Here is a 72089-nt window from a genome sequence, read left to right on the forward strand (position 1 = left end):
GGTCTAAGCTTAGGCTTAATTAAAGACCTGTTAGTATTCTAACTGGTTATTTATACCATCGTTCCAGACTAGAGCCTTCCGGTAAATTGTACCTACGCTTACTTAAGTGAATACGGCTGAGTTATTATAATTCTTGCTATTTAAGACAGGAGCTAGCTCAGGTAAATACTTTTAACTTATTTTCCCTTATACGGGCTTGGGATACGGTATTATAAAAATACCGCTTGGTCGGGTGTAGAAACTGTTTAATCGGAGATGATTAAATTGCATAATCCCGTTTTAATCTGTGTTGATTGATAACAAATAACATTGGGGGTTAATGACCGTGTCCTGGATATCCTTGGCTCATTTTAAAAAGTGAATGGCCACGACGTAAGCACAAGGTGTAGGCAAAACACCTCCTGTTGCATATGTATAACATATACTCACTCGTGAGAGTATCTTCTTGTGAGATTATATTTGTGGTGTGTCGATTAATCTTGTCCGGCTTGTATTGTATAATCACCGGCCCTAAATGTTGGACAACCATGTAAATCGGATACAAGATTTTTATTAATAAAATTGTCCCAAGTATAAAGATTAATTTTGCCTCTGTGCATTTTAATCAATGTGTCAAGATATTTTGTGCCGTTTGCACTCAAATCACTTTTCAAACTCTTTTTCCAAAATGAGTCAGTTAATTGTATTTACCAGTGTAAACTGACGTACTTTTCCAAAAGGTTAAGTGACAGGAACTATGCGTAATTGGCTGGGAGCTCAGGGCGTCACTAAGGAATCTTGCAAGTTCTAGATGCCTAAAGTCTATTGAATAGTTTTCTTTTATTGATCCGCCTGTGGATCCTTTACCTTCCGTTGTAATACTTTGACATTACTTATATTCGGAATGTAATATAATTATCTTCTGCTTCCGCTGTGCATTTATATATTGTGTTGTTTGTCTATGATGATGCCAACTACGTCACTATACTCCCCACCGGGCCCACCGGTGACACGTGGAAAATTGGGGTGTGACAGGTTGGTATCAGAGCCAACATTGAGTGAATTAAACACTATCCTAATGTGTTTAATCTCAGTGACACAATTGCACATACTTGAGTCTAGACTTAACATAGGAATACTCCCGATTCTAATCTGGAATTTACTGCTTCCGATTATTTCTATATTGGATACGTCGCCAAGCGAAGAAGCCGTAATAGGAGTTCTCCACACCGGAGCCCGAGATGCTGAGTCTCGTACCGCGGCTAAAATGGAACGAACATCCAAGGAGAAAGCATTCATAAATAAGATGAAGAAGAAACTCCTTTTACTGAAAATCGTTTTCCTTATTAGTCCTTATAAGGACATAATTATCTTTTAATGCCTACGGGCCAAACTTATTTAAAACATCCATTAGTGATGTAGTGCCTACGGGCCAAACTTATTAAACATCCAATAGTGATGTAGCGCCTACGGGCCATACTAATTGTCATATAAGACAAAAGGCAGTGGTGGTCTATGACTCCCTGTCAAGAAAAGGTAATGAACTTTGATTCACACCTAAATGCCTCGATCCCAGACGATCATGGTTTATAAATTAAACTTGTCCACGTGACTAAGCCTTTTGTGCTATTACTAAATGCCTCGATCCCAGACGATCATGGCTTATAAATTAAACTTGTCTACGCGACTAGGCCATTTGTGCTATTATTAACTTATAAATTAGGATTTATGATAAAATCCTGAATAAAATAAATATCCTTCCTTCCCTGCTAGTAGGCATTTTTAAAAAGAATCTTGAAGGTGAAATCTGGCTTACGCGGCCAAGATGGTGAAACCTACCCAAGGGATTCAGATCCTTGTTAACGCCTAAGAACGTGTTAGCACTCCTGACAAATGTGATTCGATAAATCACAACAATCAAACTTATATTGGATTCTTCCAATTTTCTTATCTAGCCTAGTGATTTAGAAATCATGGCTTGTGTCATCCTATAAGATGATCACATTATAAACATCCGATAGTGATGAAGTGCCTCCGGGCTAAACTTGTTGTCCGATAAGACAACGACAGTGGTGGTCTTTGACCTCCTGTCTAAAAGTGTTGGACCGGGTCCAAGCATAATAGTCGGTAGGATCCATACGATCTCGACTAATAGCATCTGAGAAGATGATCATATTATAACCATCCCTCACGAGGGGAACGCCCACGGGCTATGCCTATTGTCCTAAAGGACAAAAGACAGTTGAAGTCTACAATTCCATGTCAATAGAAGGTAATGAACGTGGTTCGAACCTTAAATGCCTCAATTCTCTGAAATCATGGCTTACAAAAAATTTAGAACTGTCCTTGTGACTAGGCCTTATGCGCCACTTTAATATCCTTAATGTTTTATAACTAGGATAAATTATAATACTAATTAAATATAACTAACAAGTTAACCAATATGGTTTATATTACCATGGTTGATAAATCGTCAAAGATGATGATTCCATAACAATCTCTGAATAAATCATTGTTAATAATTATGTAGCAATCAAGCTACATGGCTGGATTAGATGAAGTTAACAGTCGTTTGAAGGAGAGCAATGATACTACCGGAATTAATGTAACTGGAGCAGAACTGCAGGCAATAATAGATTATGCTGTTACTCGAGCTCTCGATCGACAGAATGATGAATCAAATGATACCCACTCCAAGACTCTATCTATGGCTCGTAGTAAGCCCCCTCCTGAAACATATGAGTCAAGGGAGGACGATGATCATGACTTGTCAAATCAAAGGAGTATTCCGTCTAGACAAGTTGTGTTTCATCAAGAGGCACCAGTTAAGACCTGTTCATATAAATATTTTGTCTCCTGCAAGCCCAGAGACTTTACAGGAGAAAATGGGGCCATCGATTGCATGACATGGCTCGATGAGATGGACGCCGTTGTTGACATCAGCGGTTGTGTGGAGCAAGATGTTGTGAAATTTGTTTCACAATCATTTAAAGGAGAAGCGTTGGCATGGTGGAGATCATTGCTCCAAGCCACGGGGAAAGTTCTACTCTACAACTTATCTTGGGGTCAATTTGTTGCTTTAGTCAAGGAAAACTATTGCCCTCAGCATGAAGTAGAAAAGATAGAATCAGACTTCTTGACTTTGGTCATGGAAAATTTGAATTGTCCGGCATATGTGACAAGTTTCAACACTATGTCCCGCCTAGTTCCTTATCTAGTCACCCCTGAACCTAAACGCATAGCGCGTTTCATTGGAGGCCTAGCACCAGAGATAAAAGGAAATGTTAAAGCATCTAGGCCAACCACATATAGGTCCGCGGTGGACTTATCCTTATCTCTCACCTTAGATGCAATCAGACTTAAGTCTGTTAAGGCTTCTGGCGAGAGAAGAAGAGAAAGAGAGGAGGAAAACTCTCATCAAACGAACAAGAAGAAGAAGGGAAGCTCGGAGCATGGGAAAGATTCCGAGTTTAGGAAGAACTCGAGTCTGTCGGATAACAGACCCAAATGCAATAACTGTAAAAAGCAGCATTTTGGAAAATGTACAATAGACCCACGCGCTAAATTGTGTGGAATTTGCAAGACCAAGGGCCACAAAACCTTAGATTGCAAGGGGTTAAAGAACGCCACATGCTACAACTGTAACGAGGGAGGGCACATCAAAACCAACTGCCCAAAGCTTATAAAGAAGCCTGAGAGGCCAGGAAAACAAATGCATGAGTCTTCCGGATGAATGCCAGGAAGGATAACTATATAGCAGGTACTTTTCCTTATCAAGCAGTTTATGCAGAAATTTAATTGATACTGACACATGTGATTCAATAATGAACGATCACTGTTGAGAACTGTTGTCTCCGTCTTAGTAGGACTTCGGTCATTTTATACGAAGTAGAAATTGGCCGATGATACTTTAGAAAATGCTCCAACAAACCTTAGATGGATATTTTATATCTAAATAGGAATCACTCTTTTCTGATATTCCTATGGCAAGCTTTCAAGCTACCTAAATTCTTTAATATAATAAAGACAGATATGACGTTTTGATTCTCTGTCAGAAAAGTAATGGACTAGGTCCAAATCTTTAATGCCATTGATGGTCTTTTGCGACCTAGGCTAAGTAGTATTAATATATTTTAAATAACGTTCATTAAAAATGTTAGTGCTATAATAGCCTGTATAGGTGATTGACACCATGGTTAGTATATATTAAGGCCATCAGAGTGAAAAATAGCAGTTGTTGGATTTCAACTAAGAAATTGTTTTATTGGTATTAGGAACCAATATCGAGTATGGCAAACTCGGGTAAGATAACAGTCAATCGCGCCATTGATGACGCGACACATGCTAATGATGCTGAAATTGTAAACCTTAGAATTTCCAAAGATGTTCTTCAAAATATGATAGACGCAGCCGTTGGAAAAGCTGTGAAGAAGGCTGTGAAAAAGTTAAAGGAGCCCCATGCTGCTCGGTCCAAGTTTTATCTAGGACCACAATTCCTTGCTCTTAAGGAGGATCTCGTTCATGCCTCGGATGCAAAGGATGAACTAAAAAGGAAAAGGGAGGTAGATAACTCCCAGAGTTCTAAGAAAAAGAACAAACAAAAGTCTGACAAGAAACCAGTATGTGAGATCTGCAAGAAGCGCCATTATGGGAAATGCAGGTTCGAACTAAGATCCAAATCACAGCCCAGGGCTTGTGGGATCTGCAAGTCTAAGGGACATAAAGCATTGGACTGTAAGGACATGAAGAATGCAGTTTGTTTTGGCTGTAATGAGAAAGGCCACATCAAGACTACGTGCCCTAAATATGTCAAAGGAAATGCGGCGGAGGAAGTAAAGCCAAAAATTGAAAGCGCCTAAAGTGCCTAAGCTGGCCCATAAATAATGGCATCAGGTACAATTCCTTGTCGTGTTATCAGTAATTTAAATGCTAAGGGTTTTATTTTGGTTCGGATACCAGTAAATCCTTCGTAAACTATAAGTATATCAAATTTTTAAAACTATTCATAAGGACTATATATATATATATATATATATATATATATATATATATATATATATATATATTAAGTGTAAGGTAAAACTTACAAGTAGAAAATTTACCAGGACTATTTTCCGTTTCTGTAAGAAATCGATAAGTCGCAAAAATGGTAGAACCGGCCGTCCCCGGAATCGAATCTGGGTCTAGGCCGCACCCTTTCGCGCGCATAGCCAACCGAGCTAGGCGCCTAGTTTGTGAAAACTTCCATTTCGATTAAATATAAGCACTTGTATAGTAATAAACCTTCATAAACCATAAGCTTAGTAAACCTTATATTAGCCACAAGGTATAAATTACCAAGGAAACCTTAGTAACCGATTCTTCTCGTATCGGCAAGGGATCCTTCCGAAAGATCTAAGAGTACTCTTTCTTCGCATAGAATACGACAACATATGTTATTTTAATTATTATTTTTCTCTTTTTCTTCTCATTGTTTTATATCGCCTGCGAATGCCAAACTATGTTTGATAAGAGTACCATATGAGGATTTTCGTATCCTAGTGTGTCCCATAGATTGCTTCCATGCCTGATCAGTATGGAGGTTTAATGCATGGGATCCCCGAAGATATCCCAATAGTCATATTGTACTAAAGTCGACTAGTAGTATTCAAGGAAGATATCCAATATAAAAATGTCCTTATAAGTATCTCTACTTAGGGCATCTTTGCAATGGTAGAGGGAATGTGTCATTTATCTGACACCGACAGCGATAGATGAGCCAAAGCCTGAGAGTACGGAAATCTCTGACATCTTTATGTGTCATAATTAGCTTCCTTATAAGAATTACCATGTTCACCTCTTGAGAGGCAAGTAGAGTTAATATCTATATCCCATTTCGGGTTATTCTATTATGAAACCTTCAAGGTAGCTAGTACCATCATTGGAAGAATCGAAACCCCGAATAAGTAAGTTTTAAAGTAAAGGATTCATATAGCCTAACTCGATATCCTGAAGAAATCGGTATTGTTAATTAAGAAAGAAGGTTCATTCTGCGGATGCATTGAATACCACAACCCAAATTAGGCAACAATTAAGAATTTCCATCAGCTGCCCAGGATCGTCGATTGTTCGACTAACTGAGAGAATTAACTATCCCTTAAGATTGGTTTTAAGTAATGGTTGGAAGAACCATTTCACATTAAGATAAGCATTCCTATAATAGTGATGTATAAGTATCAAGGCTACTCCTTTGGGGACCTTGCTTAGATGGAATGTTAATTATCTATTGCTAAATAGAAGATTGGTAAGTCCAATCATCCGGTCTGATAGTTGCCTTGGAAACAACGAATAAGATCAGGCAAATCCATGATCATCTGTAAGATTGCCGGTTTTGGCAGAAAAGTCAAAGAGTTGTGAAAATAGCAACCCTCCTAAGTCCTTGTTAAGAAATAAGGTTCATCAAAGACATCACTCTGGAAAGGTGTGCCAATCTGTTAATTGTCAGGCTAGTAAGCTCTGAATATATAAAACCATTCGAAGTAATCGAATATATAAAGATCAAATAACTTATGAGCTAAAACCTATTTAAGGAGCTTGGTGGAGCTCGCAATGTATTACACCCTAAGGATGAAGGGATATGTTTCGCCAATAAGTCAAGAAGCACTATCACATAACGGTTGGAAGACTTGTGATATAATGATAAACCCATATCGAATGCGGAGCCAAGGCGCAAAGATTTTCACGTCAAAGTAGGTGGAAAAGTGTTACTTAAGGTATCGCCCTGGAAGGAGGTGATGCGATTTGGTAAGAAAGGCAAGCTAAGCCCGAGATACGAAGGACCTTTCGAGATTTGTCGAACGTGTCGGGTCAGTCGCTTATAAGTTGAACTTGCCTGAAGAACTTAGCGCTATTCATAATGTGTTCCACATCTGTAATTTGAAGAACTGATTCGCTGACGAATCACTGGATATACCGCACACAGTTATGCACATAGATGAGAGTTAGAAGTTCGTGGAAAAACCTTTGTCGATTGAAGATCGACAGGTGAAGAAGCTTCGAAGGAAGCACGTGCCTATTGTTTAGGTCAAGTGGGATGCCCGTAGGGGTCCCGAATATACGTGGGAAGTGGAATCCACGATGAAAGAGAAATACCCTCATTTGTTTCAGTAAATCTCGGGGACGAGATTTCTTTTAAGGGGGTGAGGATGTAACACCTCGAAAAATTTCGTCCAATAATGTCTTGACACGTGTCATAAGGTTCCAGTATGTGAAAATATACTTTAGAGGGACTAAAATTGACAAACAGTGAAAACTATGGAACGTAAGGGTCCAAAGTGTCAACAATGGATAAATAGACTCTATGATAACCCTACATAATGTTTATAACCTTAAACGGATGGTTCATGGATCATACGACGCGGAAATTTGCACAAAAGTGAGGAATGACAAACTATAGGGGCCAAAAGTGTCAACATGTTGAATTTATACCTCTGAGTGAACTTTTGGCAGACTCGAAGCATTGTAATGCTAAAATATACTCACTAGAATATGTGGTAAAAATTTCATGAAGTTTCGTCAACGTATGAGAAAGTTATGGCCAAAACCGTACTTGAGGGACTAAAAGCGTCAACGTCGAATTTCATGGCTTTTCGGTTGAGCGCAAAGTTATCCGAGGACATTACCATGTTGGTAAATGTCCCAAGGTTCTTAAAAACCAAGTTTGGGGGTTTACGAGTCAAAATAAGCAGCCGAAACATCGCGTGCAAGGACAGGGACCAAAGCTGCCAAGTTAGAAACTTGTTTGGCTGATCAGCAGGTCAGGCGACCCGCCTGAACAGACCCAAGCGGGCCGCGTGGGAATACCAGTAACAGTATTTCGCGAATATTGCATTTTTAGTCCGAATTTGAAGTGTATAACAGCTCATTCCACCTCCACAAGCTCCAATAAAACCCCATGCATGCCTAGTGCAATAGTAACCTATCCTCAAACCTCTGAATCCATCTTTAAATCAGATCAAAATTTCATTCTCTTGGCACTTGCATTTTGATCAAGAGCTCTCAACTCTCAAGAACTCTCTCAAGACTTTCTGGAGCATTTCTGGACATCAAGGCCACCTCCTAGTGTTAACTAAGCTTCATTAGGACCTTGGTAATCCTTTATATCATCCTATAATTCGTTCTAGCATAGGTTAATTGCTAAAAGTCAAACTGTTGTTCTTATACTTTGACTTTTCGATTAAACGAGTTTTACTCAGTCATTTCTCAAATTGAAACCACATATATGTTGGTATTTATGTGGGAAACAAACCCTCAAAAGGGTATTCTCTGATTCCCACTATATGCATGCTAATTGTCGAGTCAAACTTGTTTCTAAAAAGTCAACAGAAGTTGTTTTTGCAAAAATAAGCTTAAATGATAATGTAAAGGACATGCAATCTGTTTGATCATCATAAACAACTTATAATACATGTAAGAATATGTTTTATCATAATAAACTCGACAAATCTTTAGTATAAATACGAATCGGAACCGAAAGTCTTGTAAAACGACTATTTCATAGACTATCGATTCGGATTCGTACATGCATGTTTGAGATCTGTATTGGAGAGTATTTTTGACCATTTTTATTTTTGTAAAACTCTCTGGAATTTTGTTGCTTGAGTCTATACTTAGCCGATTCATATGCATGTTTCTGATTATGCTTAAAAGTTGACTATTTTGCCCTTTTTGATATAAAACGTGATTTTTGGAAAAGTGAAAGAGTAGAAATCTTTATTATTAATTTATAAACTTGCACCGAAAATTTGAGATCAGTTGGTGGTCCAGATTTTGAGTTATGGCCGATAGCGTAAAACTATATCTTTATGTTAAATAAACGGCGCATTTAGCGTATAACCTATTTCAGGCCACTTTTCGATATAAAACTTTTTACCCACTGATGTTATATAATATTCTGGGATTTTTGAAGATTTTTATTTAATTTTTGGCTGATCGGATCATACGTCGCTAAGTCGATTCGGTTAATGCCGGTTTTGACTGTTTAAGCCATAAAATGAGTTTTATACATTCTTTTGACCCCGAACCTTTTTCTACTGATTTTATTTGTTAAATAAATTATTTTGGGCATTCTGGAAATATAAAAATCTCAGCTTTCTTTTAAAAACCCGGAAACGGCTCTAAATCGCATTTTTAGCGTTTTTAACGCATTGTAAGCGTTATACTCATATTAAACATATAAGACTCATACCTACTGATGTATTTAGCATATTTTCATATAATAACAGTAAGTATAAGATTTTGAACTCAAATTTCCAGTTTTGTCATTTTTAGCCCTTGTGAAATTACCAAAATACCCCTACGGTGCATAGCTTGATTTTAAATGATAAGTTTTGTATACGGGTCATACCCTAATGTTATAACATGTCAAATTAAGTATATTTACTGTATAAATCAGACCCGTAACTCAGATTTCCAAATTGACTCTTTTATAATCTTTTAAATGACCAAAATGCCCTTCTAAGGCATAAATTGAGTTTAAAATTATTCGGGGCATAATAGAACATAACTTACTGATATTATATCATATTTAGAGCATATTATCTCAGGGAACTTGCATATGACTCTTTTGCCTACCCGTAACGCTCTTTTAGCGTTCGGTTCGGTTTATGTAACTAGTTTGCATAAATTGACCGAAACGTGTCAAATGTTATCATTTTTTGTCTCAAAATCCAGAATGTAATTAGTATACCCATATTATACAAGTATTCAAACTTGTCGGGTCTAAATCACGTTCTATCCGGTCTTCGCTTAATCGTGCGCTTGAACCGTATATTTCCTTAAAACTAACTGGTCTAAGCTTAGGCTTAATTAAAGACCTGTTAGTATTCTAACTGGTTATTTATACCATCGTTCCAGACTAGAGCCTTCCGGTAAATTGTACCTACGCTTACTTAAGTGAATACGGCTGAGTTATTATAATTCTTGCTATTTAAGACAGGAGCTAGCTCAGGTAAATACTTTTAACTTATTTTCCCTTATACGGGCTTGGGATACGGTATTATAAAAATACCGCTTGGTCGGGTGTAGAAACTGTTTAATCGGAGATGATTAAATTGCATAATCCCGTTTTAATCTGTGTTGATTGATAACAAATAACATTGGGGGTTAATGACCGTGTCCTGGATATCCTTGGCTCATTTTAAAAAGTGAATGGCCACGACGTAAGCACAAGGTGTAGGCAAAACACCTCCTGTTGCATATGTATAACATATACTCACTCGTGAGAGTATCTTCTTGTGAGATTATATTTGTGGTGTGTCGATTAATCTTGTCCGGCTTGTATTGTATAATCACCGGCCCTAAATGTTGGACAACCATGTAAATCGGATACAAGATTTTTATTAATAAAATTGTCCCAAGTATAAAGATTAATTTTGCCTCTGTGCATTTTAATCAATGTGTCAAGATATTTTGTGCCGTTTGCACTCAAATCACTTTTCAAACTCTTTTTCCAAAATGAGTCAGTTAATTGTATTTACCAGTGTAAACTGACGTACTTTTCCAAAAGGTTAAGTGACAGGAACTATGCGTAATTGGCTGGGAGCTCAGGGCGTCACTAAGGAATCTTGCAAGTTCTAGATGCCTAAAGTCTATTGAATAGTTTTCTTTTATTGATCCGCCTGTGGATCCTTTACCTTCCGTTGTAATACTTTGACATTACTTATATTCGGAATGTAATATAATTATCTTCTGCTTCCGCTGTGCATTTATATATTGTGTTGTTTGTCTATGATGATGCCAACTACGTCACTATACTCCCCACCGGGCCCACCGGTGACACGTGGAAAATTGGGGTGTGACAGTAGGGGCAGAGATGGAGAGCTTTAAAGGCGGGTGCGAGAGATTTGTTACTGGGTGAAGAAGATGAACCCGAGAGTGATGCAGAAATCCCAAGTGGTGATGATGATTATGCGGATGCACCGCATGGTGGTGAACATGTGAACGTGAATTTGGGGCAAGAGGGCCCGGGTGGAGGATATGGTGGCGCTTTCTACGATCATACGGAGCGTTCTTATGTGCCCGGGTGGGCTTATGAAGGTACCATGCAAGAGGTGATAGCAAATCAACGTCCTCCGGCTTCTGTTTTTGAAACTTGGTCGGGTCCGGAGCGGACATTATATGATCAAAATACCATGATGAGTGCAAGCATAGAACGGTCCTTGAAACAAAGCTTTGATCGTAGTGAGGCGTGGAATCGCACCTTTGCGTATTCCCAAGAAGTGGAAATGAATAATCGGTACCACGATGATCAAGAGAGAAGGTTGCATGCAGATTGGCACGCCGGGAGGCCAGTGGTTGTGGATCCACAACATGTGGATTATGCCTCGCTACCACCTTATGATGGTAGTGTGTCGTATCCGACTCCACGGCTTCAACACTCACAATGGATTGATCCGAGGCAACAAGAGGGAGCCCAACAACAACAAGGAGGGAGTAGTAGCGGCTCATTTGCGTTTGGAGAATGGAACGACATGATGTCTTCCATTTTTGGGCCTCCGGGACCGCGCTATTGTTAGTCAGGTTGTGTTCCTCCTTTGTATATTTTGTTCATATTTGTTAGTTGTTTTGTTTATGGTCGGGTGGTTGGGTGGTGTTAGTTGTTATGTTGTGTTTGGGTTGGCGAAAGTTGGCGGTGTCATGTTTTAAAAAGAAGAAAAACATAAAAAACATTAAAAAAATTATTATAAAACGAAAAATCCAAAAAGAAATTTGTGGTTTGAGTGAAGAAGCTTTTTGTTGATGTTGAATGAATTTTAGTGATCAAAACCTCCTAAAACCATACATTGGGGACAATGTATCCTAAGTGTGGGGATGGGGGGAATTTTTGAGGTTTTTGAAAAATTTTAAATCAAGCGAAATAATGTGAGAATTTGAAACACCTTGGAGTAACCCCAAATGATGCACCGGCAACCCTTGATACCCTTTTTCATTTTTGATGAGAGTGGCAACGGGTGGGGGTGCATTAGAACTTGTGCTTGAATGCGGTGTGAGTCCTTAGTTAAACATGAATGTAGAAAGGATAAGGGCATTTAGGTAGCCTCGTCATAGTGTGTGTGAGTGTGGGATTTGGGGGGTTGGACCTCACAAGTTATATATATGAGCATGGTTGCGAGAGGGGTGGGGGTTTGGATATTTAGTTGGCCAATTTTGTGCCTAAAAGCCTATCATTTGTTACCCCCTAGCTACTTACCTAAAAATTTACCCAATTTGACCCGGTCTTATAGTGTTAGTAGTAATAGTTTTAGTAGTATGATGTAGATATATTGATGCTTTATTGTATGGTTGTTTGCTTTCAAAATAATAATAATAATAAGAATAAAAAAACAATGAAAAATGAAAACAAAAAAAAAAAGAAGAAGAAGAAGAAGAAAGGATGTTTAGTTGTCTTGTACATAGTAGTTTAGATTGGTAGTGTTAGTTTGCTTTATTGTGTAATAAAAAGACTGGGTTAAATTTTTGCTACTTCATATATATTCCATTTCCTACCCATACACTTAGCCACGTTACAACCTTGAAAGTCCCTTTGAGTTGCATTCATGTTTGGCACTTGTTAGGAGAAGGATCGATTTAGGTACAAGCTTATAGTTGTGCAACTGCTCGTTAGCCTTTGTGTGTCTAGCTTATATTGCTAGTGCTTACTTGTAGCCGAGAGAAGAGATTTAGAGAGGGGTGTATTGTTTTGGGTGTTAAAAGGGGTTAGTAAAAGGATTGCATGTTTTTGCTTGGTTTACATTGATCACTTGTTGAGAAATTGATTTGATGAGTTGCTTGTGACAAGCAACGGTTAAGTGTGGGGATGTGACGGGTGGTCCATTGGACAGCCCTTTATGATGTTAAAAAGACAAGTTATCCCTCATTTAATTGTGTAATTATCTTGAATTAGATAACTACGGTTGCTTATGTTTCAGGCGCGGTTCGGGAGCTTAAAGTGGATTAAACGCAGCTTTGGACGGTTTGGAGTTGAACGGGTCAAGTGTGGAACAAAAGATGAAACAAAGAACAAAATTCAGACTTCCACCGTAATTTACGGTACCACCGTAAATTACGGTGAACCTGAATCATGCCTGATCTCCACCGTAACTCAGACTAAAGCCACCGTAACAAGACATGGTCCACCGTAACTTACGGTGGCACCGTAAGTTACGGTGGAGGCTGCGAGAAAATGTGTAACTGCCTCATTTATTCATTTTCTCGCAGCCTCCACCGTAACTTACGGTGCCACCGTAAGTTACGTTGGACCATGTCTTGTTACGGTGGCTTTAGTCTAAGTTACGGTGGAGATCAGGCATGATTCAGGTTCACCGTAATTTACGGTGGTACCGTAAATTACGGTGGAAGCCTGAATTTTGTTCTTTGTTTCATCTTTTGTTCCACACTCGACCCGTTCAACTCCAAACCGTCCAAAGCTGCGTTTAATCCACTTTAAGCTCCCGAACCGCGCCTAAAACATAAGCAACCGTAGTTATCTAATTCAAGATAATTACACAATTAAATGAGGGATAACTTGTCTTTTTAACATCATAAAGGGCTGTCCAATGGACCACCCGTCAGACCCCACCCACACACCCCCTCTCTCTCCTTCCTTCTCTCTCCCCGCTTCGGCAAACGATCACCGAATCACCAAACTTACCGATCGGCAAAATGGGTCGGCGGTGGTGTTCCCGCTCGGCAAACCCATTTGCCGATGTGGTTTGCCGCCCACTCCCCATACCCTAAATTAAGTGGTTATTAAATAAAATTATTATTATTATTATTATTATTATTATTATTATTATTATTATTATTTCGTAACATATATTCAAAATGCCCATCAACGACCTAATTAATTAGCATGGAAAGCAACGTTATAGAAAGCCATATAGTTTTCTAAATTTCTTGCTTATTGGATCATGCCCAAGAATCACTCTCCCAAATCTTGAAGATTTTACGTTATAAACCTACTATATGTAGATACACCACCTACTTTGGTTGACGGAAATCGTGCATATGAAATTTAATGGATGTAACATCATATAAAAATATAATTTGTTTAATGCCAATTGTCACTTTACATCTTACACTTCCATAACTTATTTTTAACACATAGGATCAAATACAAACTTTAATATATGTAAGAACCAATGTTTTAAAAACCGGTACATACCGGCCGGTTATACCGGTATTACCGTTTTTAGTTGTAAATCCGGTACGAAACATCCCGGTAAATAAGTGAAACGGCATAAGGTTTGTACCGGCGGTAAAATCCGGTATACCGGTTTGAAACATAATACCGGTACCGGCCCAGTGTTATTTTAGTTTGGGTTGTTACATATTTTTATTATATATGTTACTTATCTTACGTAATTTTATATTATGATTATTCGTAACTAAAAGTTCTTATTTAATATTGTATGAAACGAAAATAATTGATGTATTCAACACTCAAATGGCTTAAACATATCGTACACTTTCATTTAAAAGAGCTTGTTGGAAAATTGAATGGTTTTCGATTATCTTTTGGATTATTTTTTATTAAGGATTTACTTTTGGATTATCTTTTAATATGTAATCATGTATTTTTGGATTAACTTTTGCGTTGATGTTGTAATTTATGAAATTATAGAATTAGCTAGTCAACCCGGTTGAACCGCTCGGTACAACCTGGTTCAACCGGTTGAACCATTTTTTAGCCTAACCCGGTTTGACTTAAAAACCGGTTTTTAAAACATTGGTAAGAACTATAAGAACCAATTAGTGGGTATTTTAGACTTTATCACTCTATTTTTTGAATTTAATTAATTACAAATTTTAATTATCCCCTATATTCATGCACTATTTCAAATTAAAATTTGAAAATTTCCAACAACAGCCACTTTGTAAATCAGCACAATCTTCACAAATCACAACAATAGGCACTTTGTTAATCAGCACAATCTCCGCCAACAGGCAATTTGTTAATCAGCACTTTGTAACAAATTATTACAACTATATGATTGTTTTAAACTAAGATAAAAGTCAATAAAGATAAGTACCAAGAATTCAAATAAAGAAATAAACAGATAAACTAAAATAAAAACTTGAAATTAATTTTCCATTACGCAGTTAGCATGTGTATTTACAAAAATTTAGTTTTCCGTTGTGCTTGTTTTTCAAGTGCAGCAAAAAACAAATTTAATTCCCTGTTGTGCTTGTTTTCAAGTGCTGCTAAAATATGTGCTACTTATTTTTTTCAGTATGTTTTTAATGTGTTGTTTACACATGTGCTTGTATGTTTCTAAAGTTCTGTTAGCACATGTGCTGATATGTTTATAAAGTGTTGTTAGCAGATGTGCTTGTATGTTTTTAAAGTGTTGTTAATACACGTGTTGGTTAGTTTTCAAAGTGCTGATTCAAATCACCTTCAAGCAGGATAAAATCTTATGGGAAGAATATTTAACAAATTTTATGAAATATCGCGATGGGCAATTATATTGTAATTAACACATAATCAGCACATTACCAGCACAATTATAAAACAACTTTTGGTAACTTTTTTAAAAGTTACTTTTATAAATAAAAAAAATTATAGCAATATGGTACTCATATTAAAGATAAAAAAATACTTGATTTTATGGTATACTTTTAAAAAAAATGAAGTATATAAAAGTTATTTTAGTTTAAAAAACCTTGGTGAAATTTGTATTTAATTGAAAATGGTCAAATGACTAGCAATTTTACATAATTACCCCTAACTTATTAGTACTAATTTTTAATTATAAGGGTTTTATTTATAATCAACCCTAACCCTTGATTTAAACTATCAATGGTTCAGATCTGTTCTTACAGTTCTTACAGTTAGCACTGTTTGTACAGGATCTCAACCCACCTATCATATTCAGTTCTGAGTAATCAAGTATTCGATAACAATAAGTCCGTGACATAATCAATAATTTTTACAGACATGTCAACCATATGTTCAGTGACGAATCTTTATATTTTCGACCGGCGGTGAAAGTAACCGGACCAAAAAATTTCTATAAAACGGAGGGTCGAAAACGTATATACCCAAAAAAATTCTATACGAAAACTACATACTCTCCACTACTGAGTAAAATGTTCGAGAGAGTCGACCCCCCCCACACACACACACCCTTAAAAGCTTCGCCCTTGCATATATTCCAGTATGTCAGAAACAGACTTATGAAGACTATACTGAGTCATCACAAACAGACTTATGAACAACCATTTTACAAGTTACAAAAGACCAGATATATTACGATATTTCAATAACTTAAAACAAGTTAAATATACTTTTTATATGTTTTCCTTATATTAGAACATACATCATCATCATCATACTCAGACGTAAATTTCACCAAAGGCAAAGCTAAGATAGGGTATGAGGAGGGTAAAATGTAACGATTTTACCCATACCTCGTAGAAATAAAGAGATTGCTTCCAGTGAGACCCCTGGCTGATCGATAATAGTGCATGTACCCCTTGTCTTTCGGCTATCACCACCACCACATGATGCATGATTAACCGTTTTAACGTTATTTTCACGAAATTAGTAAAATAACGTTAAAATTAGTGCAATTCCACTTTTGTCTTCCGAAAGCCTGAATATATATACATTATATGCGCACACCACGGTGTTATACTAGAACATACATGGAGAGTTAATGCATGTTTTTTTTTTATAAAAATGTCAAAAACAAACGACTTGAAAATAAAAGTTAGAAAAGCCACTTCACCAACCTATCTACTTTCTCTCTCCCCTATGTAACATGTACATGTATAGACTATACAACAACAAACCAAAAGTCTACAGGGTCCTCCTAGCGATAATCTCGGCGTGACCAACATATCTCCCCCACCCTATATTATTCACTAAACCCCTCTTCTATATATAAAACCGATTTACATATATTCAAAACCAACCCCATGGATATAGACGACTCATACTTCAAGCAACCCGGTTCTGTTCCATTCAAGTGGGAGATCCGACCCGGTGTCCCCAAGCCCCTAAACCACCACCAACAACAACAACCACCACCGTCGAACCATCGCACTTCATCCCTCAAGCCACCACCAGCCAGCCCAACATCCTTCCATTTCCCCTCACCGCGAACTCAATCAAGTCGGTTCCAGTTTGAAAAGCCCGTGGCGGGCCAACCCGATGTGGTGTCAATGGGTTGCTTTCAAACCCGGAAAGGGTATAGCCAAAGGAAAACCAACAAGATCCATGTGAACCAAATGTACAAGTCGGACATTGAGGCGTTGTCTGAGTGGTCCATGTCGACTAGGAAGTTTGGATCGCCGTTTTATAATGACTCGCCTTTGTCGTCATCTTCGTTCTCGTCCTATCGTTCGTCTCCACGGATGGCGGGTGTGAGTGATGCGGAATGGGCTGGGTACGGGTTGTTTTAAAGCAGGATATATATTGCGGTGTGGTATATAATATATGTGGGCTCGAAGAATGTTAGTTTTTTGATGTAACGATGAATCAAACTGAAGTGAAGTGACCACTCTTGTGTTGGCCATGAAATCATTTAATGTCAGATTTGATCAAGTGTAATCAAGATTTTGTTCGAGAGCCTAAATAATTATATTAAGTTATGAGTAACTTTAAATCTTTATAAAATTACTTATTGTTTTTCTAAGTATTTAAATACAGCTAAAGTGAATTGGTCACGTTCATGAGTAACGTTAAACTCTTTTAAATTTATCCTACCGATATGAAATTGTCTATTTTTTCAATATAATAATTAGTTGGCGTCTCAAATATAAATTAATATTTGAAAATTACAAGCCTTTGAATACGTTTGTGATTTGACGGACTTTTTGGACGTGTTTAATTATTTTTTTATTAGTTCATTTGTAAAACAAAGAGAGCTTAAATTACAGTTAACAGAAACATGTCATTTGAAAAGATTATTTTATTAAGAAAAAACAAAAATTATAAGAGGTGATTAACTTTCTCATAGAATTTTAACTCAAGGGGTGATAAGATTAATCATTAATGTTGAAAAAGCGAGTCCCTAAACGACACCATAGTTTTTTTTTTTCTTTTTCCTTTTTTTTTTTCAATTTTGAAATGTTATAACCATTTAAAAGAAATTTATGATTCTAAAACTACAAAATATGACGCTCAAACAATTAAATTTGATTTGTTTTGGCTTTCAATCTCTAATGTAATTTATTCTTGTGAAAATAGTGTGTGTTTTTGCATTATCGTTAGAAGCTCAAACAATTAAATTTGATTTGTTTTGATTTTCAATCTCTAATGTAATTTAATCTTCTCAAATTAGTTTGTATGCTTTCGCACTATCATTACGGGTATTCAACGAATCAAATAACGAATTTCCAAATTAAGCTAATCGAATTTTCGAAAAAAAAATTACTAGAATCCGTATTCGATTAGAATTCAATTAAGATATGATTTTTTCAATTCAAATTCATATTGGAAACTCGAATTCGAATAAGTGTATACTTGTTTGATTTACAAGCAACCATCGGTGCTGCTAACACCCTCGTCACTAACACGATTGTGGTCTCCACCAGTGGCGAAGCTTGACATGTTCGACCGGGGGTCGAAAACGTATATACCAAAAAAATTCTATAGAACCGGGGGGTCAAAAACGTATATACCCAAACATTTCTATACGAAAACTACATATATAACACTACTAAGCGAAAAGTTCGGGGGGTCGGGCGCCCCACCCGGCCCCTTCAAAGCTTCGCCAATGGTCTCCACTGTCGTATCCACCGACACCACCTATTGGTCATCGTCATTGCTAACCCAGTATTGTCGCCGGTTTCGCCTTTGGCAATACAACAATCGCCACACTACCACCTAGCAACCACCAATCGGTCATCATCGACACCACATCCTCGCCACCACAATTGTTTCACTGTCACTAAGCCATCATAAAAACAAATACAAAAGGTGGACCCACGTTAATCCACCCGATTTGACTATAACTCACTAGTGAATTGTGATGTTTTTAAAGTTGCCCAATTTGACCCGAATAATTTGAACTCGCATTATACCATCACACACCTCGCCTATTATACAACTCTTACAGCTCTATTTCAAGTTTTACGTAATTATAAATAAAAAAAGTTGTCACCAATTTGTAAATATATTTTTACATGAGAAAATACTATAAAACATGTTTTTTAAAATGTGGGTGTAAAAAAAAAGCCCAACTAACAAATGCACATATGTTCTTACCAGATCATTGCTCAAATAGACATGGAGAGTTTGTTACTTTTTTTTTATGAGCCATTTGTAAAAAAAAAAAAAAAAAAACCAATAAAACCAGAAGTGAGGGTAAGAGACCGAAAACCAAATCGCTAGTAGTCATCCTTGTTTCGACCAGTCATACAACCGCTTTGGACCGAATCATTGTCGCAAACCACAACCGACACCAGCCAACACTGCCAATTGCAAAATCAACCTACCTTTACCAATCAGTGAACCTCGTCCAACGGTCTTACCAATCACGTTAGAGGTGTACAAACAAACCGATTTGGGCCCGCGAAACCGGTTTATAACCGGACCCACTTCACCGAAAAACCAGTTTAGACCTGGTAACCCACCAATTTGTATACTGGTTCATACTCTAGTTCCCTGAAACCGGTTTGCAACCCAGCCAGATTTTAAAAACATGCCAAACAACTGTTTTTGTCTCAAGCAGCTTTGAACCCGATCCAAATCAGTTCGAGTGGGTTGGGATTTTCAACCCTAAAAATCAGATTTTAAAAAAAAAATGCCAAAAAACCACTTTTTTGCCCCAACCAGTTTTGAACCCGATCCAAATCAGTTTGAGCCCAAGGTATAAAAACGGACCGCTTTGGGCTAAAACTGGGTTTTGAGCTACACTTCTAAATCACATTATGCCTTTCTATTTCGATATTTCCCAACATGAATGTCCACTTTTAAGATAACTTATCATGTTTTCACTACTTGCAATTGCAGTCTTATCACTAAATTACTGTTTCCTTAAACTATGTGTACTTCATAGGGTCAAACTGGCATCTACGTATGTAAATAAAAACATCAGTTATACACGTCTTTTGTCTTGTTCACACTTATTTAAGGTAAGTACTACTCTTTAAAACAAAATTTATTAGTCTGCCATGAGAGATGAAAAGTAAACAAATGGCATCTACAACCATACCATAATTAAGCCAGATATGATCGCAGAAAAAAACAAAATACGAGCCGGGGAATACAACATTGAGCTTGTGGTCATCTCATTTGCAACTTGGTGTAACGATCAGCCGCTATGGACAACGATTGGATTGAAACAGGGAAAGACGGGCCCATCTGCATCACATCAATCGTTTAGATTACTTTCAAACTTGTCCATCATATTAATAATTTACTTTCTTGAATTAGATGATTTAGGAGGGTCTAACCATTTGACCCATAATAAATAACCAAAATAGGCCTATCCGTTAAATAAATTGACTAAAATTACCACCTTAAATCAATATATTTCATTAAAATTGTGTCCCATACAGTCAGGTACCCATTACTCATAACCCATTGGGTTCACAGGACAGATATCAAGTATACCCATTCCAAACCGCGCAATTTTTTTTAAAGCTAATCATATACCCAAAACCCGTCCCATATGTTTCGGGCTTCAGGTTTCCCATTGGGTTCAGATTTTTTTTTGCCATCCCTAATTTCATAAATGTACTATGTTATTGTTATAAAGATGGCAAAAAGGTTACCGTGCTGCAGATATGGAAGGTGGTCACGTATCCAGCATACTTGGAACCTACACAAAAAAAGGTCACTTGTCATTTGGTGCTGAATGGTAAAGATTTAGTCAAGTTTTTATCTAATAACTAAAGCAGGTAAAAAAGACTATTTACTTTTCTTTAATCCTGCAGGCTTCGCAAGCAAAAGAGCATTAACAAAGGCGCCCACATTTTCACATAAAGCCTCTTCTGTGAAACTGACCTGTTTCAGATAGTTATGCAAAAACATTATATAATGAATGATATGTAACATGAACATAAATCTAAAGAGTATTTATTACCTTTCCGAGACCAACGTGAACAATAGCGGATTTGTCTTTCTTAAATGTGATGTTTTTCTTTGCTTCTTTCACCGCCCTTAAAATATCAGTGGTTACAGAACCATCCTGTACAAGGAAATAAAATAATGACTCACAGGCATTGTATGTACGTAGATTTAAAGAAGAAGAAACAATGAAGGTATGACTCACTCTTGCATTTGGTGTCAAACGGTTGAGCTTTTTGGATATCTGCCAAAAGAAAATAATGTGTTCCGTTAATTAAACATATGGTTTCATGACATTTGATATTTTGGGATGAAAAATGCAGACCTCTTTCCCTATTCGTGGCATCAATTGAGGCATTGCGATGCACTTGTCAATGTCTTTTGTGTTAATACTGCCTGCAAAAAGTTGAATCAAGATAAAAGCATTGCGTAGAATATTAACTAGATATTAAAAAAAAAAAAAAAAAAAACATCATAGTATGAGACTGGGGAATTACCATTTTTAATTCCTTCAATTAGGTCCTCACCACCGACCAAATCAGCTCCTGCAGCTCTAGCCTCATCGGCAGCTGCTCCTTCGGCAAACACAGCCACCCGAAGAGCCTGCAAATAACAAACTACCATGAGATAATCTAAATTACATAAGCTACACCAAATATCTATAAATATTGAAGTCATAATCATGCATGGATAGTACCTTTCCACTGCCATGTGGAAGAGATAACGAGCCAGTAAGTTTCTGCACATTCAAAACAAAGTAACAACATAAGATAAATCAAGTCAAACTGGGTCAAAATAACCAACCATGTAGCTAACGAAAAACTGCTAGCAAAGAAAATGCTCCATGACATCGAATTTTCAAAAGCAAACATGAAGCATTTAGCTTTTACAGAACTATAATTCTTCTTTAAACAGTCTAAACATGGCAAAAAAAACGAATGTAACAACAAATTGCCATTTACATGATTTTAATTAACACAGAAACTGATGGGAATCAACTATGAGAGGGAAGTGAGTTATGGTATTCTTCAGGGGCTAAAGTGTAATATAGGGGGTAGTATAAGTAATAGAGAATAAGGTGTGTTAGAGGTAGGATTGAGTTTGTTAGAGTGTTAGGGCACCTGAGTTTGCTGAAATCAAAACCACTTTGAAAGTCTTAGAAGAGGATCTCATTGAATACAGTGAGTTTCGAAAGGTGGTAATTGCTTGGATAGCACGACAGAATTCCGGTTCCGTGGTTGAAACTTCGTGTTTGCCGTCACCTCTTCCAGATCGCTCTTCAGGTTCTCTTTCTCCACCTCCATCTCTATTAGCTCAACTGGAGGCGCTTGTTTCCAGATCTGAAGAACGCTGGAGTGGTTGTGGTCATTTGATGTCGACTAGTCATACCGATTCACGTTGTTCAGGCAGTTCTGCAGATCCTTTGATCAGATCTCCGTCTTCTCTCCCTAATTCTCCGTCAATACTAGCTCCAGGGAAGGCTATAATTTCTAGATCTGAAGAAAACTCAATTGGCCTTGGTTGTTTGATGCCACATAGCCCTAATGGGGTCATGACAGGTGACTTACAAGGGATGTTGGGCTCCGGCACAGTGGTGGGCCATGGTGAGGAGCAGAAACTTATTGTGGGCCCGGACTCTCCAGATTTGGGACTGTTATATGAGAAAACTCTTCCAGCCAGATTTGGCTCCAATATGGATGGGTTGCAATGGAATTCAAATTCACTTGTGGGCATGCCCACCCAATCTGCTGGTCAACTCGGGGGTTCCGAGGATTTCCTACTCACTGTAATTCTGTGTCGGCGACCTCCACCATTGGAAAAACAGCTTCTGATGGCAACAGTGGTGTCTACGTTCAAAACTGGCGATAAACGCCTTGGATGGAAAGGCGGTACAGTACCTTTGTTTTTTGTCCATATGTCACACTTCACAATCCTGTTATGGAGTTACTTGTTGGATCCTGTCATTTATGGGTGGTGCATGGGCAGGGGTCGGCTACCAGACATCGCAGCCGATCCCAGTCTTGAGGACAAGACTGTTTCGAAGGGGGGAGTAATGATGGGAATCAACTATGAGAGGGAAGTGAGTTATAGGTAATCTTCAGGGGCTAAAGTGTAATATAGGGGGTAGCATAAGTAATAGAGAATAAGGCGTGTTAGAGGTAGGATTGAGTTTGTTAGAGTGTTAGAGCTCCTGCGTTTGTGCAGTGAGAGAGGGCTAGGCCATGGATTATCTCTGTTTCCATTTTTCTTTTATCTTTTCGTATATCAACATCTTGTAACCTGCCTTTGAATCATTCAATAAATCATTCTACTTTCATGATTGTATTACCCTAATTTCACAAACCCTATCAGAAACAAATAAACAATGTACCATTATGAAAGCAGTTAAAGATGACAACCAACCTTAGTAAATGGTTAAGACAGTAATAGATCTAATAAAAAAAACATACTCAAATTCAAGAGGTGCCAAGAGCCAAGCATTAATCCATGATACTGATCAAAGAGTAAGAAAACAGCATACCAAATCAGTACGACGCAGATCAACAGCTAATTTTACATGTGCTTCCAAGGTCTCATCAAAATTACGCTTTGCATTTGCCTGAAAGATCAATGTAGATGGGACATGAGCCATGCATACAGAAGATGAGAAAAAAGTCTTCCGTTGAAATTAATCCAAAAAGACCAACAAACGGAAAAAATCTCTATTGCATAGAATATATGCACAAAAAATCAATATTAAGTCAACAGTGTTGTGGGAACATATTTATCCTAATTCCTACATAAGATCTTCTTCCACCGTCCCAACAAAATACAACACTTTACTTACCATAACTTGATATAAATGTGACTGTTGGTCAAATAAATAATACCTCGCACCATATACAAAATATAGAAAACTTGTGAAACCAACACATCATCACCATCCGTGGCTTTAACGTTATTTTCACGAAAATAGTAAAATAAAGTTAAAGGTTAGTGCAATTTCACTTTTGCCCCCGAGCACCCACACATATATGTATTATATGTGCACACTGCAAGCCAGGCATGTTGTGGAACCAACACAAAGTCGGTAAATTCATATAATGATTACTAATGAACAGAAAAGCTAACTAGGATTGAAAACTTGCTACAAAGAACAATCTTTTTTTACAAATAACCAAAAAGATGAAGCGATGCATTTTTTAAAGTCTAATCCAGAAACCAAAACAATGTTCAATTGTATGATCTTGACAGATGCATACATGTTAAAAAAAGCCCGAAAAATACTTTATAACACCAAGTAATTTTATCATATGTGAGTGTTTCAGGGTCTTAATTAGCAAGTGAAACAACAACAGCAGCAGCTATATGTTAAAGAAAGTGATCAAGAAACAACCTTTACAAGCTGCACAGCCTCCTTAAGATCATGAACAACCTTTTGGTTTGTACTCTGCCTCTGCTCCGCCTTCAACAAAGTGGGAAACGGCACCGTTTGTTGTTCCTCAACCCTAAAAACCCGCCTCATTACCCGATTATCCGCTTCAATCCTCCTCCTTTCCGCTTCCATTTCCTCATTCGCCCTCTCAACATCCTCCTGACTTTTATCTTCCGGCAATGGCGCCACCCTGTTAACCGCTGATGAAGGGTTGAAATCCTTCACGAACCGAACGTCTTCGCGGCTCCAAGCTCGCTGTTGCTGTGGGTTCTGCATATTCGGGTCGGATCGTTCATGGTTCACCGGGTCTTGGAGTGAAGATTGAGATGGAGATGGATCTTTGGGTTTAATTGGGTAAGAAACGGGTTGAACAGATACAGATTGGCGTCTGGTTTCGTTTGGCGATGGATTGGGATTAGGATTAGGGTTAGGATCAGGTTGTGACGAAGAAGAAGAAGAAGAAGAGCAGAGTGATCTGCGAAGCCATGGGAGTGGAGAAAGTTGAGAGTGGCGGCGAGTTTGAGAGAGTAGGCGTTGGAGGGCCGCCATGGAATGGTAGTGTTAGGAAAATGGAGTGAGGGTTTTAGGAGGTTGAAGATGGAGATTTTACAGATTTACAAATTAAAATTTAGAAAATAAGATTTATTAAATCGTTTTACTTAAAAAAATGGAAGAGTAAACTTCCGTTTTACTCCCTGTAGTTTGGTCACTTTAACGGTTTTACTTTAAATCTTTCAAAATTGTCATTTTTCTCCAATAGTTTACTATGGTTTTGCTCCAAATAAATTGTCTTGGTTAGGGCTGGCAATTTTACACGAATACATGACACGAACCAACATGAAGTTAACAGGTATCGTGTATGGTCTTAACAGGTATCGTGTACCAAACAGGTAGACACGAGATTACCTATTAATTTTCGTGTATAAACAGGTTAAATACCTGTTTACCTGTTAATACCCGTTAGTACACGATAAGAAATTAAATTAAATAAAACTCATCAGCCATGTGTGTGTGGGTTCCTTAATTCCTTATTCAATTCAAAAATAAAAATAAAACCCTAAACTCCCTCTGTAACTCTCAGATAGCATGTCGTATTCGTGTTTTTATTCGTGTTAACATGTAATTTTCGTGTATAACAGTCGAACAATCGTATTAACAGGTAATTTTCATGTATATCGTGTCGTGTTCATGTTTGAAAAAAAGGACACGATATGTTATCGTGTCGTGTTCGTGTATGGGATTTCGTGTATCGTGTCTTAGCGTGTACGATTATACACGATATGCCAGCCCTACGTTTGGTGATTTTGCGACTTTCATTAAAAAGTTTGTTTTTCTGTATCTAGATGCAAAGGTTTGAACTCTTGTAATTTTCATATGGCACGTTAAGACCATGTGTAGTGGTTTAGTGAATAATGTCCCCACCTTTGGGCGTTTTTCGCTATGTGGCAGTCCAGTCAGCAAGGGGACATTATTGGGCGTTTTTACAAAAGGGGCGTAGTAGAATAATGCCCAAATGAGACATTTAATAAAACAAAAACTACAATACTAAAAAATTACATTGCAAAATTTTAGGTTTTATAAAAGATCCAAATGAGACATTTAATAAACAAAACTTTAGGGACTAATATAGCATTTTTTTAAACTTGAAATATTAAAGGTTTTGAAGTTTAAAACCTTTTTTTAAATAGAATCAAAGTGCAGGGACTGAATGTGCAAAATCATCTTCCTCACAACAACCTGTAACATCATCTTCTTCAATCTTATTCTTCCTTTAAATACACACACAAATATTATTTCTTTTGTTTTTTAATTAAAATTAATTATACAGACACATGGCAATGTCCTATTGGGCAAACAAAATCTTCTTCTTCCACTTTCAGCGTGTTTCAAATCATGCGGGGGAGGTTTTTTTTTTTTGCGAAAACACGCTAAATCACGCCGTGGGGGGTGGGGGCGTTTTGGGCGTGTTTGGGGGGGGGAGAAAACGCCGGATAACGGCTGACGGCAGGTGGTCTAATTTTATCCATTTTTTCTCCGTTAAACTAGATGTATTTTCGTCTTTTTGTTAATTTAAAGGACAATCTAGTCTTTCACTTTATATACAAGTATGTTGCATAGTGTATAAGTATTTAAAATACCCTTAACGAAAAAAAAAGACAAAAATACTAGTGATTTAGCGGAGAAAATGCATGGTGTTAACGAGCCGGATAAAAATAACAAGATTTCAAACCTTTTGGATCTAGATGTGGATAACCAAACCTTTGGACGAATGTCGCAAAACTAGGCAAACCACATGAACAAAAATGACATTTTACTCAATTAAATTAAATAAACTCCGTAGCACCATTGTATCTATGTGTCCCCGCACATGTCATAGACATAAACACTTAACTTTGAACATCTTAAGTTTAAGACCCACAAAAATTCGTTGTTTAAAAGAAAAACATGTTGCACTCTTAACTAAAACGTTCACCTCCTCTGGTCCCCCTCATGACCAAGACCTTATAGTTGTATTGGAGTCCTCAATACCAGCGACTAGCACACAGTTGTGGTCTGACACCACCATGTCACATCACCATGTTAAAGCCCCAAACATCGCGTCCGACCGTTAAAGAGGGGTTGCCATGCCATTCATGGCCGTTACAATTATTATATGTGTGGACAACCTAAATCAATCAATCACTTTTTTTTATTTTCCTTTTAATTTGTAATTAAAGCACAACATAATAGTTAAAGGATGTGTAAGTTAAAGCTCATTATTTACATGGTAGGCTTTGTATTAAGCCACTAACACATTCTGGCATTATTACTATCCTTTTCCTACCAATTTTGTAACCCTCACGACCACCCAAATACATCACCGTTCACTTTGAGTTTAATCTTATATTAGATATCCATTCATTAAGATCACAACCAAGTACTAACGGTGTGATTGTCCATTGGCAAAGATAAAAAATTTTAAAACCTAAGTTTGAGATGGGGGATCTTTGGTTCAAGTCTCACAGACGACAGAGTTTAAAAGAAATTTGCCGTTAAAAAAAAATCACACCAAGTCACAAGTTGGAAAACTCGTTCATACATTGAACAAATCAATAACCAATCTAAAAACCATAGCAAGCCCACAAAAATCGAGACTTGAAGCATACTTAAAAATTGGAGTGTTTTTCCTACGAGTTGGATCAAACATTATAACAACATATTTGCTTGTTAAATTTTATATTGAGGATGTATTTGTGAATGCTGACACAGTCATGCTATTTTATCCTTAATGATAAATCCTAAATCAATTACATGGTATCACAACAATTTGAATTGGGTTTCAATTTGAGTATTATATCATACAACTATGGTGCATAATACGTTATAAATAAACAAGCTCAAATTCACAGCGAGATAGAACCCAAAATCTAAATTCACCTAGTCACACATTCATCCTTTTTTCATATATTGGAGTTAGGTGACATGAATTGAGTAATCGATTCGCCAAAAGCATAGAAACAGTCGTACCTATTAGATATTAGAAAAATGCGCTAATAATAAACCACAAAATTTGAATGCATAAACCAAGATATTTTAAAACTACAAACCTCATATGTTTCCCACAACAAATGGGATCAAAACAAGCTACACAACAGTGGCACCAATCAACTTGATTTTTTATAAGAACCGAGAACATAGCTACCTCAACAAGATATTACTTTAAAGAGACATCATTTTTAACACGTTTCCTCTGTTAACTGAAAGTATCAAGAATGATACTTGGCCCCAATTCGAACAAACCATAACTTTCTTTCACTGCTAACTAATGCCTTTGAACCCTTAGGTATCGCTAACCAGACTACTAGACCACCAAATTGTTAGACGACCCATTGAGTTTGTTCGTCACTGGTTACTAGCTTGTCATTGGACTAAGAAAAAATCTTAACTAGAACATCAATCCCTAGCTCCATCACTTTGATTTTGGTATTGTTGCTATTTGCTAACCCTTATCCATGTTTAGAAAAAGTAAAAATATGAGGGCCCTTAAAATTATAGGGGCTAAAGGACGTCTTTTTACTATAGAGGAAGATAAAGAATATTCATCGTCTTGTTTTGATGGAGTGATGCATTTGGTAGTTGAAGGGATATGATCCTAGACCCCCTTGGAGCCGTGTCTAAGCCCTCACGGGCTCAGGACCATACTCACATCCAACCCAAAAAACAGTCAACTGGTCATAACGATCCAACCATGGGCTATTCCCTTGAGCATGATAATACACCAACACGGAGGAGACATATAGTAAGTACAAGGTGAAAGTGACTTGAAGCCAATCACCGCTCGCTAGGCACGGTACCAGCAGATCTCCTCGATGTGCCATCGTGCGGACAAAGGGTACAACTGATAGCAATGTGTAGCCAATCACAGGACGCCAGTCCGCCTATTCTAAACCTCATAACGACTGATGGCAGACGAGATAGAAGTACGTCTAGATTGCGATGTGTGGCCAATCAGGGTGTGCAGGTGTACTCCCACCTCTAAGGGCACTAATTGCCACGACATAGGAGCCCAAATGAATATTCCTTGACAACGACACCTCGTTCAATCATTCTATTTTATTTTATTTTTTGTTTTAAATTAATAGAAGGTTATTTTATTTTTTGTTTTAAATCACAATAAGTTGGCAACTATTTTAAACTTGTAAATGACCAAAATCTATAAAATGCCACACAATTAAGATCATTTGTGTGATTTTTAATAATTAAAGACCAAATCTGAAATATTACTATAAACATATAATATATTGGTATATTTAGGGGCTGTTTGGCAACTTCTGAGTGGTTAAGTGTTGAACCAGTAAGAGGTCTGAACCATTAAGTGCTGAACCAGTAAGAGGGATGAACCATTAAGACTTAAGAGCCAGTATAATGCTTAACCGTTCAGAGGCAAATCTCTAACCAATTCAAATTAGATGTCTTAACCATTCAGACTCAGTATAATGTTTAACCATTCAGACGTTTAACCATTCAGAGGAAAATGTCTAAACCATTCAGACATTTGCTCGTGAAACAAACAATCTGAACCATTAAATGTTGAACCAGAGGTCTGTTGTCACACCCCGAATTCCACACGTTTCACCGGTGGGGGATTACCGTGACGTAGTTGGCAACAATACAGTCAAACAACACAATATATAATTGCACAGCGGAAGCAAAAGATATATATATTTCAACTGAATGTTATTGTAATATTATGTATCACAAATAGTTGAAAAAAAATCCACAAGGGATCAAAAATAAATAGGAACATTGTTCAACAGCTTGACGTCCAAGCTTGCGAGACTTATTGTGGACGCTAGGAGAAAGCCAGCCTAGTTCGTTTAGTACCTGCAGTTAACCTTTTTGGGAAAATACGCCAGTTTACACTGGTAAATACATTCAACCGACACTTTTGTAAAAGGTTTAATAAAATTGATTTGAATGCACGTGGCACAAACTTTTATAACTTGGGATAATTATTTTAATATAATACTTGTAAACGAATTACATGTTTCTTTGCGTTCAGTAGCCCGTTCCGTAGACCGGGTTAAAGACTAATAGACACACCACAGGTATAATACCCACAAGGTTAATCCTTAAGTGAGATACCATTGTTCATTTGCAGCTGTCAGGTGTACGCCTACTGTAACATTCCCAAAATTTTTATTTATATAAAATATATAAAAACTTATGTTATTAAAAGGATGCATCATGGGTCAGTTGACCGATGGAAATATGAGGGATTTTGAGCAAGCGTAGGAACCCTTTCATAATTATCATAATAAAAATATATTATAACCTACTCCGTTTTTAATGAAACTTGGTTCAAAATGTAGATACAAATATTCTCGTTCCAATGACATATTCATTGTTTTGTAAAACGTCATATTTTAAAAGTTATAAACGCTAAATGAATGAAGCAGTTGAATTAAATATAATAAATAAAATAATATTAAAATTTCATTTAAACTTAAATAGGTATTGTGTGCATACATGGAAAGGAATCAAAATAAAAAGTAAACTAACTTATAAAAATAATGCACAATGTATACATATGCATATGCATGCATTACGTAGCTTTCAAAATAAAGAAATTAAACTAAAACTTAAATGTGCAGTGTATGCACGTGTCACACAAATAGAGATTTCTTCAACGTTAAGAATTTGGTCTCCAAGATTTCTGTGTAGTATAAATAGAGATGTAGACTTCATTCTAAGCTCACATTTCTTTCACTCTCTCGATATATATATATATATATATATATATATATATATATATATATATATATATATATATATATATATTCTTATTTCTTTTTATTATTTACACTATAATAATAAAGCCCTACCCCGCTTTAAGTGTTTTAACCCTTGATCACTGATACCCTGTCCGACTGACGTAGGGCCCCGTAACGTATGTCAAGGCTCTGCCTAAACTCGGTGGGGTTCTGTCTCGTGACGTAGGGATAAAGTAGAATTGGGTCACTATACTTAATGTGAGTGCACTATATATTTTATTAAATAATTCAGGAGTTGTACCCAAAATATAACAACCCTCCCGAATATCTTTCTGACACCCCACACTTCCTAAAATACATTCCATACGTAAAAACCAAGCCCGAAATACAATATAGCAAGAAAAAGTAAGCTGAGGCGGGCCGCGTAGACCCACCCCAACCTTCACGCGGGCGGTATAGGGGTTAAATCAGAATTCGTTAACTTTAAAGTTGAGGCGGGCCGCGTGAACCCCCCCCCCCCTCAAACTTACGCGGATCGCGTAAAATCAAAAATGTGGCGCAGCCCTAGGCCGCCACCTGGCCCAACACCTGGCGGGCCTACCTGATGACCCAACTAAGCTACGACGACGACCAGAGTCAACGCGGGCCGCGTAGGCCCTTTGCTTGTTTTACGCGGGCCGCGAGAGAAGCAAGATCAACACCTATAAATAGAACGCATCGGGCCTTCAGTCAATTCGTTCATTTCTCTCGATTCTCTCTCAATTTCTACATAGTAGAGATAACACGCGGGTATTATACCCCCTAATTAGCGAAGCTCTGCCTCGTTGTAAGTATCATAACCCCTGGATACGTATTAGATACTCTGCCCGATTGATCTAGGGTTCCGTAACGGCTGTCGTGGTTCTGCCCGACGTAGTCGTTGGAATACCGTCTCGGGGAGGGTATTACTAATGTTAAAATGGGTTATTATACTAACACGTGTGCATTGTATATTTAATTAGATTATAACCAGGAAGTCACAAAGGAAAGCCCTATAATAGCAATGTGAGTAATCCTCTTTTTGTTAAATGTTTTTACAAAACCTTACACACTTTTCCATGCGAATAACAGTTATTGAGTATTTGTAAGAATACAATTATCGTGGGTATGTTGGGGTTTTGTATACAAAATTTGTTACAACCTGGTTAAGGAGTAACATTTCCACAAGTCAGGTCTGACAGTACCGACGGGTGATAATTGATATAACTTGGAAACAAATGTAATCGCGGGATCGCCCTCAATACTGTTCACTGTGACTTTTTATTTAAACCTGATTAAACTAGGATTCACTCACCAGTATTTCCTGCTGATAAAATATTTTAAACACGTGTTTCAGGTAACTTAGTATGAAGCCAATAAAAGCCAGCTGGAGAGCACTGAAGGCTTGGAAAAGTGGCAATAAAGTTACCTAAAATAAAATAGATGTTTTTAAATAAAATAGGATTTATTCCTATGAAAATTTGTGTACTGCAAACTTGGGTTTTATCCCATGTGTTTAATATTATGAAAATATGGTGGTTTTACTCTGATAAAATATTTCCTAACTACGGTCCTGATGAAAAATTCCGCTGCCAAATTGATAAACACCGATACCACCGAAACTGGCTCACGGCCGCCCGCTCCCGAGACAGGGGTCGAGGGTTGTGACAGAAGGTGGTATCAGAGCTATGCCACTGGTTCAAGCCAAAGAAGTGTTCTGCTGACACTTAAGTTTTAAATTCTGTGTTAGGAAATTAATATAACAATTTATGTGTTATTCTGTAACACCCCGTGTTTTTGAATGTCAAAGTCAAAGTCAAAGTCCAAGTCAACTTTGACTTTCTTTGACTGTAGATAGTCAATTTTATGTTTTAATTGTATTATGTGGAGTAAGTGTTGTAATCAGCAAGAATCGAAGTAATCGAATGTGTTTTAATGCGAACCGATCTACGACTGTGAATGATAGGAAGTAACAATGCGATAAAGTTAACTAATCAGTAATCAAACCGACCTAACAATCATCGAACTCGAGACTCGAATTATGCGAATTGTGGTATTGATTATACGTGTGTGTGCCTTATGTGTTACTTGTGCGTGTTTACTTTACGTTTGGTGTGGTATTCAAGCAAATCAATCGAAAATCAAATCGAAACTCGAAAGGCAGTCGAACTCAATCGAAACCGACATCGAAACGTGACTTATAGAAGATTGTATGTTAGATATAGTAGTTGGGACTGAAAGTAATTTAACTAGGAACTCTATCGAATTCGTATCGTCGTCCATCGAAATCGAAACGTCGAAAATCGTCGCAAAATACCCAAAGTGTGTCGCGGATCGAACAGGAAGGCGACCTGATTGAACAGGCCAGCCGATCGGCTAGCATCTTGCCAGCCGATCGGGCAGCCCACTCGATCGGAGCTCCTGGCCGATCGGCTGCCACTTTCCTCTTTTGGAGCCTATAAATAGGGTTGTCATTGTCATACTTTCTATTTTTGGAAAGCTCTGACCGAACCAGCCATCTTCTTCACCTTTTCTCAGATTTCTCCCAATCCCGGTAAGTTTTCGCTCTAATTCCTGTACGATCTTGATCATTACTTGATTCTACACCTTTCTATCTTTCAAAACTTGGATTCTAAACGTGAAATCACCAAGATCTAAGTGTTCCTGGGTGATGTCATCATGGTGTTCTTGAAGAACATCATGTTTTGGCCTCATTCCACTATGATTAGCTTAGATCTAACCGATTTCCACATAAACAAGTTAAGATCTATCAAAGATCTAAACATCCACAAGTTGTGAAGGATTGAAAGAAGGAATTCCAACTTTCTTTCAACTCTTTTACACTCAATGCCTTCAAATCAATAGAAACGAAGCTTGAACCGGCTAACTAATCATTCAAATAGTTAAAGGTTCAAGATTCGGGTTCTATGAACAAGGTTCACCGATTTCGGGTTAAACTCTAAACCGACATTCCGAACCATCCACCGGCCGGACTTGGGTGATTTCCTGCTCGAGCTAAGGAGACAAGTAGGAACGGAGGTTATCATAGTTCAACACGTTGTCAAGATACCTTGAAAGAATGACAGATAAACAAACAGTCAGGTGTTAGACGAAAGGCCGACCAGGTCAGAAATGCTGACCGAACGGCTAGGCTGTTCGAACAGCCCAGCCGATCGGGCATGCCAGCCGATCGACCGGGCCAGCCGATCGGCTAGCACATGGTCCCACACTTTCAAAATTTCATGAGGTATAGTATTGACGAAGTAGTGTTCGATCGGACATGACACTCGATTGGTAAACATTACTGTTCGGATCATGAGATACTATGCTTCAACACTTAATCGTTTTCACAACTCGTTCGTAGTAGGGAATGCCAGCCGATCGAACAGACTGTTCGATCGAGTGACATTCAGTTGGGGACTAACCTTGAAGCTCCTAGCCGATCGAGTGAGCTAGCTGATCGAGTGAGCTAGCCGATCGAACGAACCGTTCGATCGATCGACTTGAAAGGTAGGAATACTTCAGTGTTCTCAAATACTGCAACAAAAACTTCAAAAGTTCAAATCCTCTAACACAAACACACCAGAGGAAGAAACAATCCACTCGAATGGTCCAGCCGATCGAGCCTACCGGCCGATCGAACGGGACTGTCCAATCGGATACACCAGCCGATCGAACGGGCCGTTCGATCGAACCTGCCGTTCGATCGACCAGCCCATTCGATCCATCCATACTTGTTTACTTTTCCGCGTTACTTATAGTTATGCTATCGAACTATTCAGGCTAATCTTACTCTCAGCGCTCCCTTCAATCCACAATCAACCACTGTGAGTATACTCGATCCCTTTTTGCTTTTTGCACTTTTGGGTGTTACATACGTTACCTATCAAATCACAATCAAACACAAACTATTTGAACGCTGACCATTTGCATGTGCTACTTGACTAAATGAATGCTGTTTATTATGTTTACACGTGGAATGCTATCTACCTGCCTTAGCAACATAGTACTATAGCTTGGACTCAGCACCCGTTCACACGGGGGTTGTTAAGGACAATTACTTGCATGGATTACGGTGGTAATCATGTATTGTGAACCGTCTCGGACGGTCAACCCGCAGTCGTTGGTATCGATGGTCCCATGTCGATAATTAACATGCATCGTTTTCATCTGTGTACGTGCCTGGTTATGCGTAAACTATTCGAACTCTATATGCTATTATTAAACTTGTGTGCTCACCTTTACATTTTATGTATTGACTTTATTTTAACGTATGTGACAGGTGCTTAAGTTGCTAGGATGCTTAGGCGCATGGTGATGAAATCGAGGCTAGGGAGTCTAGAAATATAAACATTTGTCTGTAATAACTGAATCTGAGTTGTCGGAACGGAATTATTTGCCTAGTTGCTTTCTATGATTACTTGTTATTTATTTGGGACACGGTATGGGACGTGTCATGTAAACTGAATTTATATAATAGTTGTTGTGGAAACTTCTGGACAATCTGTTTCGCTCAGTGCCGCGCCCCGATGATTCGGCCATCGGTTGGGGTGTGACATATTCTGTGTAGATGAATCTTAATATTTATATTATGGTTTTTATGTTTTGAGTTCAGAGTATGAGTAACCAATATGACTAGACGTACCCATAGGCTACCTCGGCATATGTATTATACTACACATTCTTATACAATTAGTAACTTAAGGTATCACCTTGAGTGAGATCTCTTCTTAAATAAATGAATGTACCGTAATATATATACATATATATATATATATATATATGTGTGTGTGTATATACTACTATGTGTATATCAACCTTACTAGGAAATATTAATACACGTTCATTTTGTAAAAATATTCATAGATCATGGGTATAAATTTTAGATATTAAATCTAAAATCATAATTTATGGTAAATTTACATAAGAAATCGAATAACATTATGTATCCACCTTAAATAAATAAAAGTATGTTATTTTAAGTTGATTCATAGACTTCATGATCTATACCATGATCTATCCTTATGAATGGTGGTATAGATTATGGTAAATTCCTGAATTGACCTTAAATCCAGAAATCGTGTTAATATACAATATTAATTGTATGTAAAATAATATACACGTTGTAGTATAGTATACTTCTAATAAACATACGTTATAATACACTATTAAAAAAAATGGGTCTGATGGTTTGTACAATCGGTATAAAAGAGAGTTAATAGTTAATGTTTTTAAGAAGTAAAAATAAGGGAACCTCATTTCAACCAAATCCCTCAGGATACTCAGCAGATACTGAGAAAGAAATTTTTATTCGTAAGGCACAGTCTTAGAAACTATTTACCACTAAAAAGAGAAGTAGGATTACTAGAAAAAAAAGTCAAGAGAAAATAAAGAAAATAAAGAAGTCACAACCAAAGGAAGTAATAATTAATAAGGAAACAAATGCACAAACTCAGGAAACAGGCAATAACCTACCATGGGAAGATAAACAATGGGTAAATCTCCATATGTTAGCCACTACAGAAGTAAATATTAATTTATAGTTGAACCGCAAAACCAGTACCAGCACCCATGCCACCTATGAGCCAGAAATTTTAAAAGAAATTTTGCCCATTAAATAAACAACCTAGTAAAAGATAGAATAAAACCATACATAAAAGTATGTTGAGCATAATACTCCTATAACCTAGATAGACTAAAATAAGTTATGAATACATAATTCCTAGTATATTTTGAACCCCAGTTGTAGTTGCAATAAATATACATATATATATATATATATATATATATATATATAAGTCGCAATGTTCGCCGTTTTTAATCAATCTATTTTTATGATGGTACCCAAATATTTATACTAGAATGTTGTCTGTGATAATTAATACCACCTACTCAAATAACATTATAATATACATCAAACTAAGTTAGTTGTTAACAAAGCAATCATGTTCATGACTTTCTTTTGGAACCAATCATTTACTTTGGTTTAAAATACATATTGAAATATATGGTATAAAGTTTTAAAACTTTGTGGTTTTAATAATATTGTTTCAAAATAAATTATATTTAAATAAATAAAACCGAAGCTATTAAATTAACCGAAAAAAATTTTAAAAAATAAAAAATTTTAAAAGATTGCTTTAGTGGATTGAGCCAAAGCAAGTTTTGAAACCCAGGTGTACCAATTTTCCACTTTATTTTATTCCTTCTGATTTGTAACCAGTTGGCCATAAGACTTTATACTTTTATAATTTTATGTTAGGATTATTTGTAAAGGTTTCTATTAAAATACTTAGCGATAAAATGTTAAATGAATATGAGGGATATTCATGATTAAATAAAATCATTTAAATTTTTTTGAGATTTGGGTTGGTTAGACTACGTAGAAATGCCTAACTAAACGTTGAAAGCATTTCTACAAATCTTTAATATTAAGATATGTCCAGAATAGGTCTTATGCATGGAAATAATTAATATAAGATTAACCAGTCATATTAATTGTAGGATTGTGTATCCTAAATTATAAAGAAAAGTATTTAAGACAGCTTGGCTGATGTATAATAGCTAAATAATACAATATTAGTAAATGAGTTGAGTTGATAAATTGGATGTTAAACTTACTTTAAGTAGTTTCGAAGTTCTCATACTTTAAAAAGATTATAATCAAGATAAAAGAGATGAGATTGAATTGTGATTGTTTAAATAATGGAGATGGAGGTCCTCATAAAGTAACTGTGGTAATAAAATATTAGTGATGTATCCGTAACACAAATAAATTTTTAAAAGTCGGTTACGTGAATCGATAAAAGATCTATTTAATTAAATACTTGAAAAATATATATATATATATATATATATATATATAGATCTCGAATATATACACACTTTGATAGTATGGGATGAAGTACGTTACACAAGGTTGAAAAAAAAAATTTTGTGTTTTAAGTTTATACTATATATTAATATTTAATATATATCCGTTACATTGCTATAACTAAAATTTTCAATTACAGAAAGTAATTTACATATAGTATATATATCTCTGGGTAACCCATAAATACCATGTCATGAGTCATATATGCACATAGTCTTCTAAATAATGCTTTTCAATCTTAAAAGTATATTATGATTGATACAAAAGGAAAAAGGTAGGAATGTGATAATTGGAATAGATATATAGATAGTTACTTGAGGAGAAATTTTTGAGGTAAAATAAATAATGGGTCTGGTATAGTTTAACCCATTAGTTAAAAATGAAATTGTTCTTATGAGTCCAGAAAATTTATATTTTTAGTAATTTATTTCCCTAAACTTTTAATTCCAAAACATTATATTTGATAAGGATAAAATAAAGTCATGGAAATAAGCTTGATGATTGGTACCATCGGATGTATGGTTATTACTTTATATATGTGCGTATATCTATATATTACATAAGTTTAAATATTAAACTAGAAATTTGAAAGTTTCGTTTGTTTCTAAATAATAAATATACACATGTGTATACATGATAGAATTTCTTAATAGTATACCCAATATAATATCTTTTGTAAGATAAATATAAGAGAAAATATCATTGGTGATTTTTATGAAAACACGAAGCCATTATAAGAATAAATCCTGAAACATATTATGTTTTAAAATACTATCTGTCTCAATAAAATATTCCGTGCATCGGAATCTCATAATATATAAGCATGAATGAAGTTGGCTGTAAGTATATTTATTACATTGAACCTAGCTATAGTATCAATGGAGACAATGATATATTTGAAACTCCATTCTCCAACCAAAAGAAAACCACAACCATAATAATATCTATGCTTAAATGAAAGAGTTAGGATATTGATATTCACTGGTAACAACCAGGACAGTATTTATACTTGAATCTAAGAAAAATGCCTTAGTATAAAGCTTTGAGATAAGCCAATCACTTGCGTAGATAAAGTGTGATGGTTATTGGTATCCCGTGAGGATGATGACTAGAACAGTGCTTGTATGATAAATAAGCGATAACAACTGGCCACTGTTATTTCTTGTTTATTAATACTACTCGGTTCTAGAATATGATCCATCATGAGAATACTAATTTCCTTGTTCCTTGATACAAGCTATAATAAAAGATGTAGTTCTGAAATCATTAATTGAGAAAATTCTATTTATGGGAAATACAGTGATAACTACCTCTCCGGCAAGCCTGGGTATGATGTGGTATACACTCCATCTTGTCCGGGTGAGATGGGGGTACCTCTCCGACGAAACCGGGTGAGATGAGGTATACGTTATGATAATGAAAATTCCCTAAAATAGTACCATGACTTGATGTCTGACCTGTTTTTGGAAATATGAATCTGTTAAATACACTGACCTGATGAATGGTGTGTATATTACAGTATATGAAATATATGATTATATAGATATGTATATCTATGAGGAAATCCAAAGACCATATTGATTGACAATTAGGGATAAATCACGAACAAGTGTGTCAATGATAATTTTAGATTTATGTATCAGGAATCTCTCGTATACGTCTATAATTCCGATATCAAACACTATTTCGTTTGATCATCAGTCTCGAAACTCGTGCGACAAGATGAACGACGGGAACCCTATAAATTGGGCCACCCTGAAAAGTATAAGATTTCCTTTACGATTATTAATGCATTAGGAAGCCTGTAACCAAAAGTTGTGCTAAGACACAAAACATCTAAAAACTTATAAAGAATCGTTTTACCTTTATTAAGAGCCCTTGAGAAAATAAGAGTAACCACGACTAGATATACTTACAAGAACTCTTTTCCCCTATAATTCTACTAAGATTTACCATTCGGAACCCTTAAATTTATTTGAAATAACAGGAATACATACCTAACTGATAAATCTTTAGTTGCACCTCTTCAAAGTTATAAGAGGTAAATGAAGAATTTAAATCGATTAAAAGATCATACAAATTAAAGGTAAGAGTCTCAAAGAATAAAGAATAGTTCTGGTCAAAGTGAAATTTAAAATAAAGACTAGAATATACCTAGAAACTAAACTAACTAAATATACATCCATATTTCAGGGAATCTAGAGGACGAGATTTAAAACAAGGTGGGGAGGATGTAACATTCCCAAAATTTTTATTTATATAAAATATATAAAAACTTATGTTATTAAAAGGATGCATCATGGGTCAGTTGACCGATGGAAATATGAGGGATTTTGAGCAAGCGTAGGAACCGTTTCATAATTATCATAATAAAAATATATTATAACCTACTCCGTTTTTAATGAAACTTGGTTCAAAATGTAGATACAAATATTCTCGTTCCAATGACATATTCATTGTTTTGTAAAACGTCATATTTTAAAAGTTATAAACGCTAAATGAATGAAGCAGTTGAATTAAATATAATAAATAAAATAATATTAAAATTTCATTAAACTTAAATAGGTATTGTGTGCATACATGGAAAGGAATCAAAATAAAAAGTAAACTAACTTATAAAAATAATGCACAATGTATACATATGCATATGCATGCATTACGTAGCTTTCAAAATAAAGAAATTAAACTAAAACTTAAATGTGCAGTGTATGCACGTGTCACACAAATAGAGATTTCTTCAACGTTAAGAATTTGGTCTCCAAGATTTCTGTGTAGTATAAATAGAGATGTAGACTTCATTCTAAGCTCACATTTCTTTCACTCTCTCGATATATATATATATATATATATATTCTTATTTCCTTTTATTATTTACACTATAATAATAAAGCCCTGCCCCGCTTTAAGTGTTTTAACCCTTGATCATTGATACCCTGTCCGACTGACGTAGGGCCCCGTAACGTATCTCAAGGCTCTGCCTAAACTAGTTGGGGTTCTGTCTCGTGACGTAGGGATAAAGTAGAATTGGGTCACTATACTTAATGTGAGTGCACTATATATTTTGTTAAATAATCCAGGAGTTGTACCCAAAATATAACAACCCTCCCGAATATCTTTCTGACACCCCTACACTTCCTAAAATACATTCCATACGTAAAAACCGAGCTCGAAATACAATATAGCAAGAAAAAGTAAGTTGAGGCGGGCCGCGTAGACCCACCCCAACCTTCACGCGGGCGGTATAGAGGTTAAATCAGAATTCGTTAACTTTAAAGTTGAGGCGGGCCGCGTGAACCCCCCCCCCCTCAAACTTACGCGGACCGCGTAAAATCAAAAATGTGGCGCAGCCCTAGGCCGCCACCTGGCCCAACACCTGGCGGGCCTACCTGATGACCCAGCTAAGCTACGACGACGACCAGAGTCAACGCGGGCCGCGTAGGCCCTTTGCTTGTTTTACGCGGGCCGCGAGAGAAGCAAGATCAACACCTATAAATAGAACGCATCGGGCCTTCAGTCAATTCGTTCATTTCTCTCGATTCTCTCTCAATTTCTACATAGTAGAGATAACACGCGGGTATTATACCCCCTAATTAGCGAAGCTCTGCCTCGTTGTAAGTATCATAACCCCTCGATACGTATTAGATACTCTGCCCGATTGATCTAGGGTTCCGTAACAGCTGTCGTGGTTCTGCCCGACGTAGTCGTTGGAATACCGTCTCGGGGAGGGTATTACTAATGTTAAAATGGGTTATTATACTAACACGTGTGCATTGTATATTTAATTAGATTATAACCAGGAAGTCACAAAGGAAAGCCCTATAATAGCAATGTGAGTAATCCTCTTTTTGTTAAATGTTTTTACAAAACCTTACATACTTTTCCATGCGAATAACAGTTATTGAGTATTTGTAAGAATACAATTATCGTGGGTATGTTGGGGTTTTGTATACAAAATTTGATACAACCTGGTTAAGGAGTAACATTTCCACAAGTCAGGTCTGACAGTACCGACGGGTGATAATTGATATAACTTGGAAACAAATGTAATTGCGGGATCGCCCTCAATACTGTTCACTGTGACTTTTTATTTAAACCTGATTAAACTGGGATTCACTCACCAGTATTTCCTGCTGATAAAATGTTTTAAACACGTGTTTCAGGTAACTTAGTATGAAGCCAATAAAAGCCAGCTGAATCAAACAAAACAGTAACATATATATTGTCGAGAAGAAACTTACTTTCACAGACATATAACTTGTACGTTTTAGCAGTTGACTCACTTTCACAGACATATAACTTGTATCCGCACCCGAATCAAACAAAACAGTAACATATATATTGTCGAGAAGAAACTTACCCATAACCACATTGGGATCATTCATTGCGTCACCTTGGCCCAGCACAAAAGCACGACCCCTAGCTTCATTGCCGTTGTTGTTTCCCCCGTTGTTGTTGTTGTTGTTCCCGTTGCCCTGGTTGTTGTTGTTGCGATTCTGGTTCTGGTTTAACTGGGGGCAATCACGCTTGAAATGACCTTCAGCCCCGCACTGAAAACATCCTCTGTTGCCCCGCTGTTGCTGCTGCTGCGGGTTTTGTGGAGCTGGTAATTGCAGTTGCTGGTTCTGATTTGCAGGTCGTGGGCTCCTACAGTCTTTGGCCTCGTGACCCATCTTGAGACACCTTTGACAACGACCCTTGTTGCACTGGCCGCTATGGTGCCTGTTGCAGTTGTGACACTTGGGGTGGAATCCCTGATATCTTCTCTGTCTATGACCACCAGAAGATTGCTGACTAGGACTCTGGTAGTGGTCAGTCTTCTGCTGCTGAGCTTGAGACTGAACTGTTGCTGAACCTTTGCTAGAATCCCCATCCCACTTTCTTTTGCTGTCACTGGGGGTAGTGGGAGTAGCGGCTGAAGTGGTAGCACTAATGCGTTTGGGCAACTTGTTTTGTTCCACCGCCTGATCCGTGAGGCGATGAGCAAGACGCTGAATGTCTTGGATGTTGTCGAGGTTAGCCGATGTAACATGGCTCTGAATTTCTGAGGCTAGACCCTTGAGGTACAGTTCGATACGCTTGATCGGAGGGTCTACCATGGTTGGACACAAGATGGCCAGTTCATTTGACCGCTTCGTGTAAGCTTCGATTTTCGACCCCGTCATTTTCAAGTGATACAGTTCCACCTCCAACTTGTGGATGTCATCACGTGTGCAGTATTCCCTCTTGATAAGTTCCTTGAAATCATTCCAAGGGGTGGCGTTAGCAGCTGCCAACCCTAGGATCTGTACTTGCGCGTTCCACCAAGTTAGCGCGATTCCTTCCAAAGTACCAGTGGCGTACTTGACCCTGCGAGCCTCAGGGCATTCACACATTTCAAACACAGACTCTAGCTTTTCGAACCAATGGAGGAGTCCAACTGCTCCCTCCGTGCCACTGAACGTGCTTGGACGATAGTCCATGAAGTTCTTGAACGTACAGACAGGTTGTGGGGCGTGTTGACCTGCTTGTGCAGCTGCAAGTGCCGCAGCTACTTGTTCATTGATAAGAGCCGTCAACTGGGCTTGAGTCATGTTCACACGTCCAGACATGATCTTCATAGTAAAAGTAGCATAAGTGAGAATGGTTCGCGAGTAGTGCGATGACAGAAGAGTGTAAGCACATAGGTATTCTCAAGTAATAACAAATAGTAAGCAATGTAATCTAGCATACTACGAGCAAAGTTCTATGTAGCTCTAGCAAGCAGGTAATAAACATAAACCTTATTACCTAGGATGTCGAGTCTTGCACGTGGAGCGAAGCGTCGTTGTGGATCGTTGAGAGCACTGTTCTGGTTATAGTCTGGTTTTAATAAAAACGTTTTCCCCATATTAAAACCAAGTTCTCTATAACCAATGGCTCTGATACCAATGTGTCACACCCCCAAAATCCACCTGCGGGGTATCACCGCTTGGGAGCGTGACATGACCAGGATCAAGCCATCAATCATATTGAACATAGCGTAAATAATTAAAGTAATTCATAAAACCCAATTCAATACAATTGATGTTCCAACAAAACATAGTCTGAGTAGCGGAAGCATATAAGTAACCCAACATAGTTAATAGTTTTAAATGTCATAACAGTTCAACGAAGAAGTCACGATCCTTGTCCACAACGACCGCGCCACCAGTGCAAGCTCCAAAAGTACCTAAGGTCCTGCAAGGCATGCAGCAGAGAGTCAACAACTAGTTGAGCGAGTTCACAGAAAGTACGTTCGTTATAACAAATCATATATGCATTTAGTGGGGGCTTCCCATGTAAGTATGTACTAATAGTGGGGGTTTCCCATGGTCATATGTATTACTAGTGGGGGTTTCCCACGTTTATCTTTACTAATGGGGGCTTCCCATGTTTGTACTTACTAGACTATTTGCAACCATGTGTTCTTCTTAAACCGAGAACAGGAATACGTACAAGGTCACGTAGGATTTACGTGAGTGCCCTTCCCCAAGGACAGTGGTACGTGTGGGGTTTACGTAGGATTTACGTAAGTGTCCTTCCGACCCGGAAGACAGTAGTAGGTATTAGTCTACGTAGGTTTTACGTAAGTATCCTCCCGACCCGGGAGACATTGGTAGATACTAGGTTACGTAGGTTTTACGTAAGTGTCCTGCCTATCCTGAGGACGATGGTCTCTAGTCTAGCAATAGCGTAAGTACGAGTAATCATCCAATTCAAAACTTCCAACCCAATTCCCACCCGGGAATCCCATGCCTTGGCTGTGTGAACTCACCTTGGTTTGCTCGGCAGATACACAAAAAGGGTTTCTTGGGCTAAGAGTGATCAATCACGTCCTAACAGGGTTATCATACAAGTCAGGTTTTGACTCAAGTATTGCACATTGGTTTCACATAAGTTAACACATTACGAACATGTGAAGATCATGGTAAACACATAACAGTCAAAACAATGTGCGAATAAAAATAAGCCCATCATATTGTGCGATCCATTGTAAACCCGACCCAAACAGATAAGCAGTCCAACAGCCTGTTCGGCCCAAATGGAAACATCTAAGTGACTTGTGCGATCCAAGCAGACTTGTGCGATCTGCTTGGGTTGTGCGACTGGGTTTGGGCTTGTCCGGCCCAATAGCATAAGTAGTCCAAAAACATAACAGCCCAACTAAATAGTCCATAGTAGCTTGTGCGGTCCGGTTACCCTTGTGCGATCACTAACCTAACCCACTAAATACCCCGGCCCAACATGTGCATAAGCCCAAAGCTTGTGCGGCCCGAATCAGTTTGTTTTACCCTTGTGCGATCCAGTCAAGCTTGTACGACTGGACAGTCTTGTGCGATCAGAAATCTTATGTGATGATTCTGATCTTGTGCGTTATGTTTTAATTTCCGGATAACATGCAAGTCGGTTACACACATTAATCTAGCCAATCAGTTACAAGGTTTCCAAGTTTGCACACAATCAATCAACAACTAACAGTTTGCAATTCAATCAATACTCGATCAAAATAAGAAACCAAATCATGCCCTAATCGATCACCATATCATTCTACATTGAATTCATATGAACCCTAAAGATCCACATTGTCAAAACATGAACAATAACTTATCACGTCCTATTGTTTGGTCCGATTACATGAATATACAGCCGGTTACAGGCATCTGAATCAAGATTAACACAATCGATCATCCGAATGCAAACATATTACAGCCAATAAACATACACCCGATTCTTAACATCATACGATTTTTAAATCTACAATGATTTATACATGCAAACCGATTTTCATGAACATCAAACCTCATCATTCAATATACAAACAATCAATAAGAACACTAACCGGTTATAGAGATAAATAAGAGTTAATCCGAATCACAAGCTCCAAGGGGAAGAGCATTGTTACCATCGAGACCGAGAGAGAAGTAGAGATTAGGGTTTCTTGTGTGTTGTGAGGTAATTGCAACTAATGAGAGAATAAACCCCAAGGATGGGTGTTTACACGTTTAAGAGAAGTGGGCCGGACCCCTCAATGGGCCGCCCTTGGTCTGTGTACAAAGGTAAGGCCCGAAGTGGGCTTGTGCGTGCAATTGATGGTTGTTGTGCGATCGGTTTATGTTGTGTGTTTTTCATACATACATTCACAAGCACGTATTAACATAGCATTCACGTAAATATCATACATACTTTCATAAAAGTCACAGATCGTACACATACGTTACACAAAATATGTTCGAATTACGAGTTGTCACATTATCCCCAACTAAAAAGAAATTTCGTCCCGAAATTTGGTACGTACTCACTGAGGAAGCTATGTAAGTTGTATCGTTCACTGGTTTTCCTGGGGTGTCACATCCTCCCCCCGTTGATCTGGAATTTCGTCCCGAAATTCCGTGGTAGTAGCTTCAGCCTCAGTAGTGGTTGCATTGGTATCGAATAACTGGGGATACTTTTCTGTCATCTGGTTCTTCGCGCTCCCAGGTGTACTCTGGACCACGCTTGGAGTTCCATCGAACTCGAACAAGAGGGATTCTCTTGTGTTTGAGGACCTTAAAATCCCGGTCCGTGATTTCAACTGGTTCCTCGACGAAGTGCAACTGTTCGTTGATAGTGAGCTCTTTCAAGGGAATTATGAGGGTCTCATCTGACAGGCATTTCTTCAGATTCGACACGTGAAAAACGTTGTGAACTGCCCCGAGTTCAGCTGGTAAGTTCAGTCTGTAGGCTACTGTGCCTATTCTTTCTGCGATTTCGAACGGTCCGACACACCGCGGATTGAGTTTGCCCCGTTTCCCAAAACGGACCACACCCTTCCAGGGTGAGACTTTAAGTAAAACCCGGTCCCCGACCTGAAATTCCAATGGCTTCCTACGCTTATCCGCGTAGCCTTTCTGACGGCCGCGTGCTGCCGCCATGCGTTGTCGTATTTGTGCAATCTTTTCCGTGGTGTCCACTATAAGTTCTGGACCCGTGATCTGACTATCCCCCACCTCTGCCCAACAGAGAGGTGACCGGCAATTACGCCCGTACAATACCTCGAATGGAGCGGCTTGAATGCTGGTGTGATAACTGTTATTGTATGAGAACTCCACTAGAGGGAGATGCTTTTCCCAGCCGTTGCCGAAATCAATAACACATGCCCGAAGCATGTCTTCAAGAGTCTGGATCGTTCGCTCAGACTGCCCATCCGTCTGAGGATGATATGCTGTGCTCATGTCTAACCGTGAGCCAAAAGATTTGTGCATTGCTTGCCATAGCTCTGACGTGAATCGTGCATCCCGATCCGAAATGATAGAGGTGGGCACCCCGTGCCTCGAAACAACTTCCTTAAGATAAACGTCTGCGAGAGTGGAGAACTTATCCGTTTCCTTTATAGCCAGGAAGTGTGCAGACTTGGTGAGTCGATCCACGATCACCCATATAGTATCATTCCCACACTGGGATCTGGGTAGGCCTGTAACAAAATCCATGGAAATTTTTTCCCATTTCCGTTGCGGTATCTTGGGTTGCTGAAGTAGGCCCGCTGGTTTCTGATACTCCACTTTGACTTTTGCACATGTCAAACACTTGCCGACGTAAGTAGCGATGTGGGCTTTCATGCTAGGCCACCAGTATGTTGTTTTGAGATCGTGGTACATTTTATCCGACCCTGGATGTACCGAGTAGCGAGACTTGTGTGCCTCATCCATCACAAGTTCCCGTAATCCGCCATATAGTGGGACCCAAATACGCCCCGTTACATAGTAGGCGCCGTCTTCCTTTTGTTCCATTCGTTGCCTTGAGCCGCGTAAGGCTTCAGCCTTGACGTTTTCGGGTTTCAATGCTTCTATCTGAGCAGTTCGTATCTGTGCAGGAAGACTGGACTGAATAGTGAGCTGCAAAGCTCGCACGCGTCTAGGTGTAGTGTCTTTCCGACTGAGGGCGTCAACCACAACATTGGCTTTGCCTGGATGGTACTTAATAGCGCATTCGTAATCGTTCAAAAGTTCAACCCATCTTTGCTGACGCATATTCAATTCCTTCTGCTTGAAGATATGCTCGAGACTCCTGTGATCGGTGTAAATTGTGCACCTGGTACCGTACAGGTAGTGTCGCCATATCTTAAGTGCGAAAACAACAGCTCCCAGCTCTAAATCGTGCGTTGTGTAGTTCCGTTCATGAACCTTAAGTTGGCGCGAAGCGTAAGCAATGACCTTGTCGCGCTGCATTAACACACATCCAAGACCCTGGATGGATGCGTCACAATATACTACAAAATCGTCCGTGCCCTCTAGCAAAGAGAGGATAGGTGCACTGCAAAGTCTATCCTTTAAGTGCTGAAAAGCAGTGTCCTGATTGTTACCCCAACAGTAGGTGACACCCTTCTGTGTCAGTAGTGTAAGCGGCTGTGCAATTTTTGAGAAGTCTTTAATGAAGCGTCTGTAGTACCCCGCCAAACCCAAGAATTGGCGTATTTCCGTTGGTGTACGCGGTGCAGGCCAGTTCCTGATCGAATCTACCTTGGATGGATCGACATGGATCCCATCCTTGTTTACCACATGGCCTAAAAAGTGGACTTCACGAAGCCAGAAGTCGCATTTTGAAAACTTGGCGTACAGTTGTTCCTTTCGAAGAAGTTCCAAGATAAGACGTAAGTGCTGCTCGTGTTCCTCCTGACTCTTGGAGTAGATCAGAATGTCGTCGATGAAGACAATGACGAACTTGCAAAGATAGGGTTTGCACACCCTGTTCATAAGATCCATGAAAACTGTAGGCGCGTTCGTAAGCCCAAATGGCATGACTAGAAACTCGTAGTGACCGTAACGCATTCTGAATGCTGTCTTAGAGACGTCCTCATCCCGGACTCTCAGCTGATGATAACCCGACCTCAAGTCTATCTTGGAGTAGTAACTCAACCCTTGCAACTGGTCGAATAAGTCGTCGATACGCGGAAGAGGATAACGGTTCTTTACCGTTACCTTGTCGAGTTCCCGGTAGTCTATGCACATCCTGAAGGTACCGTCCTTCTTTTTCACGAATAACACTGGAGCTCCCCAAGGCGAAGAGCTTGGACGAATAAAGCCCTTTTCCAAGAGCTCTTGCAGTTGCTTTGACAGTTCTTCCAGTTTGGTTGGTGCTAAACGATACGGTGCTCGAGCTATGGGTGCTGCTCCCTGAGCGAGCTCGATCTGAAATTCGACTTGGCGATGAGGTGGTAAACCGGGTAAATCTTCAGGGAACACCTGAGGAAAGTCGCGTACTACTGGAATATCCTCCAACTTCTTTTCTTTCACTGATGCATCAGTAACAAGTGCCAAGATGGCAGTGTGCCCCTTTCGTAAACATTTCTGAGCCTTCAAGAAAGAGATGATGCCAACCACAGCACTACTCTTGTCGCCTTGAACTTCGAGAGGTTCCTTGCCAGAACGAGGAATGCGAACTATTTTTTCCTTGCACAAGATTTCTGCGTGATGTTGAGATAACCAGTCCATACCAATGACGATGTCAAAACTACCCAAAACTATGGGAATGAGATCGATGGAGAAAGTCTGACCCGCGAGGATAAGATTACAACCCTGAACTATGTGCGTGGCCTCTAGACTCTTACCATTAGCTAATTCTACGACATGACTGGTGGGTAAAAGTGTTGGTGTACGTTTTAGCAGTTGACTCACTTTCACAGACATATAACTTGTATCCGCACCCGAATCAAACAAAACAGTAACATATATATTGTCGAGAAGAAACTTACCCATGACCACATTGGGATCATTCATTGCGTCACCTCGGCCCAGCACAAAAGCACGACCCCTAGCTTCATTGCCGTTGTTGTTTCCCCCGTTGTTGTTGTTGTTCCCGTTGCCCTGGTTGTTGTTGTTGCGATTCTGGTTCTGGTTTAACTGGGGGCAATCACGCTTGAAATGACCTTCAGCCCCGCACTGAAAACATCCTCTGTTGCCCCGCTGTTGCTGCTGCTGCGGGTTTTGTGCAGCTGGTAATTGCAGTTGCTGGTTCTGATTTGCAGGCCGTGGGCTCCTACAGTCTTTGGCCTCGTGACCCATCTTGAGACACCTTTGACAACGACCCTTGTTGCATTGGCCGCTATGGTGCCTGTTGCAGTTGTGACACTTGGGGTGGAATCCCTGATATCTTCTCTGTCTATGACCACCAGAAGATTGCTGACTAGGACTCTGGTAGTGGTCAGTCTTCTGCTGCTGAGCTTGAGACTGAACTGTTGCTGAACCTTTGCTAGAATCCCCATCCCACTTTCTTTTGCTGTCACTGGGGGTAGTAGGAGTAGCGGCTGAAGTGGTAGCACTGATGCGTTTGGGTAACTTGTTCTGTTCCACCGCCTGATCCATGAGGCGATGAGCAAGACGCTGAATGTCTTGGATGTTGTCGAGGTTAGCCGATGTAACATGGCTCTGAATTTCTGAGGCTAGACCCTTGAGGTACAGTTCGATACGCTTGATCGGAGGGTCTACCATGGTTGGACACAAGATGGCCAGTTCATTTGACCGCTTCGTGTAAGCTTCGATTTTCGACCCCGTCATTTTCAAGTGATACAGTTCCACCTCCAACTTGTGGATGTCATCACGTGTGCAGTATTCCCTCTTGATAAGTTCCTTGAAATCATTCCAAGGGGTGGCGTTAGCAGCTGCCAACCCTAGGATCTGTACTTGCGCGTTCCACCAAGTTAGCGCGATTCCTTCCAAAGTACCAGTGGCGTACTTGACCCTGCGAGCCTCAGGGCATTCACACATTTCAAACACATACTCTAGCTTTTCAAACCAATGGAGGAGTCCAACTGCTCCCTCCGTGCCACTGAACGTGCTTGGACGACAGTCCATGAAGTTCTTGAACTTACAGACAGGTTGTGGGGCGTGTTGACCTGCTTGTGCAGCTGCAAGTGCCGCAGCTACTTGTTCATTGATAAGAGCCGTCAACTGGGCTTGAGTCATGTTCACACGTCTAGACATGATCTTCATAGTAAAAGTAGCATAAGTGAGAATGGTTCGCGAGTAGTGCGATGACAGAAGAGTGTAAGCACATAGGTATTCTCAAGTAATAACAAATAGTAAGCAATGTAATCTAGCATACTACGAGCAAAGTTCTATGTAGCTCTAGCAAGCAGGTAATAAACATAAACCTTATTACCTAGGATGTCGAGTCTTGCACGTGGAGCGAAGCGTCGTTGTGGATCGTTGAGAGCACTGTTCTGGTTATAGTCTGGTTTTAATAAAAATGTTTTCCCCATATTAAAACCAAGTTCTCTATAACCAATGGCTCTGATACCAATGTGTCACACCCCCAAAATCCACCTGCGGGGTATCACCGCTTGGGAGCGTGACATGACCAGGATCAAGCCATCAATCATATTGAACATAGCGTAAATAATTAAAGTAATTCATAAAACCCAATTCAATACAATTGATGTTCCAACAAAACATAGTCTGAGTAGCGGAAGCATATAAGTAACCCAACATAGTTAATAGTTTTAAATGTCATAACAGTTCAACGAAGAAGTCACGATTCTTGTCCACAACGACCGGGCCACCAGTGCAAGCTCCAAAAGTACCTAAGGTCCTGCAAGGCATGCAGCAGAGAGTCAACAACTAGTTGAGCGAGTTCACAGAAAGTACGTTCGTTATAACAAATCATATATGCATTTAGTGGGGGCTTCCCATGTAAGTATGTACTAATAGTGGGGGTTTCCCATGGTCATATGTATTACTAGTGGGGGTTTCCCACGTTTATCTTTACTAATGGGGGCTTCCCATGTTTGTACTTACTAGACTATTTGCAACCATGTGTTCTTCTTAAACCGAGAACAGGAATACGTACAAGGTCACGTAGGATTTACGTGAGTGCCCTTCCCCGAGGACAGTGGTACGTGTGGGGTTTACGTAGGATTTACGTAAGTGTCCTTCCGACCCGGAAGACAGTAGTAGGTACTAGTTTACGTAGGTTTTACGTAAGTGTCTCCCGACCCGGGAGACATTGGTAGATACTAGGTTACGTAGGTTTTACGTAAGTGTCCTGCCTATCCTGAGGACGATGGTCTCTAGTCTAGCAATAGCGTAAGTACGAGTAATCATCCAATTCAAAACTTCCAACCCAATTCCCAACCGGGAATCCCATGCCTTGGCTGTGTGAACTCACCTTGGTTTGCTCGGCAGATACACAAAAAGGGTTTCTTGGGCTAAGAGTGATCAATCACGTCCTAACAGGGTTATCATACAAGTCAGGTTTTGACTCAAGTATTGCACATTGGTTTCACATAAGTTAACACCTTACGAACATGTGAAGATCATGGTAAACACATAACAGTCAAAACAATGTGCGAATAAAAATAAGCCCATCATATTGTGCGATCCATTGTAAACCCGGCCCAAACAGATAAGCAGTCCAACAGCCTGTTCGGCCCAAATGGAAACATCTAAGTGACTTGTGCGATCCAAGCAGACTTGTGCGATCTGCTTGGGTTGTGCGACTGGGTTTGGGCTTGTCCGGCCCAATAGCATAAGTAGTCCAAAAACATAACAACCCAACTAAATAGTCCATAGTAGCTTGTGCGGTCCGGTTACCCTTGTGCGATCACTAACCTAACCCACTAAATACCCCGGCCCAACATGTGCATAAGCCCAAAGCTTGTGCGGCCCGAATCAGTTTGTTTTACCCTTGTGCGATCCAGTCAAGCTTGTACGATTGGACAGTCTTGTGCGATCAGAAAGCTTATGTGATGATTCTGATCTTGTGCGTTATGTTTTAATTTCCGGATAACATGCAAGTCGGTTACACACATTAATCTAGCCAATCAGTTACAAGGTTTCCAAGTTTGCACACAATCAATCAACAACTAACAGTTTGCAATTCAATCAATACTCGATCAAAATAAGAAACCAAATCATGCCCTAATCGATCACCATATCATTCTACATTGAATTCATATGAACCCTAAAGATCCACATTGTCAAAACATGAACAATAACTTATCACGTCCTATTGTTTGGTCCGATTACATGAATATACAGCCGGTTACAGGCATCTGAATCAAGATTAACACAATCGATCATCCGAATGCAAACATATTACAGCCAATAAACATACACCCGATTCTTAACATCATACGATTTTTAAATCTACAATGATTTATACATGCAAACTGAATTTTCATGAACATCAAACCTCATCATTCAATATACAAACAATCAATAAGAACACTAACCGGTTATAGAGATAAATAAGAGTTAATCCGAATCACAAGCTCCAAGGGGAAGAGCGTTGTTGCCATCGAGACCGAGAGAGAACTAGAGATTAGGGTTTCTTGTGTGTTGTGAGGTAATTGCAACTAATGAGAGAATAAACCCCAAGGATGGGTGTTTACACGTTTAAGAGAAGTGGGCCGGACCCCTCAATGGGCCGCCCTTGGTCCGTGTACAAAGGTAAGGCCCGAAGTGGGCTTGTGCGTGCAATTGATGGTTGTTGTGCGATCGGTTTATGTTGTGTGTTTTTCATACATACATTCACAAGCACGTATTAACATAGCATTCACGTAAATATCATACATACTTTCATAAAAGTCACAGATCGTACACATACGTTACACAAAATAGGTTCGAATTACGAGTTGTCACAGTTGTGACACCTACACCCCGTGCTTAGGTCGTGGCCATCTCGTAAGATGATGCCAGGGATATCCGGGACATGGTCATTAACCCCCCCCCCAAAGGCTTTAAGCAACAAATCAAATTTTTAACGGGTCATCTTGACAATACTTAACCACTAATCGATTAAGGTCAAATGCCCGACCAAGCGGTATTCTATATACTGTACCTCAAGCCCGTATAGGGAAATAAGTTAAAAGTATTTACCTTTGCAAGTATAATTCACAAACAGCTAATGCAAGTAGCTTTTACCGGGTCTCCTATTCTGGAACGAAGGTTTATAATAACCTATTAGAATCCTAACGGGTCTTTGATTAAGCTTAAACTTAGACCGGTTAGTTTTAACGAAAGATACGGTTCGAACGCACGATTAAGCGAAGACCGGAATAAAATGTGATTTAGACCCGACAAGTTTGAAGACTTGTTTAATATGGGTAATCCAATCACATTCTGGATTTGAGATAAAAACGACAAGGTTTGACCCGTTTTGGCTAATTTATGTAAACTAGTTACATAAACCGAACCGAACGCGTAAATGGCGTAACGGGTAACCGTAAGAGTCCTACACAGGTTTCCTAAGTTAATATGCTCTAAAGAGGTTGTGATATCGGTAGGATATCTTCCATTATGCCCATAACGAGTTTAATTCCAATATACGCCCCGTAGGGGTATTTTGGTCATTTTAAAGATTATAAAAGAGATTTCCGGGTTATACAGGAAATCTGAGTTTTCTGACTAGGTTATAAAGTTCAAAATACTTTATTTATTATATGAAATCAGTAGCAATTGGATTCGGGTCAAAATATCATGTAGAACTCGTTTTAGGTCCGAAAAGGGTATATTCGGTATTTACCGAATCAATGCCATAACCGCAGGTTATGAGCAGGTTAAAAATAATTAAAAATCTTTAAAAATCCCAAAATATTATTTTACATCAGTGTGTAAAAGGTTTGGTGTCGAAATTCGGGTTTAGATAGGCTTTATGCTAATTGCGCTGTTTAATTACTAAAGTTTTCTTAACTGCGCTATTTAGCATAACTCCTATTCTAGACCTCGGATTGACATAAAATTTTTGGGACATGATTAGAAATCAGTAACTAAGGTTATTGTCCTTTCACATATCCAAAATTCTCGTTTTAAAGTCAAAAGGGCATTATGGTCAACTTTAAGCATATAACGGAAATGTGCAAACGACTCGGACAAACTATGAACCAGCCATAGAGGGTTATACCATCATGTAACCTGGTCCTAAGAGAGTCCTGAGGCATATCTAAGTCATACCAAAACGGGTCAGAACTGAAGTCAAAGCAAAAGTCAAAGTTTTGCGACTTTCGGTTCCGAACCGGGTCAAAACAGTAAATGGTCGGATCAAACAAGCTTAGACCAGTTATAATACTTATTATCAAGTTATATGAGTGATAAAACAGGTTACATGCCATCTACATTGTTAATTATGCGTTAAATCGAAATTTAGCATTCTGTTGACTTTTTCTAAGCAACTTTGACCCGACATTTGAACTAGTTAGAGTGGGAATCAGAGGGTGCCCTTTTAAGGGTTTAATGCCCACATAATTACCAACATATAACTACCTTTGGTTCGACTAATCACTGGACCATTAGTGATTAATCGTTAAGTCAACCGTTAATTACGACGGTTTGACTTCTAAGCTATAACAAAGCAAAAACTTAACTAAGAAGGGTTAAGCACACTTACAGAAGTCTAGTACACGACCAGAGGTGCTTAGAGAGGATTCTTGAGCTCCAGAAATGATCAAGAATGCAGAATGAAGGTGTGGATACAATGGTTGTACATGAGGGCCTTTTATAGTGATCTTGGATGCTTAGGATCATTACAACTAAGTCTACAATGGATCCCAGATCACCAACAAGTGTCCATGAGTCCTAGGGGTCGTTTAGGGGGGCGCCCATGCTGTTAATAATGGCTGAGAGTCGGTTAAAACACCAAACAGTGCTGCTGTGCAACTTTTCTGTATCTGGGCGTCTCACGCGGCCCGCGTCAGAGGTCCTGCAACTCTTACGCGGCCCGTATGAATCTTCCTGTCAGAGCCCATATCTTTTACTGTCCACGCGGCCCGCGTAAGCTCAATGTAACTCTTACGCGGCCCGCCTGAGACCTGCTGTAAGATTTTTTCGAATCTTTTTACATTATTGCAGCTGGCTCTTGGCGTTTCGAAGGGGTAACTTTGCACTTTGGGCCTCTCTTATTTACGTATAAGGGCCTCGTGACTTTTACCCACCTTGTTAAGCCCTCGGTTAGTTTATTACTACCCGAAAAGTCCTAACTTTCAATGTTGACGCTTTTAACCCCTCATGTACGAATTCGATCATAACTTTCTCATTTTATAACGGAACTTGATGAAATTTATATTGTGCATTCTAGTGAGCATATTTTACCGTTACAAAGCCTCGGGTTCGTTAAAGGGTCACTCAGAGGTATAACTTAAACATCTTGACACATTTAACCCGTATAGCTTGTAATCTCTCACTTTCTTCCACATTTCGTCCCGTATGATCCATGATTCATTCGTTTGAAGGTACGAGCATCATGTAGGGTTACTGTAAAGTATATTTATCCCTTGTTGACATTTTGAACTCTTGAATTCACATACTTTCTATGTTTGTCAACTTTAGTCCCTCTATAGTATTCTTTAACACGTTCAAGCTTATGACACGTGTCAATACATTATAGGACGCAAATTTTCGAGGTGTTACATCTGTACCATTAAGAGCTTTATTAAAAGCTAAACAAACAGCCCCTTAGTCTTTTAGTAATAATGATTGAATTATATAAAAAAATTGTATTTTTTTTTTAATATGAACATGTAAATATTAAGTTTGAAGAATGTACCCCCACGCATTATATAAAAGTATCTTAACGTGCGTAACGTACGCGATCACAAAATAACGTGCATAATTATACATATAACATACCTAATTAGGTTTTACTTCATGCGTGATTTTCTGTTTTTTTAACACATGCGTGATTAGGGTTAATCATGCGTGATTTTGTGTGTTTTGTTCATGCGTGATTTTGTGTTTAGCTTGTGAGTGATTAGGGTATGAATTTTATAACATGCGTGATTTACTTGCGTACGCTTCGCATGTTAAAAGGCTATTGTACATTAACATTCGCCTTTATTAGATATATTTTAATTTAATTTTATAACTTTGCGTCAACAATATCATAGTACAAAATACAATGCATATTTTGGTAATACAACCGAGTGAACCAATTCCCTCACCATACTATATCAAAATTGTGTTCTATATTATTTCTTATATTTATATGATTCTTTTTTAACAGGCATACTTTAATAATGCAAGGTGCCATAAAACAATAAAGCACATGAAACTATAATTATAATCTTTCCTTGCTTACCATCTAAGAAAAACACATGCTAGCCAAATCATATTAACTACCAAACGGTTAATAGTCTGAAAACATTAACTAACAAACAAATTAACAATAACCACCCAACTACAGTAGTGAGGAATCCCAATTATTACATAATCCTAAATCTCAACATCATACTTTTTCAGCTCGTCGTTGAAGTTCATCCATCATAAGATGTGCGACTGAGTCATAACCCAACTCCCGAGCTACATGACAGAATAAAATTTATTTATGAAATACATACATATTATGATATGACGCAGAATTAATCTATGACCATTACCATGTAGAATTTTATTAAAGAAAAAAACATGTCATACCTCTGAATATAGCAATACCAGTTGGCACCATCTTTCGCTTCTTCAAGCACAAAGAGCTACAAAAATGCGACAAAAATATACTCAATAAGAAACATAGAGTGAGAATAACATATACGTAATTGAAATTGATATGATATGGACCAAAGAAGCGTGTTTAAAACGCAATAAAAATGCTGATGTTTGTACCTGTTACATATCCAATAAGGTCTGGTTCCTTCTTCTTCTATGCAGTGAGGACACTTCCATTGCTTGTTTTCTCTCACTTCTTCCATTTCTGCCACAACATTATCTAATGATGTCAAAACCTTCATAAAGTTTCATCATATGTGAACTTTAGATATGGCCATGATCTTTAGACTTACCTTCACCATACCTGACCTTAAGGCAAGCTCGACAAAGTACACCGTTGGTCGAATGACACACTGAGCAATCGGTCTTACCTGAGTTCAAAATGTGAGATCACAAATAATCAAATCCATATTGAAACGGAAACAGTGGAGTATGCACTAACCTAGGCATGGTTGATCAACATCAAGGTCATTGCACCGTTTACAATCTTCTTCACCACACAACTTCTTTTGCCTGTAAAAGTTAGGAAAAAAGTTGTATGATAAGAAATTAAAACATCTCTTTGTTTTAAGACATAATATATTGTAAAGGATGGCAGATAACAACACTTTAAGAGCTTGCATAGCATTCCCTTTCCATCCCAAAACATATCCAAAACTTTACAAAATAATCATGACATTGATTTTGGTTCACAACTTATTTCCATTTTGTCACTTTATTAGGCATTTCATATTTCACTAATAGTAATAAACTCTATTAGAGTATGTATGTAAAAGCATATGTAATATTAGAAACCTCACACCAACCAATATTGTCCACAAGAAAGATCACAACTTTTCTTATGAATTGAACCCAACGTCCTTCGGCGATGTGGGATGTGCCAACAATGTCATACAAACCAAAAAATTATATACTTGTTTATACATAGGAAACAAACCGAAAATGTGAAACGGCATCACCATAGCAGAAGTAAGATTATCTAGAAGCAACACGCCGATTGAACATGTGACAAAAATCATGCCAACAAGATGGTTAAAAATATAAAATCAAGCACAAAACATATGCAGCACACATGAACAAACTTCTTCATAACGAGATACATCTAATTAGATAACAAAACAACAAAAAATAGCAAAAATAATGAAACCCCCAAATCAAAACAAAACAAAATGAAAGTATAGAGATAAACCTGCAAAAATGACAGCAAATCCCAAAAACAGGATCATAAACACTCCCTCTTCCTTTGCTCCTACATCGTGTTTCCGACGAAACTTCAGGAGAATAACACAGGCTCACATCCACATAAGGCGCATTAGCAGGCCTCTTCTCTTTCTCTTCACCTGTATTATTTACATAAACATTGTTACATTTTGGACACAAATTCAAGACTAATTTTCTATCTCAACTAACCGTTTGGGGACTTGGGGGACAGATCCGAAGGAAGTCGGAGAGACCGACGGACAGGAATCAAGCCGTCGGGTGAGCTAGGGTTTACTTGTTTCAACCGGTTGGATCGACGAAGAGGAGCACTACTGCAATCAGCCTTAACATATTTCCTCTTCGGTGATTTAACCGGAGTTGTCATCGATCGCAGCTCAGATATCGTCTTTTGCAGCCCTAAGGAAGCCAAGCGAGCCTGTGATTTGGATCAATTTCAGTAAGATTGAAGTAATAGATGAATCGTGTGTGTGTGTGTGTGATAGGAAATGGAACCTGGTTTTCGGATATGCGAGCATTTCGGATGTTTTCGTAGTCGATTTTGGCCGGAAACCTTCCCATTGTTGCGAGATCTGCCTCGATAGAGAGAGGAGAAACAATGGCAGTTAGTGGTCAGACACAATACAATATGAGAGTCTCAACGGATACAATTTGAAATTTGAAAAGCAAAGTGAGCTTATATTCTCATAAATCATGAGGAGTAAATTGTCATTTTATTTCTTTGAGGTTTAACTAAAATTGTCATTTTAGTCCAAATAGTTTTTTTCTTGCTAATTTAGTCTAAATTGTTTTGTTTTCTGTCATTTTAGTCACTAACTTTTGTTATTTTTTTATCATTTTCATCTAATCCACTAACTTCATTCAAAAAAATTTAGTTAACTTAGGTGAACTTTGATCAAACCACATTTTTCTTTCTTTTTATGCAGGTGCGATGGGGTGGTTGTTGGTTTTACGATGATGCCGGTGGTGTTGGTTGATGATGTGGGTGGCGGAAAAGTGGCCGGTGGTAATGGAAATGGTGGGTGGTGATGGTGGTGGGGTGGGTAGGTGGGTGGTGATGGTGGTGGGGTGGGTAGGCGGGTGGTGACGGTGCAGGCAAGTGGTGGCAATGATAGAAGGTTGTGATGAGATGGGTGATGGGAGGTGGTGGTGGTCGATGAAAATGGCAAAAAATGACAAATGTCAGGGATTAAAATAACAGAAAACAAAACTATTTGGACTAGAATGGTAAGAAAAAACTATTTGGACTAAAGTGACAATTTTGGTTAAACCTCAGGGACTAAAATAATAATTTACTCCACAATATGATATAATATTGTTATATATATTTTTTAGGAGTTAAATGTCATTTTAGTCCCTGTGGTTTGGGTCATTTTGCCAGTTTAGTCCAAAGGTTTCATTTTTAACCTGTGGGTCCAAAAAGGTTTCACAGTTGTCATTTTAGTCCACTTGGTTAACTTCATCCATTTTTTCTGTTAACGAGAAGGCCAATTTGGTCATTTTGTATGTAATTCTGTTAACTAAAAGGGCAATTCAGCCATATAAAATGACCGAATTGGCCTTCTCGTTAACAGAAAAAATGGATGAAGTTAACCCAGTGGACTAAAATGGCAACTGTGAAACCTTTTTGGACCCACAGGTTAAAAATAAAACCTTTGGACTAAACTGGCAAAATGGCCCAAACCACAGAGACTAAAATGGCATTTAACTCTATTTTTTAGTAAAAGAGTTTTGTATTAAATTTTGTAATTGCTGCATATATATATTTTTAAGAGTTAATTACATATTTAGTCTCTGTGGTTTGCACAAAATAATATACTTAGGTACTAATACTTTAAAATCACCTTCTAGGGTATTAACTTTTCATTTTGTAACGTTTGAAGGTATTAACTTCTAGAGTATTAACATAGTCAGTCCTTGTGGTTTGCACAAAATAACATATTTAGGTACTAATAGAATGTGATTTTAAAGCTACAAATAACGCTAATACCCTCAAACGTTACAAAATAAAAAGTTAATACCCTAGAATGTGATTTTAAACTATTAGTACCTAAGTATGTTATTTTGTGCAAACTAAAGGGACTAACTATGTAATTAACTCATTTTTTAATAAAAGAGTTTTGCATTAAATTTTATAATTGCTGCATCCAAAATAAATCAAAGTATAATAGGTTATAACAAGTCATTTTAAGTCTTGCTATGTGTTAATTCGTTAATCAAGGGTACAAAAAGCATATTAGGTTTTAGTAGGGATGTGCATGGGTTGGTTTGGGTTGGTTTTTACTATTAACCATAACCATAACCGCTAGTTCGGTTATGGAGTTTTGGTAACCATAACCATAACCAAACTTCGGTTATCGTTAATCGGTTATGGTTCGGTTTTGGTTAATTTCGGTTAAGTAACCAAGCAAGGTTTGAAATAAATAGGGTTGTACACGATTTGAACTTAGCTTGAGCCTATTTTATAAGATAACGAAGACTAACTTTTTGGTTAAATTACCGATTTAGAGTTCCTTTTAATAAAGTAATTCTCAAACAAAAACAATTATGGCCATAACACCTTAGTTCTTTATCAAAATAAATGACATCTGCATCAAGATCATTTTGTTACTAACATACTTTTATCTTAGTAAAAACCCTCTATATGGTTTTGTAAAACACAAATCTGTTATATAAAGTTAACATCACAACTTCGGTTCGGTTTCGGTTATATTCGGTTAACCAAAGCTTCATAACCATAACCATAACCGATTGAGCGGTTATACAAAGTTTCATAACCATAACCATTGGTTATATTGGTTATCGGTTATTAGTGGTTCGGTTATGTCGGTTATGGTTCAGTTATCGGTTATGATGGTTAATTTGTTTACCCCTAGGTTTTAGCAAGTCAATTTTTATGTGATTTACTTGTAGACTATAAACCTTGCCATGTGTTAATGAATGATGAGTTAGTTAAGTTACACCGACAATATTAGGTTCTAGCAAATCATTTAGGTCGGATGCATATAGCAGTATTAAGTTGTAACAAATTATTTTGTACTATATTACACATTTTGAAATTACACCTAAAATATAAATATTTTCTATAAACTCACAAATAACCTATTCACACCCATATTACTTGCACTATAAAATAAACTAGTTTTTTTGAACGTCGCGCGTTGCGGCGAAACCGAGCAAATGATAAGGTAAAACAAACGTGATTGGAAAATAAAGCATGTTATTTAGAAAGTCAAACCATTAGAACGGTTTAATTTATCATCACATTGTTTTATAATACTAGATAAATACTTTATTTTGAGTACAACTTCGTTTTTAACAAAACTTATAACGGAATGTCGAGATAAAAAAATAAGCACAACTACGTACTTAATTTTTTTAAAAAAAAATTATAAACGTAAATTATTAAAGAACTATCAAATTAAATGATAAATTAATATATGTTCTAAAAACAGAAAATAAAGAATTATTAAAAAATGGTAAAGAAAATATATGATTTTAAAAAAAGAAAGGAAAAAAAGGATTAAAAAAATAAAGAGCAACTACGTACTTGAGTTTTTAGAAAAAATGTTATAAACGTAAATTATTAAAGAAGTGTCAAATTAATTCATAAATTAATATATGTTAAAAAAAAAGAATTATTAAAAAAATGGTAAAGAAAATATATGATTTTTTAAAAGAAAAGGAAGAAAATAAAAATATGTTATTAAAAGTAAATATAATAATAAACTATTATAATATATTAATTAAAAAATAACAAAAAGCTATATATTATTATAAAAATAAAGTTACTATTCATCGTCCTTTATCAACAATATATATATATATATATATATATAATATATATAATAATTATTAAAAATAAAGGTGCGACAAAGTTATCCAAGTCAGTTTCTCAAAATCCTCCAAGCCGCAACGTGATCAAACGACCATGCGTAAGTGCTTCGAACTCAGTATGTGTCGTGGTAAGTGCTTCATCCTCCAGTACACCCTTCTCGCAGTTCAACGCATTGACATAGCACCTCTCAAAATGTGTACACTTTACTCGTATGTGCATAAACCTTCATAAAAGTTTGATTTCTTCCATGTACAGTTTTACCCGCACTCTCATAGAATGTGGACGTAACCCTACTCCAACATTGAGGTAAATCTGAAGGCAATCCTAACTCGGCTGTATCCACCCAGCGCGCGACATCCTCAGTTTTGGTCCAACAACGTGACTTTGAAAATAAAGAGAGTTTGAGAGTATAGAGTGAAATAAAGTAAGTGTGTGTTTTTATAGATGTAAAATAAAAAAGATGAAATTAATTAAAAAAACTAACTGTTACAAACAGTCAAATTCAGATAACCCTACCAAATGTCGTTATTCGGCCTGCAAACGAACCGAACGAACATGAACATAGGCATGCTTATGTTCGTTCATTTAACTTTAACCGAACACGAACATGTTATCAAACACATTTTTTGTTCGTGTTTGTTCATTAAGAAATCGGACATGTTCGTGTTCATTTATGTTCGTTCGTTTAAAGCCTAAACGAACAGTTCACGAACATAAATGAACACAAACGAACATAAACAAACATAAATTAACATGATTGAACAAACATAAACGAACACAAATGAACGTGATTGAACAAATATAAACAAACACAATTTAACATTAGTGAACACAAACAAACAAGTCTAATATATTACAGTTTATCCGAAAACACATCTAAATTTGGGTTCATAGATGTCAAAATTAAGTAGGTTTTTATATAAATATTAAGTAAGTGTTCAGTTACGATCTAAGAAAAAGTTTAAGATTCATTTTTTTACTAGAAAACTTAATTACTAATTAGTTATATTTATATACGTAGTTAGAAAAGCTAATATTCACTTAAATATAACTATTGATGTATTTACTAAAATTTAAACGAACATAAACGAACGTTCACGAACATAAATGAACGTTCACGAACATTAATGAACGAACACGAGGTGTGTTCATGCTTGTTCATTTAATTAAACGAACAGAATTTCTTGTTCGTGTTCGTTCATTCATTAAATAAACGAACATAAACGAACTTCTCGCCGAACAAGTTCATGGACGTTCGGTTCGTTTACAGGCCTAGTCTTTATTGACCACTATTGCCTTCGCAAACATTAAATAACCCCTCCAATAACGCTTAGGGGACAATTGGGAGGGGGTATTGATGAAATTTTGCTGAGGTGGATGGGTGATGGCGTTGTAACGCTTCGCATTTCTTTACTTTCCTTATTTAAGTTGTAATCGTATTTCTAATTTTGGAAACTTGTAATCGTATCGTATTCTTTATTCACTTTCGAGCTTGTAATCCGAGACTTTGATCATAATGAAATTCATCTTTTATAGTTACATTTGTTATACGCTTGATTCTCATTTATTCGTAAACCATACATGCATCAATCTTTGGATACATGTTTTGTGCAAACTGAAGCTTATTATACGCTTGATTCTCATTTATACGTAAACCATACATGCATCATACTCGTACAATATGTTAATACACTTTAAATACCTAAAAATGGGCTAAAATACAAGAAAAAACGACATAAAATAACATAATTACAAGTTCAGGGGCCAAATTGCGAAAATTAAAACTTGAAAATACAATTCTCGTGGGTGGCGAGAAGTTTCCCTTTTTTCCTCGTGGGTAGCTAGAAGGCTCGATCCACATAAAGTTTATTTCAACTCCTTTTTTTTGGCCATTTTTAACCACCTCCTTCTTTACCTAATCACCTTACAACTTCATTTAACCTCAAACCCTAATCCACCACTATAAACAAAGCCTCCTACACCTCCATTTTACTTTTCCAAATCTTAGTTAGTTGTACTTTTACTTTATTCATGACCAACCGAGTCATCAACTACATTGATGATTTTGTGCTTTGGTGAATCATATAATGAGGTTTAATGGATGGAAATCATCCTACCGCCTTGCATGACCATTCTCATGGTACCTTACTTTTCGTTTATTCATGTTATATGTTAACTCTAAAACCTAATCCAAACTATTAATCAAATCCGAAACACACACACCTCCGTTTCCCTTTAGGGTAACTTCGGTGTTCCAACAACTCAAGACTCTTTACTCGTGCGTCATTTGGAAGCTTTGCAAATCGTGAGTATGTATGACCCCTTTTTAATTTTAGACACTTTTGGAGTGAATAACATATAACTTATTAAATTCACACAATCACATACAAACATGCTTGATACAAATAAATAAATCCTTTATACATGCTTAATATGTGATGCTTAGAAATTCATACATGCTAGAAGCCATTCTTGCATTATTCTTGTCATTAACTTTGTACGAGCATACCTTAATATGTATAGCGATAGGAGTACCACACCGCTCGTATTCTTGTGGTCATGTTAAGTTATACAAAAACGGGCTTGTCGTTGCGACGACAAGATTACGCTAGTGGAATCTTTGGGTTGGCAATTATGTGATGCATGCTAGTATTGTAATGTTATGCCTTAGTATAAGATTTTGCCATGTGGATTTGTTTAAACCGTTTTATACTTATCCTAATAATTCAAACTTATATGCTCGCCAATGCTCTTTTGTGTTGACATGTACTTTAATATGTATTGCAGGATCTTGATGACGTTACGTTGAAAGAAACCTAATAGGACGGCTAAAACACACTTTAAATTTTAGTTCAAGTATTGTATTTTGTTTTCCCATGTTACCAGTTGTGGTATTTTGCTTCCAAACATTGTACTTTTGCTTTAGTAATGAAATGAAGTTTTGATTATTAAATACTTGTCCAAATGGTCGTTATGAAGTCTCTTGCAATCTTGTTTTTGTCTCGCTTCCATGTTTCCGCCATCGGTTGGGGTGTGACAGGCGCCCCATACCAGTCAGCCTTATTATAATGAGGCAATGGAGCTCCCTGTTTACGTGACACTGATGTGATATTGAGGTGGCGTAATGGAGCCCCTAGGAACTCTATTCTATCTCATATAACCTAATCAATAGTGTTAGGTGGAATAGAAAAGTAGGAAGGAACCACCATTTGTGGCCTAGTGGTAGGGAGATTTGGGTTCTCCAATGGAGACCTAAGTTCAATCCCCACTTGTGTCACTTTGGTGGATAAGGCAATGATAGATAGACCCTAGACTCATTGTAGAGGTGCCATGCTCTATCCTGAACCCACCCGGGTTGTCGTCCCACCGAGTGTTACGCCAGAGAGTTCTGCTCTTATGGTGACACAACGATTGTCAAGTGGCAGCCAGCAGTATGGTTTCCCAGGGGAACGCTCAAGCCAAACTCTAAAGCCAACGTGTGCCTGGTTAAGACAATATAGTCTGGCCGGAGTGGGGCAACGAGGCTATTCAATTTGGGGAGTGCGGTAGCATAATGCAAGAAAGTCGTCGTTTCAAAAAAAAAAGTAGAAAGAGGCGTTAAACAAACGAGGCAACCCTCTTTTTAACATGGTGTTATGTTTAAATAAATAAATTCAAATTAAGTTTGCTTTTGTTGTAAAACAATGGTCTATTAGCAATCCATATACAACTATACTAAACATGAGATAACAAGACTATAGAGAATAAGTGAATAGGAATTCTATTTCATTAAGATATCAACATGCAATACAAAGAACTATATATATAGTGTTCTTACATTAATACAAAGGACATAAAGAGATGGTGGTTACATATGTGGAGAGTCACCACATTATGGTGCATTCATAACACTCCCCCTTGATTATCCACATGATGAAATATAATAGTCTACTATTATTTAATACGCTAGGTGATGCTGTCTCGTTAAAAACCTTGCTAGGAAAACCCAGTGGGATAAAACCATAGCTAAGGAAAAAAGAATGCAGCGCGTATTTTCTCCCCCTGATACTTTTGGATTAGATATGTTGCCTCATTAAAAACCTTACTAAGAAAACCCAATGGGAAAAACTTAGTCAAGGGAAAAATAGTGCACTACGCATTATACATAATTAACAACATGATTTATGATGATGTTAAATTAGTACTTCGGGACCTATAAGATAAACTGATACTACTAGATTAGTTATGTTGTCTCGTTAAAAACCTTACCAAGAAAACCCAATGGGAAAAACTTAGTGAAGGGAAAAAGAGTGCAACATTTGAGATTAGAACTGTAATCTTACCAATACAACTAGCAAGAACGTAATATCAGATGTCGTCTTGTTTGCAAGATACGTCAATGCTCTGATCGCAATTAAGTATGGTACTTCTTGACTAAGTAGTTCAACATCCCTTTCTTGGGGTTGATAAGAATATTTTTCTATGTCAAGCGATCAGATAATCATTCATGTACTCAACGAATGAGCTTTTTCTATATAACATCTTCTAGATGTAGTCAGATTGATGAGCAAAAATAGTACGTATATACTCGAACTACAGGTCGAGAATAACTACACTTTGTAAAGGTCATTCAAATTTTTCCTCTTTAGTTTGAGAGTTCCCTCTCGATGAAGTTTACATTATCACTGTAAGAGTGAAATCTTGTTAAATAGATGTAGCTCATTTTATCAAAATTATACCTCTCTTTTCAGAGTATAGTCGACTGTACCACATACGAGTAGTTTCCTTTAAGATTCATATATATAACACCTATGGGGTTATTGTTTCATAATGCTTTGAGCATTTTTAATCCTTTAGGGGGTTTTCATACAGATGTCATTTGCAATTGTCTCGTACATGTATACGGTGATGACATCCATAAGTTGTTTTATCTGAAGTCATTCTGAGATTGCGAGGCCGCTTAAACATTTAAAGATTATCATCCACTACAGGGGTATACGTTTCCTCGTAATCAACTGCTGGGATTTGGGAAAAATCTTTATGTTAAAATGCGTGCCTTACATCGCAAAAACTTATTATTTACGTTTCCTTTTATTTAAGACACCCATTTGTAACCTACTGGTTTGATGTCTATGGGTGTTCGAACTGCTGGTTCGAAAACGTTTAGTTTGTCGAGCAAATTTAGTTCAACCTTAAGTCATGTAGCCATTTTGGCTATTTGTGTGCGTACACTCTTGCACACTTTCTATATACGTAATCTTTTTTTTCATCGATTACATCTATTGCTATAGCATAATCAAATATATCAATTTACACGTGTTTCATTACGGTTCCATATTGTACTTATTTTGTACATAATTCATCGCGATCTCATATTTGTTTGGTACTAGAGTTTCTTTTAGAACTCCATTAGCCTTTTTTGGGGTTTTGACAACAACCTTCTTTAAGGTTTAGTATGCAATCACTTCTGGGGTTTTGTATGTAACCACTTATCGTGTTTTATGTGTCACCTCTTTTGGGGTTACACCAACTGCGTTACTCTGCTCTTTTTGTGTTTTGTGGGTTTTATCTTTTTGGAACTGATTTATCTCTCACAATTTATTAATATGATAATCATTTTATGAGTACTTCCATTCGAGCAGATAAGTTTAAGCTGGTATATGTGACTTTGTCACCTTATTTGTGTTAGTGAATGCATCTTGTATTTCATTTGTTATTATCTGCAAATACACGCTCTTTCTTTTGGACTTCAGATTTGCATTGACCACTTCAGGGGTCGATTTATAATATGATGCATTTTTTTATGTTACCAGTCTTTCATTTTCTTGTCTCCCCCTAAGACTGGGAATACGATGTACATATCCCATTTTATATGTTATGGTGGTGCTATTGGTACATAGGCTGCACAACAAAATATATAAAAAAAATGGAAACTTGGTTCTCTTCAGGAGACTAGTTGTAATGGGGAGTATTTGTGATAAGCAGTTGGTTTTGAATTGATATAATCAATCGACGAATTCCGTCTCGACTACGTATGCCTCTCACTATATTTCACATTGTGCCAAACAATGGTCCCTACAATTGGGTTGTTAAAGAACCGTGTTAAACCATGTCAAAAAAAAACAACGTTCCATAGTGTTGGGCATATGCTAGATACGGGTAGCTAAAAAGTCACATGTAACCATGTATGAATGCCACAATCCACACAACTGTACATTTCAATGGTCCCATATAAGAGGGATTGTTTGTAGGAGTTTATTGTTTGGAATGGCATAAAATATTTATTTGCCACAAAAAAAAAAAAAAAAAAAAAACTAACTAGACGTATGATAAGGCATTTTGGGAGCAATGTTTTTAGATTACTTAGAGGTGCTAAGGTACCGATTAGCATGTTTGATTATTTAGCATATCATGATGCTATCTTGATGACCTATTTGGTCATGCCATGTGGTGAACGTATAAATATTCTAGTAACTTATGGTTACTCACCATATTTGATTTAATGGAATATTGTGGAAAATTAGTATCATTTCTAGTAACTTCTAATATAGTCTTCTTGGCCATATTTACTATATGATATATTTTAGATATTTAGTACATTTTCTTTTACACCATTCCAAGGTGATGACTTTTCATTCAAACATAGTGGAAACTTAATAAATTTCTTCGGTATACATTAGAATATGATGCATTATGAATTACAGAATTCGATATCAGCAGGTAAACTATCGATGCTCTTCTGGAGCATTTAATATGCTATTAACACGTGAAATAGTATCAATAGCGTCACTACCACGTGAAATATTATAGTTTTAGCCTTTGTTTAGAGGGAAAACATGTACTATTCATAAGGTTTTCCATCACTAGGCTATATGTTAGCCAAAAATGCCAAGTGCGATGAACTAAAGTTTGGGTTGAACTTGAAAAATCATTATTAAAACAAACGGGACTTTGTATACATTTGGGAGAACTTCGGGTTCTCAACATTGATTTAGGATTCATGTGAAATTCAGTATAAATGAGCATCAACACTAACTCAAATGAATTATTATCTATCAATTTAAGTAACTAACATCAGAGTAGTTTACTTATGAACAAGAGAACAAACATAAGAAAAAGATTTCCCTCATCATTTACCATGATCATGACCTTTATAACGATCATTATATCATCACGTTCACTTTTAGGGAATGGATTATAACCACACAACTTTCATAGTGCTATCATTACAATTGCTTTTGTTATGTACATGATCTCGACCTTTTACTAATCTATCATTGCATTTACCTTAAGGAATGGCTTAGAGCCACACAACCTTCATTCTGGTTGTCTCAAACCTTATATATATATATATATATATATATATTAATATTACTACTTTATAAGTATATATTTGAGGTTTGACAAATGGAAATTGTTTTATTCAACCAATATAAATAATATTTTCATCACATAACCTCAACTAGCCCCATCAAAAGAGGCATATAGCCTACTAAGTATGCAAGAGTCATGGGTGGTGAAAAGTCTAACATAATTAGAGACTTAATTTTGCAATAAAATCTCTAATCAATTGTCATAAAAGACATCAATACACCACATGAAAAGTACTTAATTTGCCATAAAATCTCTAATCAATTGTCATAAAAGACATCAATACACCTCATGAAAAGTACTTAATTTTGCCATAAAATCTCTAATCAATTGTCATAAAAGACATCAATACACCACATGAAAAGTTTATTATATTAATAGAAAATTAAACAAGTGACATAAATAACTCTACTCAAGAGTTTGTCACTATATGTAGAATTTAATATTATTATAGGCTATTACTTTATGAACTAGAAAGGCAACAAAGTGTCACACTTTTACTTTTTGAATATCAGAATGAATAATAATAATAATAATAATAATAATAATAATAATAATAATAATAATAATAATAATAATAATAATAATAATAATAAAGATGATTGATGCTTAATGTAATTAATCATACATGCAAGAGTTATTTTACCTTTAAAACATGTGTTATGATGAAAAACGTAAATGAACATAATACATAAAAGTGTTGAAAGAATATAATGAAGTGGCAAATATGTAAAACTTATCTAAATTGCTAACAAACTTTTTTTAATTATATAAATTAATAGAGAATGTTAACTGCCACTTTAAATGATTTCTTTATAGCTCTTTATGGCTAATTTTAAATGATTTCTTTAGCTCTTTGTAGCTAATTTAAATGATTTTTTTCTAGCTCTTTGTGGCTAATTTAAATGATTTCTTTATAGCTCTTTGTGGCTAATTTAAATGATTTCTTTATAGCTTTTTATAGCTAATTTAAAAAAATTGAATTATAGTAATTAGTTACTATCCCGTTTCTTCTTAACCCCCCTTCAGTTTCTTTGGTGGATTTAGAAAGCAATCGGCCAAACACAAAATCATAATTCTAGATCATATATATCAAATTATCAATTCCAACGAGATTTCAACCGGTGAAGTATATGGCCGATTAAATACATAGAAAATCGGGTTTCTTCGGCAAATATTAATTAGATATATGCAAATTAACTTGTTTTCAAGCAAAGTTTATTAGGCTCATCATCTTAAATACAATTTCTTAGTTGAAATCAAAATGTCAAAATAATTCTTAATACAAACAAATAATTTATGTGCATGTTAATTAGGCTCATCATCTTAAATACAATTTCTTAGTTGAAATCAAAATGTCAAAATAATTTTTAATACAAACAAATAATTAAGTTGTTTTCAAGCAAAGTTTATTAGGATCATATTGACTCGTTACTAGCAAATGTAAATACTATATATAACATTTAAACTTTCATACATTTATAATGGATGAATAATAGATTATGACTAGTTAATCTAAGCACGATTTTCATCGAGCCCATATAAGAACAACCAAAAGAAAAAATATACATAAAAAATAATGAGGTCACGAGTCATGATGACTTAATGATGATATTGGGGGAAATCTGAAATACTACAAATCTAAAATGTAGTAAATGGCATGAAAGAGTCTGATTTTATAAAGTAGAAGTCACACATTTTTTATTTGATGCTAATGAAGAATGTAAGCAATTGCATGAAAAAAAAATAATCTTCAAAGGCTGTAAACGTTGTTATTTATTTATTTTTTGAAAACAAATCAAATATAATTTATTTTTCAGTCATTTTCTCCTCAGTTACTTTCATGCCATCAAAATATTCACAAAACTAAATCCAAATTTTCTAGTTATGATTATATACAAAAACAATAAAATGAGGACAAAACATGAAGCCATGAAGTCCAAGGTGAAAGGCTGCAGGTCAATTGTTTCTACTCTTAATTTCACTTTTCATGGATACGATAACATTATTCAAGATGTCTAAAATAATAAAACAATTACTAAGTAGAAATATGAGCTTTGTGTATTGTTACCTGAATGGATGAAAGAAAAACCAAATCATGGATATGAAGATTCAAATCATGGATATGAAAGCAATTCGTGCTGATAATGTGTTGTAAAACAATGGTCTATTAGCAATCCATATACAACTATACTAAATATGAGATAACAAGACTATAGAGAATAAGTGAATAGGAATTCTATTTCACTGAGATATCAACATGCAATACAAAGAACTCTATATATAGTGTTCTTACATTAATACAAAGGACATAAAAAGATGGTGGTTACATATGTGGAGAGTCACCACATTATGGTGCATTCATAACAGCTTTTATGTATTTAATAGAATTTTGGAAACTTTCTTTTAAGAGTTAATTACTGTTTTCGTCCCTGTGGTTTGTCAAAAATCACTATTTCAGTCCATTAGTTTAAAAATTGCGATTTCAGTCCCTGTGGTTTCACTTTCATAACCATTTCAGTCCACCTCCGTTAACCCCATTATTTTATTCTATTAAGTACACGTGAATTGACCATAATGCCCTTATTAATAAAAAACAAAAACATATCTAAATGAGTTAATTACTGTTTTCGTCCCTGTGGTTTGTCAAAAATCACT

The 72089-nt window shown here is 37.2% G+C and overlaps 3 protein-coding genes across 3 annotated transcripts; 1 reads left to right on the forward strand and 2 right to left on the reverse strand.

Annotated features, from left to right (window-relative positions):
- The first annotated feature begins 16847 nt into the window (after window positions 1-16847).
- LOC110878779 lies at window positions 16848-17602 on the forward strand. The gene has a single exon (XM_022127139.2). It carries the CDS (start codon window positions 16921-16923, stop codon window positions 17404-17406), a length of 486 nt encoding a protein of 161 aa, XP_021982831.1. The 5' UTR covers window positions 16848-16920; the 3' UTR covers window positions 17407-17602.
- A 2403-nt stretch (window positions 17603-20005) lies between these two features.
- Window positions 20006-25047, reverse strand: LOC110878778 (50S ribosomal protein L1). Its single transcript, XM_022127138.2, has 10 exons — window positions 24396-25047; window positions 23541-23618; window positions 21717-21758; window positions 21517-21622; window positions 21345-21415; window positions 21225-21263; window positions 21036-21140; window positions 20869-20956; window positions 20725-20771; window positions 20006-20311 (listed from the first exon to the last, which is right to left on the reverse strand). Exons 1-10 carry the CDS (start codon window positions 24981-24983, stop codon window positions 20234-20236), a joined length of 1242 nt encoding a protein of 413 aa, XP_021982830.1. The 5' UTR covers window positions 24984-25047; the 3' UTR covers window positions 20006-20233.
- Window positions 25048-56625: 31578 nt separating this feature from the next.
- LOC110878777 (cell division cycle-associated 7-like protein) lies at window positions 56626-58905 on the reverse strand. Its single transcript, XM_022127137.2, has 8 exons — window positions 58739-58905; window positions 58436-58661; window positions 58215-58365; window positions 57468-57538; window positions 57319-57396; window positions 57143-57230; window positions 56957-57012; window positions 56626-56842 (listed from the first exon to the last, which is right to left on the reverse strand). The coding sequence occupies exons 1-8, from the start codon at window positions 58802-58804 to the stop codon at window positions 56769-56771; spliced, it is 810 nt and encodes a 269-aa protein (XP_021982829.1). The 5' UTR covers window positions 58805-58905; the 3' UTR covers window positions 56626-56768.
- Window positions 58906-72089: the final 13184 nt, after the last annotated feature.

The sequence above is a fragment of the Helianthus annuus genome, chromosome 9, assembly GCF_002127325.2.
Source record: "Helianthus annuus cultivar XRQ/B chromosome 9, HanXRQr2.0-SUNRISE, whole genome shotgun sequence".
Lineage (NCBI taxonomy): Eukaryota > Viridiplantae > Streptophyta > Magnoliopsida > Asterales > Asteraceae > Helianthus > Helianthus annuus.

Excerpts from the sequence above, each read along its gene's own strand:
- LOC110878778 (XM_022127138.2), bottom strand. The coding sequence starts at position 24,983 with ATGGCGGCCCTCCAACGCCTACTCTCTCAAACTCGCCGCCACTCTCAA. Across the intron at positions 23,619-24,395 it reads AGGCTGTGCAGCTTGTAAAG|GCAAATGCAAAGCGTAATTT; the intron begins GTTGTTTCTTGA and ends TTGATCTTTCAG. Across the intron at positions 20,957-21,035 it reads TTCACGTTGGTCTCGGAAAG|GTCAGTTTCACAGAAGAGGC; the intron begins GTAATAAATACT and ends TATCTGAAACAG.
- LOC110878777 (XM_022127137.2), bottom strand. The coding sequence starts at position 58,804 with ATGGGAAGGTTTCCGGCCAAAATCGACTACGAAAACATCCGAAATGCT. Across the intron at positions 58,662-58,738 it reads CTCGCATATCCGAAAACCAG|GCTCGCTTGGCTTCCTTAGG; the intron begins GTTCCATTTCCT and ends TCCAAATCACAG. Across the intron at positions 56,843-56,956 it reads TGGTATTGCTATATTCAGAG|CTCGGGAGTTGGGTTATGAC; the intron begins GTATGACATGTT and ends TCTGTCATGTAG.
- LOC110878779 (XM_022127139.2), top strand. The coding sequence starts at position 16,921 with ATGGATATAGACGACTCATACTTCAAGCAACCCGGTTCTGTTCCATTC.